Genomic DNA, 60,948 nt, shown 5'->3' with positions numbered 1-60,948 from the left:
TACACATGCAGATGCACAAGCACATCTGGATGATTCACCTAATTCCCAAGCAAACACCTCAAGTAGTTGATACCAACAGCTACTGTACAGATCAGCTTTATTTTCCAAGATGCCTAAGGCTGGGGCATGCAAATCCCAGGCGCACAGAAACCGAGGAGTTGGGTCACCCAGTGACAAAGCAAGAAAAAGAGGAATTCACAGGCGGCCGCCTCTCCACGCACCCCACTTCCCAGGAGGGACCCCGAGGAACAGCTTTGGCACAACGGCCGCTCCGCCGTGAGCAGTCACACTGACGCTAGGCTGGCATTACAGCGATTCAGTTGATAGGAGGTTAAAGTTTTCTTGGTTGCGTTCTGTAACTTGCTTTTACTGTTTAGCTGTGAGCCAGGCCTGCTCACCCTCCGCCCGGCTCCAGGCCGCGAGGGCGCGCCTCCCCTGGGAGCGGCTCGGCACTTGCACTGAAGAAACAGCCGCCACCCCCCCGCGCCCCGCCCGTCAGATTTCGGCTCTAGGACCACGCAGAGAAGAAAAAAAACCAGGCTGCCCCAGCGGCCAGGCGCGGCCCCCGCCATCCCGGGGCGCGACGGCCCGGCGGAAGGGGGAGAAGCCCCGCCCCCTCCAACGGCCCTGCGCGCGCTCCCGGCCCGCCCCCGCGCGCCGCGCATGCCCGTTTGGCGGCCGCCGGCGCCGCGCGAGAGGGCGGGGGGGCGGAGCCAGGCGCGGAGAGGAGCCGGGCGGGGGGCGGGGCGCGAGGCGGCCCCGAGGCTGAGGGGCGGGGGGAGGGGGGGCCGGCCGGTGACCCGGCGGCGCTAGGGCCCGGCGGGAGGCGGGGCCGGGCGCGGCCGGGGCGGGCGCGCGGGGTGCTGGCCGCGCGCGCGGGGTCGAGGGCAGCGAGCGTCTGCGGTGCCGGCTGTGAGCCGCGCGCCCGGCCGTCGGGGCCGTCGGGGCCGTCGGGGCCGCGGGCGCCCCGCGGCGGGCGGGGGCGGCGGGCGCTGCCCCCGTCTCCTGCCTTCCCTTCCCTTCCCCTCCCCTCCCCTCCTGCTCCCGCCCGGCCCAGCCCGGCTCCGCTCGGCTCGGCGCTGTGATTGGGCGGAAGATGGCGCTGGGCGGATGGAAATCCTAATGACAGTCTCCAAAATCGCCTCCATCTGTACCATGGTGAGCGAGGGGCCGGGGCCGGGGCCGGGCCGGGGCGGCCCTCTGCCGGCTGCCGGGCGGCGGGGCCGGGGCCCTGGGGAGGCGTGCGAGGGGCGGGCTGCGGGGGAGGCCGGGTGTGCGCGGCGCCGCGGCGGGGGGCGGCGGGGAGGCGCCCCTGGCTCGCGGCGGGGGCGCTGCCGTGGGTGGGGATCGGAAGCGGAGCGGGGTTAATCGGCTTTGGGAGGCTTTCCGCGGTGCGGGCGCGGGCGGGTTTGGTTGGGCCGGGGGCGGGGGGTCCCGGTGAGCGGGGGGGGAGCCGCGGGGTCGCTGCGGGCCGGCGGCTGGAGCGCGCTGCCGCCCGTCGGGGCCGCTCACAGCGGGCACCCTGTGCCCGGGGTCGCGTCTCGGGGAGCGCCCTCCTCCTCCCGGTGCGGTTTGTGAGTGCCCCCGGCTCTCCGAGGAGTGCACCGACGGCGGGGCCGTGGCTGTGTCGCTCGCCGGCGGCCGGGTGCTCTCCCGGTGACCCGGGGAGGTGTTTGCATCCCGCGGGATCCGCTCCGCCGGGCGCGCCACGCGCGGGCGTGCGCGTCCGACTTGTTCGCATCGATCCAGGTCCCGACGGGAGATTCCGCCAGCGATTGCTGTTCCATTACTCTGTCCCGATACGTGACAGCTATAAGTAGATGCACCGATGTGATAAAGCTCTCCCGTTTTTTTTTTAAAGCGGGGTGGGGAGCTCGGTGGGGTCACTGGTGGTGGGGGGCGGCGCGGAATTTCAGGAAGATCACCCTGGGTCAGTAGAAGTTACTACTTGTCGGGGAAGAGATGCGTCGGTGGTTCATAGCTGAAGATCTCACATCAGTGCTCTTTTCTACGTATTCCATGGCCAAATGAATACTCTGGTTCCCAAATGTATTTCCACAGGGAAAGAGAAGAGATGCTTAAGGGGGAAAATGCACCCTGTCCGTTAGTTTGTTGTTGTGCTGAATTGGGATGATACTGGCTCATAACACCAAACACTGGCAAATGCTTACATTTTATATTATTGGAAACTGATTTATCATTTTCATAAACCTTGCTGCAAAGATGCTTTAACATCTCAAACAGACATTTCGGAGGTGGCCCATGAGAATTTTGAGTGCATGTCTGTCAGCCCATGGGGTGAGATTGCTTGGGTGGTGGTTCATCAGCGGAGGGACTGGTTTTTGCCATACAGGAGATCACATCTTTTCCTTTGGACTTGGAGAGGCTGGCTTCTTGAATTCATGAGCTGTGTACCGACATCCTCATATGGCCAAGCGTTGCAGGACATATGTACTTCAGGAGCCTGCATTCTGTGAGTAGTTAGATTTTAGGTGATACTGGTGAGGAGTCGGTGTGATTGATCCTTGAGCTAGGACAATGTTGTTCTATTGCAATTCTAGCAAACATCTTGACCACTAGTCTTTGTGTCAACATAAATTCAGTGCTGGCCTCTTGATTGAGGTCCAGTATGGGACCTCACTTTTCTGTTTCTGGACAGCATAGAAGTTGCAGGTCTGGACTGTCCAAGCAGCTCGTTTAAGATTATGCTGTATGTATGTTTATTAGAAATTACTTTATGTCATTGATATTTAGGTCAATCCTGAAACATTTTTTTCAACTAAAAATCTTCTTATGATTAACTGAAGTGTCTATATCCATGAGGCTGAAATTCTAATGGCAATTAGGTATTATCTGTCCAATCATAATCATGTGCACTGAGGTGGATAAACTCCAGGGATAAGGTTTTTCCTGTGCCTTTCTGGTACATGAGCTTTAATAATGGGACAGCTAGCGTAGGATACCTGCTGTAGAAGTTTTTTCCACACTTAATATATAAGATTGTGCTTAAAAATATTTCAGTAAAGATACTGTGAAAGAAGCACTTGGTATTTACTGTGGAGTTGTTTCGGACAATGCAGTTATGGTCAGGCAGATCTTTTTAATTTTGACAAGAGTCATATACTCAACGTTTAAGCATATATTTGCAAAACCAAAAAGGAATATAATTGCTGAGTAATACTGTTTTGGTTTTTTTTTTTTCCTAGCAATTCTTCTTTGTGTCAAACCATTGCTTGATAAACTGCCAGACAACTTCCTAAAAATTCTTAAAAAGTTTTTCTTGCCTTTCCCAGTGCCTCTTACAATACCTCTTTTTGTGTGTGGTTAGTACAAAACCAGTTACGGGCAGTTTTTGTCAAGAGACAGCTTGTGCCTACACAAACCTAACATGCACATACACTTACAGTCTGTAACAGAGCGGTCTGGAACTGTGTTGAAGACGCTCGTCCATAGCAGTTGTGTGTTTCATGATTTACTTTTTTGTATCCAAATTAAAGTTTCGCTTCTACTGACTTGCATTTTATGTATTTTATCCTTGTTGTTCAAGCTCTGAATGTTAGACAGAAATACATTATGTTTTACAGTACTTGCAGGTTGTGTGGGTACATTGACGAGTGATAGCCAGTATTTTTAGTTTGTTAGCCATCATGCCTTTTGAGATGATCTTGAAAGAGCACTTTTTTTTTTTTTTTTTTTTTACAAAGGGTTGGTTCTTTTGTGTGCTTCATTAGTTCATTGATCTGTACTTCAGTGTTCATACCAGTGATGGCAGAGCTCTTCGTGTAGCATTGTCTCCTAGTATTGTACGCACTTTGAGCTTCCTTGGACTATTTTGCTCTACATCACCACTCCCATGGTTCCTTGGCCTGTAGTAACTCTTAATTATAAGGCTGGAGACTGTGGAAAAGCAGTGGCAAACATCTTTGCCTTTGAGTGGTTTAGCCACTGTTCCTGTTGCAAAGTGGATGAGATTAAAAGTGTGATTGATTTTTTTTTTTTAATGTCTTTGCAGTAAAAGTAGAACTTGGCCTTTTACCCTCATCCATGTGTTAAACTGCAGTCAGAGTCTTACCTGACTGAATTATATGGGGGTTTTACGCGTGGCTAAGCAGTGGTGAAGTAACCCATGCTAACTGCAGTGAAGATGTGCCCCAGCCTACTCACCGTACAAGAGATTGAATCTGGTACTTCTGACTTTTGCTTCTCTTGTCTAGAATTCAGCAGACACTTGCCAGCAGTTGAAAGGTGTCAAGTCTTAGAGCAGCTGAAGCAAGAAAGATAGACATTACCTTTGAAGCTTAAAAACTACAAAGATGTCGATCTCAGACATACAGAAGGAAGTCGTAATGGTAGTAGTACTTGTTTTTCAGTGTTTCTTCTAGAAACTGGTTGATTATGTTAGCACAACCTGAAAAAGTTTAATGGAATTTAAAAATTATGCTAATCTAGAAGTTGTAGCATTAGATGTGAAAAACTTTCCTTCACATTTCAGGTGTTTTGTCTACGTGTTCTGTTCTTTATCTGCCAGTTTAGAATTTTATATACAGGGTCAGTGTCACTGAATGTCTTCAGTCATCGATTCAGACCCCCCAGACTGGCACAAAAAATGGTATTTTGAGGCTAGATGTTGATTGTATGATTTAACAGTGTGTTCTGCATGAGCAGTCTTCATATCATACAATCCACATTTTTGTTTTGTTTTTGAAAGACTTGTGGAGTTACGCTGAAGGGCTGGCTGTTGTCCTTTTCCTGCCTGTCTCCTGTCTAAGGGTACCGTCACCAGTACCCTTTTGCTCATTTCAGTCACATTTGACAAGGATGAAGAAGTCTCAGGGGTACTTCAGTTCAAACAAGCACGTGGGGAAAAAAGGCAGCTTGGAGGAAACAGACCCTGGAAGTGCCCAGCGGAGGGAAGGCTGCAGCGCACCTCGCTCAGATGTCGTAGCAGAGAGGCTTTATAAAAACACTTAATTGCAAAAGGAAGATTTTGTAAAACTGTGAGCTAGGTGTAGATATATGGTCTTCATTACTGCTTAAGGAATTATTTGTTTACAACAGGGTTTTCAAACCTGATTGTGAAATCTGCCCTTTATGTAAATTGATGTTTGCCAGAGTCAGCCGACAGCCAGAAATGGCTGTGATGTACTCATGCCTGTTCCTTCTAATTGCACTGTCTCCTCTGAAGCACCAATTATAATACTTAAACACTAATTGATGATCAGGTTAACAGATTCCACAGGAAAGTGTACAGAAGACTCATGCCGGAGGAGGTGAGAATTGAGAATTACAGCAAGGAAAGAAAAGTTGTGGAAAAACATAACTTTAACATGAGGAGGTGATAGAAAGGAAGGCAGAGGAGGAGAGCACTAATGTAACGCAGAGAAAATAGCAGTGTTAGGGTATTGCTGTATCCAGCTGTCTGACGTGCTTGGGTAGCAGGGTTGGCAAGAAGGAACATGTGCTGTGTCTCAGCCATGGCATTTCACTCTGGCGTCATGACCTGAGTCCACCTTGATCAGTGGACGGGAGTGTTCAGGCACATGTTCTGTTGTGGTGATTCTGTTGCAAGCGCATTGCATTTTGGAGTATCTGTTAGACAGCTGGGGTAAGAACTTGAACCACAATACGGAGGTTCACTCATCTGTTGGAGCTCTTATCAGGAGAATGTTGGAGCTCTTATCGGGAGAATATTTCATTATAAACGTGACACTAAGATTCAAGCATGATCATGGCATTTGTCGTCATCATTTTTATAGATGTAACATGCTGCAGTAGGGTAATAAAAAGAGGAGTATGTACATTAGCTCTTTAAAATACTGGGTTTGTGACACTACTTAGTATACTAATGAATTTAGACAAATTTGTTTTAAATCAAAATATTAACATGACTTAATCTAAAACAAATCTCAAATATGAGACGCAAAGAAAAAAATTCTGAAGTTGTGTAGCTTTAAAGCAATATTTATACCAGCACAGAGAATTATTTAGTTGGAATACTGCTTAGTTGGATAAATTAAATTATATAAATGTTCCTTTTTCCTTTTACGTGTATGTATAGATATATTCACCTTGCAAGTTGTAAGCACAAAGACACCATGAAATCCAAACTTGGGCTCTAGTCTGGCTGATGAAATTTTTAGCTGTGTCAGTGAGAATAGCTTTTACTAGACAAAGCTTGAATATTTAGGTTAGTCATTTTTATAGTCTTTGTATTTACTTTTTAATCTCCTGAAGCAACTAATTTGTATTAAAACATCTACGAATGATTCTTTAAAAATGTGGTGAAAGTATGTCTGTCCATTAATTGGTATAGTCTACTTCTTTCTTTTTCAAATTTATTGAAGGAAAGAGGTGTGTAAAAGCCCTGTATAGGAGGTAACATTTGTTTTGATAGCTTAGGAAGTTTGCTAAAGTGAAATGCTTTTAGCAAATGGTCTATTTCAATAAAGTCTAGCTGATCTGGCAACTGAGGGAAAAAAAACCCCCTCTAGATCTTTTGGTAGTGTAGAACCAGAGTGGTGTATTAACATAAGTAGACCAGAACTGGAAAACATTTTAACCATTTTTCATAAACACAAACTCTTTTTATAATTCCATTAAAATGGGAAATTGTAAAAGCAGCATACTTGTTTTTATGGGACGGGAATGATGTGGGTTAAAAAAGCATATGAAACATACCACAGTGTACAGTTTATCAACAAAGCAGTTGAGCAAATGTGTTCTTCCCCCCCGCCACATTTTGGGTGATTAATGTCATACATATAATATATAATGCTTATATCTATCTGCACTTGTTAGGCAGTGAAAGATTTCTAAGGTCACCATCAGATTCTCTTTTAAATACGTCACAGACTTCCTATCTTGTCTGCTAGTGTAATTCGACCTTTAACTGAAAGTCTTTGAAGGTAATAGTTTTTATCTTTTAGGACCCCACTTAATAAATATCATTATGAGACGTGTTGCACCAACGCTATTGAAAATCCATCGGATCAGAGAAAACTAAAACAAAGGCACCTGATATCATAAACAGTATTACCCCAGGAGTTTTCTGGAATTATACAGTATAAATACAACTGATCTTATTGGCGGTATTATAGTTTTAAACAATATGATTTCATTCTGTATTAGGGGTAGTAAACAAAGTCCATTTCAAGTCTGGCAGCAATTGGGGTAGAACTGTAGAAGCATCATTACATCTTGTCATGTTTTAAAGGTCTATTCCATGAAAGAGCCAAGCCCAGAGATCTAATTCTCCAAGTCTCATCTTCATGTGTGAAAGTAATTTATCTTTTAATCCAGTATTCAAAACAGAAGGAAGTAAGACTATATTTAATTGCTGTGAAGGAAAATACGTTGTGTATGCTTCATGGGGCTCAGCAGGATGGGTTTGGTAGACATACCAAATGTGAAGAGAAGATAATTTTGTGCTATGCTATCATTTTCCTTGCCCAGGCAGAGATGGTTTTTTTTGTACTTGATAAAAATTCTTTTGTCTTAGCTCCACATGATTAGAATATACTGGACTATGTCTGAAATGAATTAATTAAGAAAATAACACTTATTTGTAAATATTTTAAAAACGTGAACTGAAACTACCCAAATATTTCATAGTTAGTGTATTACTAACGTGTGTTCTTTTGCAAATAAATGAACAGTGAGGATTACTGAATCCCACTCAGCATATTTCATTTCTGCTTCCTGGGCTAGAAACAGTATCAAAATAATTGCATTTCCATTTTGATTGCAGTTGAAACAACAGATATAAACTGATTTAATGTAGCTATTCTGTTTGTTCTTAATACAGATTCAGATAAATACACAGGAAAGTATGAATTCACATATTCTGATAAAACATAACTGAAAGAGTAACTTTATGTAATTCTTCTTTAACAGAAGATTCCATCAGTCTTTTTAGTTAATACGGTGCATTAATTAGCGTATGCTGTGAAAATCTGTATACTTTCACTAGTGACACAAACAAGAAAGAGTCTTTTAATATATGGTGCAAAAAAAAAAGCACTAGTAAATGAATGCCTCTATACTGAGATTTATTTTTTTTAATTACAATTTTACATTTCTAATATTTTATTCTTGTTTAGGAAAACATTGCTATTCCTGGTTACTGAGTTTCCCTTTTACTTGTAATGCTTTTCTGTCACTTAGGAAGAGTAAAAGTTCTGGGTTTTGGGTTGGTTTTTTTTTTGTTGTTGTTCACTTACCTATAGCTAAGGTCATTTTGAAGAAATTGGTCTTACATATACCTATGCAACAGGGTTTAGTTATGTGAGTCACCTTTTAGCTTTATTATTCCTTGCTTCTTGAGGGAGGTGGAGGGCATTGTAGGAGAGGATCTAGTATAATGTCTGTGAGAAATGGATCTTCAGAATTTTGACAACAAATGTAAGTTTTGAGATAAGAAATTTCTTTTAAAGGTGAAATTTTTGGATTTACTCAGGAAATTTACAATTCAATAAAGCTGATAAACTACTTAAAAGATGACCTGCCAAGTTATGAACTGCTATTTATTCTAGAAAGGGGTAGATCAACCCCGCTGTCCCACCCCAGTAAAGCACCAGTGTAATCTTCAGAGCACGTTAGGCTGGTTATGAATCAAGTCTTTGCAAAAGAAATGCTGCCTCCTAGGCTGAATAATAGCCAGGTAGGACACTTAAACTGCAATTGTTTGCCTGCTTGCTGCCTTGTTTTTAGACAGTATTTTTAATACAGGGGGGGGCTTTTTTTTGCCCTTTAGACAAGTGCTGGGTGCATTTTCTTTAGTGTTTTAGGCAACGTAAGGTGTGTGGAATTCTGAAGTTCTGCCAGGAATTCCAGTTTACCATCCTTTGGTTTGCATCTTGGGATGGTCTTAGAGTGCACAAATTAGATTCCTTTTGGAGGAAACTAAATCAAACAACGTGGTCCAGCTGCAGCTGGGTGTTCAGTCGCAGAGACAGCCTAGAGCTAATCTGGCAAAAACCGTCTGAAACCCAACGTGTGTGTGCCAGAACATAAGCACCAAGTATGCTTTACAGATTGGCTTTAGTTAGCTTATCCATATGTTAGCTGTTGGTGTGTCTCAGGAGTACTAGTTCAACGTGTAGCACCACGATAGTGTGACCTCTAAGGCAGTGAGAAAAGGCAATAATAGAAGTGGAAATGACATTTAACAATATTATTGCTTTAGCAAGTGAAAAACTAAACAAACAAATGTCTGCACTTTATGTTGGTGGGGTTTTTTACCTTTTCTATTGAAATGTACAGTATCAGGGTTTTTTTAGTTTATTTTAGAACTTTGGGAGAGTATATTTGTAAAACTTAAATCAAGAAAATTCAACTGCACTTAATTAAAAGATACTACACTTCCCTGCTGTGTTTTCTGGGCTTTGATTCCATAAACTGAAATAACACTCATTTTGTTAAGGTTAAATGTGTTAATTTATAGAAACCTCAAGCTCTTTTGAAAATTAAAATTGAGAAATTTAATTAAGGGCCTTCCATGGTAAACACAGATCCTTATCCCTTCATTAAGAAATTAGCATCTAAGGGGATTTTTATAAATCCATAGTATAGCCTTTAACTTGGTGGGAGAGATAAGCAGTAAATGTTGCACTGATTTGAACATGGTTAAACTAAGTTTACTCATGATTTCTCTCCTATCAGTTTGAAGTTAAACACAGGGTGAAGTGTACAGTAGTTCAGCTTTACACCAAACTTCCACTGTGTGTGAGAACACTCTTTGTAAGTTGATACTTTAACATTGTTTCCAGGATCAATTTCTATAACAAATAAAAGCTAGGCAAATCTTGTTTTCACGTTGTGTTCCTGTATATACACCTTAGTTGCAGACTTTCCCACTTTGTATAACTATGACAAATACGTGTTCTGTATACCTGTGTAAGTACTCTGTGCTGGAAGGAGGATAATGTAAGGCAGTGTTTGGGGATGTAGAGGTTTTATACTAATATGATGCAACAACTGGTAAATGCTGGTACTGTTGCAATATTGGCTTTTTTGGACTTCTGTTGTGTCTCTGTTCCTTCCCACTTCTGGGTAATGACCTTGCGTGCTTCCAGTCAGAAGGGTAGTGGGTGTACTAACTGAAGCTGACAGTGTTCCTTTCCCCTGCACAATGTCAAAACCGAGTTGCTGCGTGGGGGCTGAGCACCTATTGTATGGGTTGTGCAGTGAGCCCCCCCAAAGAGGGGTTCATCTGGGGGTCTTCCCGCATCCCAGTTAAGTGGCAGAGGAAGTAATTCTATATCTGCAGTGTGCATCACAGGCTGAAATCTCCCAAGTCCATCTTGGCTGATGGAAAAGAGGTGGACTCCACTTCTGCCTTGAACCTCTGCTGTCCTCCTGTCCAAAAGCTGATATGATACCGTACTAGTTGGTGGTGCCACAGTGTTCCCATCTGCATCTGTATTTGTATAATGAAGGAGTCAGCTGGGACTGATAATGTGTACTGTCATAACAAATGGAAATGTTTTGCAGTGAGGGTTAGTTAGGTTTTGAAATAGCTTTTATGAGTCAGATGTGAACTTGCATTTTAGGGTACTCTTTCGTGCCCCTGCTGCGTACTGTGTTTTCCCTCTGCAACCAACTCGCTGTGCACAATATAAATGTTTACTTTGTGGGGAGGAATAACATCCTGTATGAGAGACAAAAAAGATTGCTGCAGAGGGAAGTCTAAGTAGCTTGAAGGTTTTTATATTGGTGTAAAACATCCTTGCTGTTTTAAAACATCCATAAACAATTGCATTCAAACATAGGTAATGCTGTGCTCTGAAACCATGTGGAAGTCTAAACCTTGAATGAAACAGCCTTGAATAATCAGAAAACAATAACAATACTGGAATATCCGTAGCATGTCTGTCTTATTGCCAAGTCAGGATCTTTGTTGTGCTAGAAAACAAAATACAGTGTTCACATCCATACAAAACAGAAACATCAAAGTTCATACCGTAATACTCTTCCTTCCAAAGACAGGACACTGAGCAGCTACTCAACCCTAGCGTTAAAAAGAGAAAAGAATTTCCTAGAAGCCTGCTCTTGAATTTATTTTTAAAGAAGTAGAGATTTTAATAACAGGATAAAAATGCCTCCACAGTTCTGTTGGGTTTTTTTTTCCTAGGGTTTTTTTTTTGTAAGTATCCACCTTTCCAGAGCTGGTGGACATATTTCAGTAAGGCTGCTAAACTAAATATTCAGAAGTTGTGGAGTGCTTGAATCTTAAACGAGGTTTTATACCTTTTTTCCTTACCACCAACATCACTATTTGAGAACAGCTTCTAAAGTAGTAAGCCCTGCAGCCAAGTCCCCAGTAAAGGAGAGGCCTTATACTGGATAGTTGCAGGGGATATGACTGATGAAAAAGCAGCTGGGCTGTGTTGTGAGTGGAACAGAGCTGTACTGTCTCAAGTGTAGTTACGGTATCTTTTGCTCTATTCGAGTTAAAGTTGTCACCTCCTCATGGGCCTTTGACCGTGTGTTTCCAGTTTCAGAACTACTAAGCTAGATTGTGTAACCACTCAAGTTCTCACTAACTCAAGTTTTGCAGTACCACAATCACGTCATGTCAGATACCACATAATAGAGTTCCATTTTAATTTTATACATTTTGATACAGTCCTAATTTTAAATTGGTACCCCCTCCCCCATCTGTAATTAATCTGTGAAATCCTGCATGCTGTTTTTAATGCAGGTAGTGATTTTGAATTAATTTTATTGTTATAATATCCAGGGCTATTTGCTACATCTTTAGTGTAAAGAACTAACTTGTTGGGAAGGAGTTGCATCTGTTTTTAAGATTCTTTGCTGTATACTATATACAATTTTAGCTTCACTTTGACCTGACTTTAGACTGGAATATTCATGCTCATGTATTAGTTTGATAGAGGATATATAAATATCAGTGATGTTGTATGCAACAAAAGGAATTTAGAGTTGGATACATTTGCTTTTCTCTAAAAGCAGTGTAAGAACTCATTAGAAAGTGGGTTTTATTTGTTCTCTCAGTTTTCCAAAGTAGAGTTTTTTCTGTCTCTAAATAAAAAAATCCATGTTTCATTTGAAAGCCAGTGCTTATTGCACCAGTTCAGTCAACAGCCACTGGTTGGAACCACAGTAAACAAAGTTTCCTTCTCTGACTTGCTTTTTGAGGATCAGACTCAACAGATACTGCTGGGCAAAGGCTGCAGCATTTGTAATGCACAACAAAACTGACTGTTCTATGTTGTCTTTAAATTTTACAAAGTTCAAGGTATTTAGCAAAGTACTCTGAACATTTTACATTTTCATTGTATGCAGAACAGACCAGTCTTTTTGCTTCCTGTGAGCAATCTGCATTTCTTAACTTTTTCTGGAATGTACTCTACAGTATGAAAATTACACTTCTTAAGAGGAGCTCTCCATTTGGCCTTGTATCACTTGCTTTGCAATACTATATTGTCATAGAATCATAGAATGGTTTGGGTTGGCAGGGCTCTTAAAGATCATCTAGTTCCAACCCCCCTGCCATGGGCAATTTAATGCATTTATTAATAATACAATTGTTATTAAAGAAGGCCCACTCTGAAAATAAGAAATACAGAACAGCAAAACAGCACAATTGCATGAAAATACATTAAAATTACCTAACTTGAAGATGTTTTTTGAACAGAACATATTTGGAAACATATCTCTAAGGGATCTTGGATTATACTGAAATCATTTTCTTGTGGTGGAAGAGTGTTAGATTCTTTATTATAGGTATGTAAGCATTAAGTTATAGCACAGAAGACTTGTTGTCTCCTTTAAGACCTGTGTGAAATGGTTTTGTGAACAGCCTAAACATCCTGAGAGTACAAATCGACAGAGAGGTCAAAGGACTGATTTTTTTTTTTTCTACACTCACACCTAATATCCTGCCAACAAGCTTCTCTTTGCTTTAAGCAACAGACTGACTAAACAAGTTTGGTTAATTTGCTATGTATGATTGTTGAGCTGCGTCACAAACTCCACTTTCTATACCACCACCCCAGGGTACACACAGGAAGGTGTTTTATCTGTTTTCAGTATTTAGTCAATAACTGTTTAGTTATTTTTGTTTTCATCTCTTGTGACTGAGAGAGCTTCAGTGTAAGTAAGTTTAGGAAACCAGAAGTTTTGTGGTTTGAGATCTGATGATGCTGGTTTGGTGTTAGCAAGGTATATAGTTGTGACCAGTTTTTCTGGGTTGGTTTTTTTTTTTTGGTAGGTTGGTTGGTTTTTGGTCGTTTATCTTTGGCAAAATACTTCACCTTTTTTTTTTTTTTCCCTCAACTAGTTAAATTCACTCTGTACATAGTTGCAATGCTAATATTTTTTTTACTGCTTTTGATTTTTCTAGGGCGCCAATGCCTCAGCTTTGGAGAAAGAGATTGGTCCGGAACAATTTCCAGTCAATGAGCACTATTTTGGTTTGGTTAATGTAAGTTTCAGTCCCTAACTTCATTACTTTGAAATGCCACAAGTGGATTTGTTAAATTACAGAACAATGACTGAGTGAATAATTAGAACACGGAAAGATATAGTCATCAAATATACACAGTTATTGAAATGTGTTTCAATATTCAGTGTATTTGTTGAAATATACTACTGAAATAACTGTTAAATTGGACTCTGTACTTACTACTTTATTTCATTTTCTAATTGTAGGGTATTTTTAAAATTACACTCTTGCTATTAAAATGTATGTCTTAAAAAAACCTGTTTAAAATATACAGCTTGTAGTTCATAATATGCCAATCTAAGTGAGTAAATACAGTAAAAGGAAAAAATCTGAGAGAGGCTGTTGATGACATGAAGTGTTCACATCTGCTGTTTGTATTAAGATTTAAAAAAAATACTGAACCCAAAGGGGAAAGCAGTGGTGGAAAAAACATACTGAATTGTTTGATTCAATCATTAGTTTTAAGGAATAATTTAAATTTATATTTCTGGCATTACCAGTGAAAAGTATGTCTTGTTAGAAATTGAATTAATCTGAAATGAAATACTAAACTGGGGCTTCAGAATGTATGTGTTTAAACTAAATTGATTTAACAAGGGCTATCATCTCGCTTTTCTTAATGAAAATGAGTTCTAATGCTGTCCTGCTATGATAACATAGGTCTCTACCTCTAGGGTCTTAGCACTGGGACATGGTGTGAGAGTCTGCAATCCAAGTACACACTGCAGTCAGTGAACACTCTTACTGATAAGCTGATTTACTTGCATCTCAAATGCCATGACTTAAATTGGTGATTTTTTTCCTTTCTCATGAAAATTGAAATACCTTCAAAATGAGGTGTTGTTTCTCTGAAAAGAGGAAATACACTAGTTTAACTGTTAATCCTTGTTAGTTTGGTAGCAGAGCTTAAGCTTTCCATCAATGCTAGTCTTGTCTTTTCTAAAATCTGTTATTCTATTGATAGATAATCTGGCTTCCTAATGTCTTGTCCAAGTCCAGATAGGATTTAAGACTTAACAGTAAAGTTGTATTATATGCCTCATCTTGAAATTTTACATATTTTGTACACTTGAGGAAAGGTTCAGTAAAGGGCAATCTTCCTAATATGTAATGAATTATCAAGAAATTCTGTTTCTGTAGTCCAGAGGGAGTAGGAAATTTCAGGGGAGATCTTTCTTTAAGTCATTGCCCTCAACCATACACATAAGAGGCGGGCAGCTAAGATACCTCAGAGTGCTCTTAACTTTCTGTGCAATATAGGAATGTTGCATATTTTAGCTTTAAACAATGAAAGTTTTATGTGTAACAAATAGTAATGGGTTTCCATTACATCTATGGCACGCTGGTGCTGCGTTTTTCAGGTACAGTGGTTGGTTAAGGAAATTCAGCCACATTGTTGCTTGGACTGCTTTCACACCTGTTCTACAGATGGTGTTTACTAACACAGTATATATGCCATGAATGTGTATTATTACAGAATTTAAATTATCAGGAAGAGGAAAGGTTGCTTCATTAACAAATTATGGCCAGTGGTCATTCAGAAAGAATGGCAGCTACTGATAATTAAAAGAAACGTTAGATAATTAGATAATAAATTGAGTACTATTAGATTGAGAAGTGATAGAATTCACAATTTTTGCCTTCATTGATTTCTCAGATTGTTTTATAGCAATCACAAGAAATGAATTTCTTAGAGGTTCATTCACATTTACTGCTAAACTTTTCTAATTTGTTTATAGATTTTGTTTGTCCTAACTTTGTCAAGAGTAAATGGAAAAAATGGAGATAATGTGGAAATCAATAGCTCTCTTCTAACTGTGTGATAGCTAGCCATTTGAGATGTCTGGAATGCAGGACAGGATTTTAAAGATGACAGTTCTGATACAGAGATGTTTGTGGTAAATGTAGTGTAAAAGAAGAGAAGGTAGAAGCACAGTCTTACCTCCGTTCCAGCTTTGTGGAAAGATCTAGGTTTTATTCAGAGGATGTGCTGAAAGAACAATTTGAGAGGTAAAAGGAGAAGTAAGAAAGGGCAATTATGGGACACACGTGGGAGACCAGATGTTTGATGGGATGTTTGAATCTGTCAGTGAAAGCTTTAAATGCAGAATTCAGCTTAGGCATTGAAAGGACAATGCCATTCACTAAATCACAGAATCAGGAAATGCTTGGGACACATGATAGGGTGGAAATGTTAATAGTATGTTGTCTCATGCTCATGGACAGTCGGGAACATCAAGTCTGTCTGTCATTATTCATTCTTTCCCTCTACAGTGCAGTAATGTGAACTATTCAAATGCATGTGCTTTGCAAGTTAAATCAATGATTTTATCCAGTGAGTATGAAGTAGTGAATGTTTGTCGTCTCGTAAGAGCTACTCTGGTAGCTCTTCAGCAGTTTCCTAGACTTCTAGAGAAGAAATTCTGGTTATTCAGTCTCTTGCAATGGATATGCGTGTTTGGAGAAATCCTGTTTACTGGTATGGCCCACTGCAACAAATAAAAAGTTGTCAGTGCTGCCAGTGCGTCAGAGTTGGGAGGAACCCTAGAGCTGCACAAAGACAGTGTTCCAAGTAGATCCAAGTTCTTGTAGATCTCTTGTTTGTGTTTGTAGATCTGTGGGGTTCAACAGCCAAGTTTCTTTCCAGTTGTATGTTGCATCAGAAGAGTAAACTATAAGGCTCTAAGCCTTAGTGAGTATGTGGTGGTTTTGTTGCAACTTTCCTGATTGTGTCTCTTTTTTTTTTTGTAATTTTCACACTGGTTTGGGTGTTGTAACTTTGACTTAGGAATTAAAAAATAGAAAGGGGTGTGTGTGGGAAACAAAGTGTGCAGTATTTTTGTGAAAGGAAATAATCTGATTTCTCAGAATTTAGAAAAGAACAGTATGTACTGAAAAAAAAGAGAAAATGCGGTCTTTTACTTTTCTTAGATACATGCATCTTAAGATGGTCCTCACAGAAATAAGGAGGCAAGCAAGAAACCAGTTGAGAACGTGGGTTAAAATAGCTCTGCTGTATATAACCTCTATTACCTTCCCCTGAATGAGACAGAGGAGTTTCGGTAACCCATACAGGCTGGCAGTTTAAGATACAAATTTACCGTGATGGTCTTTCTTAACAGTTCTCTACCATTGTCCTGAGGCGGACTTCCCAAGCGCTGCGTTACGCTGTGCAGAGCTGGCGCACCGTACGGGTGCTGTGCTGAGGCAGTGCCACCCGCGCGGGAGGAGGCAGGCGCCTAGGGCTGAGCATCCAAGGAGCGGGAGTAGAAAGAAGTATAGGTGTTCAGTACCTGGTGGGAGGGTGGGGGGACTGGAGCAAGGTCTTTGGTGTTTTCTAAATGAAGGGTGTGCTTTTGCATTGGAGTCAAAGATGGGAAGTACAGTAGTGGTGGTGGTAAGGCCAGCATTTATTTCTGTAACAAATTCCCTATTTCTCAGTCTAGAAACCTCCCTCCCTTCTCCCCTTGTTCAGTACAGGTAGGATTATAATTTTTTAAAGATTAGAAGCTTTTATTTTAAAACTATTTAAAATTTTGAAGGGATGAAGACTGATGTTTTAGACATAAAACAAATGTGAACTGAATTTTCTTCAGGAGTTTGTATTCAGTCTTCTGTTGCCTACTGTCTTTCTGAATTTGGGTGAAGAAGACCTTTTATGAACTTAAGTCTGCTTGCTTTTATTTCTTGCCCACTGGCGTATAGGTTAACAAACATGCATATTAAATTAATCTGAATTTTATGCAGCTTTCTGAATTCCCTATTGCTTCATATTTTGGTCATCTCTCACTGATGTTTACCATTCTAATTAATTTATCATCAGACTGTTCCTTTTTAAAACTGGAATGTTGCAAAACTTCTAACTTGCTGCCTTTTCATCTTCTGACATTTGCTGTAGAAATTTTAGCACTTTTCCCACTTGATTTAATTTTAAGAACTTTCTTAACATTTTAATGTACTTCTCTTTTCATGGCTAGTTCTAATTATCAACTCATAAATAGTTAGCTTACAGTATTAAATGTTTTGACATAAACTTCTGTGTGATTTCATCTTCTTCCTTTAAGGAAAAAAGCCCTGGTTTTCCTCTTAAGTTCATTGACCTACTTGAGTGCAGATTTGGACCACAAAGAAGCTAATATAAGCATTTTCCCTAGCTTAAATAAATAAAAGTAATGGGTGTTAATTTCCTCACTTTTTATTATGGAGATCTTAAGACTTCTTAATATCTTTTTTTTTAAATAGACTTCTTACTCATTTTTTGAGTGGCAGGTATTTAGAAAGTAGTTCTTCATATTTCATTAATTTAAAACAAAGGAAAACAACTTATTTTTCAGTTTAGTGATTTAATTGCATGGTGCTCTTGTTTGTCATTGTCTCAATTGGGAGAGAGCAAAGAACAGTTACTTCCCTTTTATTCCCAAGAAGTAAAAGCTTTTAGTTCTTTTTTTCTGTTGAAAGAACCTGCTCTTAAAATATCTCCAAATATTGCTATGTAACAGTCTCCCCATCACAATATGCTTAGGATTTGCTACCCATATGTACTATCATCTTTAAATATAATGTAAATATGAACATTATTTTCACATTTTACACAACGCGTGTGGTAGGTATTTGCTTGAATCCACAGGCTGAGTGACTGCAGCTGAAAGGGTGGATTGCTTGCCGAGTGCCTTGTAAAGATTTTTCTCACCCTTTCAATGTTAGATAATAGATTTCACTGGAGGAGGGCAGCATAAAGTGAGAGTGGCTCTATCCACCAACAGCTCATGGTACCTTCACACTGGTGATAGGGAGGTTTGAGGTGTTGGGGTGAGCTGGAGACAGTGTCAGTGATCACAGGACTCAAGTGCCTAAGAACTGGAAACGAGTCTGGGGAAGAGGGACACCTGGAGTATCCTGGTATGAGGGGAGTTGTGGATGCTTTTCTTGCTGACTCTGCTTGCCCCCTTTCCATTGAGTGGCTTGCCTCCTTCAAAACGCCCATGTCCAAATTGTGCGTTCTTTTCCTTTCAGTCTTGATTTGAAGCTACCAACTGTGCTGTAGCTTTGCATCCTAGACAAGCCATGTTGCATTGTTTTAAGAAAAATCCGGCATGCCAATCCTCCTTCAGAATCCCCATGTCCAAACTGGGCATTCTTTTCCTTTCAGCCTTGATTTGAAACTACCAACTGTTGCTGTAGGTTTGAATTCTAAACAAGCCATGTTGCGGTGTTCTAAGAAAACTCTTGCATGCCAATCCTGTCACCCTAAAATGAGAACTGAGAACGTAGTAACAGGTTAAAGCAGCTATTTCTGACTTTGATCACACAACTAGTAAGATTTGCAGAATCCAATTTCTGAAGTGTCTGAGAAGCTCTGAATTTACAGCTGAATTTCTTTACAGTACAAGGTCATGCTGTGCCTGTTCTTCACTGCTGTGGCTCACTTGTGGTAGATGGGTATTTTAACCTGGGCATATTTTGGGAGCTGTGAAATTGGTAGTATTTGTTGAACATTTTGAGGTAAGTAAATGCAAAATATGGCTAATAAATGAAATTTACAAGTGAGACGATTATATAGTGTTGTTCAAATTTACCTGGGTTTTTCTTGCATTTATGTAGAGTGTACTTGTTAATCCTTTGTGAAACAGAAATATGCTTTACTATCACCTTAAAGTCAAGAAAAAATGACTTGCAGAAAATGTGCCCCTGCTTATGCATTCTCTTATACTTTGGATTTAATTTTACCCCTCTAAAGTAATAAAATGCAATCTAATAGACCTCTCTCTTATTTTATAGTTTGGGAATACATGCTACTGCAATTCAGTTCTTCAGGCACTTTATTTTTGTCGACCGTTTCGAGACAAAGTCTTAGCATACAAGAGTCAACCAAGAAAAAAAGAGAATCTCCTTACATGCTTAGCTGATCTCTTCCACAGTATAGCCACCCAGAAGAAAAAAGTTGGAGTAATACCTCCCAAGAAATTTATAACAAGATTACGAAAAGAAAACGGTAATTTTTTTTCTTTTGTTATGTAATAATGATAGCAATTATGATTTATTTTTGAAGTTGACATAATGGAATACCTACATATTTGTTACGCATGGGAAAGTGTCCTTGGTGCTGCAGTATAAAGAAGAGGTGACCCTAGAATAAGGGTAACCCTGGATCCGTTTTGAGAGAGAATCTTTGTCTCTCTCTTCCTGTAGAACTCGAGAGTATTGTCAGTGGCTGCTTATAAAATTGCTGGCTCATATTGCCTCTCTATGAATTGTATTTTTATAATCAAAAGTCACTGTAAGACTTTCGTTCTGTGTTTAAAAAAGCATTACTTTTCGAATGCAGAATCAGTCTCCCAAACTGAGTATGTGGAAAGGATGTTAAGACTTCCCTGCAAGAATCTAGCTTAAAACCTCACAAATTTTTAAATTAATCTAGAATTTATGCAATACTTAGCTTGACTTACTTTTTAAAGGATTAATGATGAATTTTAAAACAGTAAGTAGTGTTTTGGCTGGTTTTTTGTTTGTTTCTTTAGTGTAATTGATATCCTAAATATCAGAAGCTTTCCAGACATTTTTAACGTTTTGTGTTTCTTACCTGCAGGGCTAGTTGGTCAAACTATTTTAGAAAATAATTCAATGTTAAAATATAAATGAAAACTTGCAGTCTTCTACTCAATTTGGATACACTATTATTAAAAAAAAAATACATTTTTTCTAAAAATAACCACTAGATTTAAACAAACAGTATGAGATAGCATTTTTAACAGTGCTGCAAGACATGTTCATACTGTTGTAATCTCTCCAAGACTATATATGCAGACTAAAAAAAAGTGCTTAAATGTTGTGATGACCATCTCTGTAGTAAAAACAAGAAATAAGATTTCATAATGACATTCCTAATTTGAAGTGACCCCTCCAGCAAATGCACACCGTGAGTTGTAATATTGTTGTTAAAAAAAGCTTTCAGGTAATGTACAGTCTCTTACCTATGCAGAATAGAAGGCTGTCATTCAATTCTTTACGTATACTTGAGTAAGTATGCTTGTATGTTTGATGCATTTACAGAAATAGTTCATTATGCCAAGAATGTTGACTAGCTATGAAAAATGTGGAGAATGGCTTAAATGGAAAGCAGAAAGTAAACCACAGGCGCCATAAAGTTCTTTCTAGAAAGTGTTCTTTTTAATCTTTAAATATGTCATGACTCTAACATTCTAAGTGGGAGAAGGCAATTGAAAAATCTTCATTAGAGAAATCAGGTGTGAAAGTTCAGCTCTTCTTGGCCCTTTGGGTCTCTCTTAATGGTGATACATACCTTTTCTGCAAATAAATGGCCAAATTGTCAGGCAGTGATTACATGGACATAATATATGCTATTAAGCGCTTACTGTAAAGGTGTATAATTTTGAACTTTAACAAAGAGTTAGTTAAAGAATCAGGTAGGTATGCAACACTGATCTAGATTCTGTTCCAGTCACTATCCAGCTATATCACGGTGATGACTGAGAACATAATCTTAATGTATTCCAGGCTGCAGTGCTGCTATTCCATCTTTATTTTCAGTGTCTTAATATAACATATATGTATTAATGAACTTAAAGCATAGATGGCTGGGAAGCAGCTGCTGGCTTGAAATCAGCCGAAGGGATACCATTATGTTTGCTTAAATCGTAATCATAAAATGAACAATGTGTAGCTTTCATTCTGTTGTACTTAACGCTAATTTACTGACTGGGCACATAGCCCTGGGAGGGCTGTGATGCAGTGCTGTGAAGAACCTCTGAAGTGTTTTATCTCATGAGACTTGTAGCCCTTGTTCTGCCTTGATTTACCTGATTAAATAAAGACATTACAGTTGGCTAGGTTCAGAGCTGAACTTACTCTTCTCAAAACTAGCGTGTAGTTCATGATATTTGGTTCATACCCTTGGCTGACCTATTGAACTACTTAACCTCTCCCAGTGATCTAAATGAGCATAAATTTTTCTCTACTTTGCTCTTAACTCAGGAATGGATTTTTTTTTTCTATTTGAAGTTTAGTCTTGGATGCCATCAAGTGAATAATAGTAAAGCTTCCATTTAGTCTCTGTATGCACTTCAAAACTTAAACTTCACTCAGTATCTTTTTCATTCATCTTTTCAGTCCTGGGAGCTATCCCTCCACTGAAGGCCAGTCTTGTAGTATATTCTTGAACTGCAAGCAAATTGCAGGTTATAATCAATTGAAGTAATTGCACACTAGAAGACTTGTATAATGTTAGCCAGTGATACAGGATGGTTTGGAAATTGGCGGGTAAATATCCTTGTAACAATTCCTGGTCATATAAACATAAAAAAACATAAAAAAGAGTAACTTGTAAGAAAGAGTTCAACTTCGTGATTTAATTTGTATCATTGCTATACAATGCAAGTATGTGCCAGTGAAACTTACTCCCCTTCCACTGAATTAATCCTAAAATTATCATGCTTAGAAATGTTGACAAACTGAGAACATGAAGCAGAAAGGATAGTGAATCCATTACTGTCTAGCCAACAAGTCCACCAGTTGTAAAGGTGCCACATATACCAATCTCCAGAAACAATATTTCAGCTCTTGAAAGACAAAGGGGCCTTAAAGATCACCTAGTCCCACCCCCCTGTCATGGGCAGGGACACCTCCCACCAGACCAGGCTGCTCACAGCCCCATCCAGCCTGGCCTTGAGCACTGCCAGGGATGGGGCAGCCACAGCTGCTCTGGGCAACCTGTGCCAGGGCCTCACCGCCCTCACAGGGAAGAATTTCTTCCTAATGTCTAACCTAAATCTGCCCTCTTTCAGTTTAAAGCCAGTCCCCCTTGTCCTGTCACTACATGCCCTTGCAAAAAGTCCCTCTCCAGCTTTCCTGTAGGCTCCTTTAGGTGCTGGAAGGCTGCTCTAAGGTGTCCCTGGAGCCTTCTCTTCTCCAGGCTGAACCACCCCAACTCTCTCAGCCTGTCTTCACAGGAGAGGTGCTCCAGCCCTCTGAGCATCTTCATGGTCCTGCTCTGGAGCCACTCCAACAGGTCCATGTCTGTCTTCTGTTGGGGGCCCCAGAGCTGAACACAGCGCTCCAGCTGGGTCTCATGAGAGCGGAGCAGTGGGGGAGAATCCCCTCGCTCGACCTGCTGGCCATGCTGCTTTTGATGCAGCCCAGGGTGAGGTTGGCTTTCTGGGCTGTGAGTGCACATTGATGGCTCATGTTGACCTTCTTGTCCACCAACACTCCCAAGCCTTTCTCCTCAGGGCTGCCGTCAGTCCATTCCCCACTCAGCCTGTACTGGTGATTGGGATCGCCCTGACCCATGTGCAGGACCTCACACCTGGCCTTGTTGAACTTCATGAGGTTCACACTGGCCCACCCCTCAGGCCTGTCAAGGTCGCTCTGGATGGCATCCCTTCCTTCCAGCGTGTTGGCTGCACCACACAGCTCGGTGTCGCCGGCAAAGTTGCTGAGGGTGTGCTCAGTCGCACTGTCCGTGTTGCCAGCAAAGATGTTAAACAGCGCGGGTCCCAATGCCGACCCCTGAGGAGCGCCACTCATCATCAATGGTCTCCACTCGGACATCGAGCTGTCAGCTGCAACTCTTTGAGCACAACCATCCAGCCAATTCCTTATCCATGGGGTGGTCCATCCATAAAATCCACATCTCTTCAATTTAGAGAGAAGGATGTCAGGCAAGACACTGTCAGATGCTTTGCACAAGTCTGAGTAGATGATGTCACTTGCTCTTCCCTTACCCACCAATGCTGTACATCTGTCTTAAAAAGCCACCAGATTTGTCAGGCATTGTAGAGGACTGAAGGCAGTGGGTTGATTAGCATTGATAATACGCAGCTGTGGCCTTGCAGCAGAGGCAGTGGGTTGATTGACATGGATGATGTGCACCTGTAGCTTGTTCTGCTAAGTGGTTAAATAGCACTGAGGGGAGGGGAGAAGCAGTGTGGTCTGACCTCTGAAGGAGATACAGCAGGGACAGTAGAATCTGACCAATGGTAAAGCCTTCTTACAGCCTACTAGTTTGATTGTGCTGCAACATTTGGTGCCCCGTGTGAGGCTGACTGAGTTGGACTCCGGCTAGAACAAGGCATGATTTGTCCTTGGTGAAGCTGTGATGGCTGTCACCAATCACCTCCTTATTTTCCATGTACCTTAGCACAGTTTCCAGGAGGACCTGCTCCATAATTTTGCTGGGCACCAAGGTGGGACTGACTGGTTTGTAGTTCCCTGGGTCGTCTTTTTTCCCCTTTTTAAAATTGAGGGTTATATTTCCCCTTTTCTAGTCCATGGGAACTTCAGCGGACTGTCACAACTTCTCAGATGTGAGGGATAGTGTTTTAGCTACTTCATCTGCCACTTCTTTTGGGACCTGTGGATACATCTCATCATTTCCCATGGAGTTGTGTGCCTTCAGGTTCCTTAGATGATCTCAGACCTGATCTTCTCCTGTGATTCTGATCAGCTGAGAGCTTTTCGTAAGCTGATGCCCTCCTGTCCTTCCCCCCCTATGTTTTTGGCTTAGTTTATAAAGTACACATTTTGAGTTGATGTTGTCAGGAATGATTCAGGATGTGAAATAAAGACTGGTTTTGAAATTTGACTTCTTTTAAAAACATTTTTGTAGTATAGCACTAACCAATTAATTGAAATTCTGTTGTTTTATCTTGTAGAGCTTTTTGATAATTACATGCAACAGGATGCACATGAGTTCTTAAACTATCTTTTAAATACAATTGCGGATATCTTGCAAGAGGAAAGAAAACAAGAGAAACAAAATGGTCGCTTACCTAATGGCAACATCGACAATGAAAATAACAGCCCACCAGACCCAACCTGGGTTCATGAAATCTTTCAGGGAACATTAACTAATGAAACCAGATGTCTTACATGTGAAACTGTAAGTCTGTATATACTTCATAAAACTAATTCTTCCACGTTTCAGAACCTCTGTTTCATGATTAATTTCTTTCAACAAACTAACATGCTAGATCAGTTTTTCTTTAGAAATTTTAATGTTCTTATGAACATTTGCTTTTTTTGGTGGTGGTTGTTAGTTAGAAAATTTCAGCAGCTGATGCATGAAATGTAGGGAAAGGCTTTTGGTCAATATTAGAAAAACGCCCAACTGAATTTTTGTCAGTGTGATCATAATCAACTTCATAATTTGGGTTGGAAAATTCTAAATTTATGTATTCCTAAGAGCAATGAAGCCTGCTACTTTGGGATGTTGACTTCTCAAATTTAATGTCTTGATAACTTAATGTCATGCTTAGTGATATGTTCCTTGAATAAGTATTCTGAATCAGTTACCACCAATTTCTAGTTTGTAAATTTAAAGCCACTGAAATCAAGGTACTGTGGTTGGCTCTTGGCATCGAGACGTAGACTGGGGTTCTCAAAGAACATCTTAGTGTGCAGAAAAAGTAATCCTTTCCTAAAAGTCTGTCCACCGGAATTCTTCTAATACTAGACCCTAAGAAATAAACTCCTTCTTTGAGTAAATGATACTAAAATTTTCTTTGAGAATAGCTCTACAATAAGAGAAAGCATATATTTCAGAAAAAGCTTACAGCCGGATTTTACCAGCTTGAGAAAGAGAAAAAGCAGCACAATTTGAAAATTACAGTAATTCTGTCATGGTCTATGCCTTAGATATTGTAAAAAGCTAAATGACTGGGTTTTGTTCAACTCTTCATACCTATTTTCCTTAATTAGGTAACGCACATATTTCAGCATGGCATTGGAAAGGAGGAATTAATCAGATTAAATCTATGTAATTCACATGTAATTTTCTCCATTTTCTAGAAATACTCCGTCTTTTATTTTAAAGAAAATAGCTTCCTAATGTTGTATGTAAACTGCAGGCATCAGTAGATCATGGAATTTTGAGTAATCTAGGTGCTGATGTCTAGCTATGGTATGTTCTTTCCTGGTAGATTTCCCCTCCCTAATAAGTATTTTGTGGAAACTGTCAATTGCTTCTCTTTTAGTTCTTGAAGTGATATTTTTTTCTTCTCGAAAATGAGTTTAGCTTAGTTTCTTAACATGACAGACATCATTATCTTTCCTCACTATGGCTTAGTGAATTACTGCTGTCAGGATTTTGATCTAGGTACAGTCCTTAATACAATTTTAAAATGCTGACATGCTCTTTACAGCGTATTTTATTAGTTATCAGGCCTATCACAATTCTTGAGAGTTCCACTAATATTGCTCAGTTCTGTTTTTCTTTTAGCCATTGCTGAACAAGGTACACCATGTCTGTTTGCCCCTATGCCTCCTTGGAGAGTTGAATTTTATATTCAGTCTTCTAATACACGTTGATTTTAGTATATTAGGGCCTTTGTTTTCCAGGTCCTAATAATCTGCAAACTATTTTATCAGCTTCTGTCTATCCGATATATCAGCTTGTGTCTAATTAAAACACAGTGTTCTGAAAATAAGCACTTAGAAACACATTTAGGCACATTAAATAAGTAATATTACTGTGAATAATGCCTTGCTTTCAAATGCAGTCAGCATATATGATTGTTTTAATGTTTATTGCAAGCTGTTGGCATTTGGAGTCTTTCTGTGTTTAAAGATATAACTTGAAATGTCAGGAGTACTTTGATATAACTCATGTAGAAGACGACAGCAATAGTGGATGGATTTGTGCTTCTTAATGATAAGACAATAACCTTAGTATATTTTTAATTAAAATTTGGAATTTAATACATACTTAAATGTAAAGCATAATATATCTTTGGTCTCAGTGAGAATGATTATCTTCTAACTGGCCAAACCTACTCAATGTTCCTAAAATCAGCATGGCAAGATTTTATTCTAGTTTCATTTGTCCTTATAGAGAAGAGCTTCTTTCCAGGACACATGTCACATTAGCCATGTATTTAAGATAAAAGATTAACTGACTAAAATTTTATGCTCAGTTTAAGTATGGGCATATATGGGATATAAGGAACATAGATATTAATTCTTTAACAAAGATTTGTGTCATGGATCAAACCACACTATAAACCAAATAAGTATCAAAACAGATTATAAGTTGTCTTTACATGCTTTTAATGTGATTTATTGTTGTGATGCTTTCCCCCATCCTTGATAGAGGCAGTAGTTTTGTGGCTAATTGATAACAATTATCTAGAAGTTCATTGGTTGTACAGGTTTCTCTCACAATTTAAGGAAAGAGTAACAGTAAACCAGAAAATAATGTAATTGACTTCATTAAGATTAAATTTGAAACAGCTAAATGTGGGCAGTACTTCTACAGAGAAAAATAGGAAATTGTAATGTTTTTCTCCAGCTGGTGGTCTTGCTCTTGTGTTCAAATGCCTCTACTAGACATAAAATGCTTTGGGTCAATTCTACTGTGGACTGGAGAAGGCAATAAGGAAAATCTCAGTGGTCTTTTTTACAGGACTATTATAGAAGCATTAAATATACCCTACTGTTGTTTGGTTGGGTTTTTCTCTCTCTCTTTTTTTTTTTTTTTTGTTTGTTTTTGGAAACCAAGATAAATTATGCCCTCTGTTTCAGCTTCATTTAAAATTAGGTTCTGTCTTAGCACGCATGGGAGCCTACAGCTGCAAAAGCTCTTTTGTCAGTGAGCTGGTTCACATTGCTAGTGAAATTCCAAACTGAAGAAGAAATACAGATTCCATGAGTGTTAGCCTTCTGAGTTTTCTGTCCTGCATGGCATTGCTCATCAGAGCACAGCTGAGCTGTTTTGAGTGCAGACTACGTCCTTGATGTGAGAACAACATACTATCCCCTTTAGCCAGAGTACTGAAACACCCAAATTCTTCACTATTATTCAGATGCTCCTGTTAGGAGCACTCAGGTGGCTTTTTGAATGCAACAGGGCTTGATTCTGCAAGTGATGAGGTTTTCTGACTGTGTCCACCTTCTTTTCAGTTTATAGATGGTTGAAATATATAGCTTTGTTGACTTTAGTCTAATGAACTTAGTGATGTTTATTTGAAATGGAACCTCTACAGAAGGGCAGGGTCAGGCTGGTTAGCGTGGAGGCTGGCATTTTTATTGTTTTTTGTTTTTTTTTTTTTAATTAAAACTGCGTGAGTTTGTTGGGGGAAAAAAGTACTGCTCAAATATTGATGTTCAAACCAATCTTAAAAATGAAGAACAGCAATTTCTAAATAATCAACATGGATGGAAAAAAACCACTTGGCTATTATTTCAGTACAGCCTTTAGTGGTTCCTGATGATCCTAAGTACACAGTGGACTGGCTAACCTGAGGGGGGTTCTTTAGGGCAGTATTATCAGTTTTATCACTAAGAATGGAAGAATTCCTTTTGTGAACTTTTGGGTTCAGTACCAATGTCTTTTGAACCAAGCACAACATAATCCTTTCCTTTTCTTCATCTCCTCCCCACCTTTGGAGCTTTCGCGTGGGATAAAGCTGCCTGTGAAATCTTTATTGTTTCATGGAATTTTCTTTGATTAGACCAAGAAAGGAAAAATTATCTAATTGCATGTCTGAGTAACACTGATCACATGACCCCTTAATTCCAGCTGTCCTAGCTGAAGACAGCAGCAGAGTATTTTCCAGAATTGATTTTTTTTTTTTCCTGAGCCATTCTTAATCCCTAGGGTGAGATGATTTCCACCAGCGTTCTTAGTGTTATGAACTCAAGTTTGGTAATTCCAAAAGTGGTTTGCAGTGGGATATTTTGAAGAATAGTCCACACAACTAAACCATAGTGCATCCCTGAAGACAGGAAACGTGCAGCCCACTGAAGATGCAGGTGGCTTTTATTTTCCCACCCTAAAAATATATTGGAAGTTTTCCATGTATGTTCTGTGATCTCTTTAAAAGTATAAATGTTATGCTTCAGTATCTAAATAATATAGGAGATGTGATGTATACTGGCATAGCTGACTTTTTTGTATATTACACTTATTCTTGGAAAGATTTAGGTACAGAAGGGTGGGAGGAATCCTTGCCTAGTCCTCTCACAGGTATTAACAGAAGCTTTTAAGTTAATTTCATTAGTTTTGGGGTTTGCCCTATGGTATTAATTCTCAAAAATAGTTGTCTTGACCACCTATGTTTTTCTTTTTATTCTCCATTTATGCTGCCTTTAGGAGCTGTGTGTTTCTCATCTCTTGATAATCAGAGAACAACTTTCTAAATTTATTTTTATTCTGAATTGAAAAGGGAACATAAATCTCATGTTTTGAAGGTCAACTTTTATCAGTTGTCCTGTAGCTGCCTGCTTTCAATCAAGAAACTGCAACCAGGCATCTTTTCTAAAAGCATTTACTTTTGTACCTAGGAGTCATAAAAGGCAGAGGACATCCTCATGAGTGGCATTGAGTATCTTTAGATACAGAGAAGAAACACTAGCAGACAAAAGTTAAAGTTGCAGATTGCTGTTTCCTAAACCTTTTAATAATGTAGTTGATTTTCAGGGCAGCTGTGGATTTTGTCCATCACCATTTTTCAGGATTTGTGGTGGAATGTATTCTCTGCTTCTTGGAATTTCTTCTTTACTTTGTAAGGAATGGCTGTGCACTGTTCTGCCTCTATCAAAAGAAGTTGCAAGCTGTCATTTACCAGCAGATTTGCTATCTGCTGCTCATTGAAAGTATGAATCTAGCCAGGAAGAGGCTTCAAAATATTTGTGCTGTTTTGTTAGGGACACTATGATATGCAAATACATAGCTTTCCATTGGAAGGAATCATAGGGGAAGAACAGAGGTGAGAGCACTAAAAAGAAGAATCCCAGTGATTGTATTCTTCTGAAAAGAGTGAGGTGCAGAAGGAACTTGGTATTAATATTGTTGAGCTGAAATGACAGCATAATGACAGCTGGCGTTATATACCCTCACAGACACATACATACTTCCCTCTTCCTGAACAAAATCAGAAACAGAGATCTAGCAAATCTCTGAAACAGAAAGGCCACTTATAACAATTTTAAACAGCTGTTATAAGGTACAAGATGCATTCTGTCAGTAGGAAAATGGTACTGAAGAACAGAGTTAAGTTAGTATAACTTCTTTTAACTATAACCTATTGTGTTTTTTTCATGCAGATAAGCAGCAAAGATGAAGACTTCTTAGACCTTTCAGTTGATGTGGAGCAGAATACTTCAATTACTCATTGTTTAAGGTGGACACAAAAATCTGAATTTTCATGATTTGTCTTTTGTCTTTTACCTAGAAAGCAGGAAGCAAAACTAAAAGCTCACGGGCTTAGCAAATTCTAGCTTATGTAGACCTAAGAGTATAAAATTATGTTTATATTGTACCTGTTTATATTTCAGACAAGAAACTAGTATCTATAGCTTTTTTTTTTTTTTATTCAGGGGTTTCAGCAATACAGAAACTCTGTGCAGTGAATACAAATATTACTGTGAAGAATGTCGCAGTAAGCAGGAAGCACATAAAAGGTATATCAGACTTGGGGGAAAAAAATAACCCATGTATTTAATGAAATTACTGTTGTATTTCCTTGTACGTGCGTGTATGAGGCAGGAGGAGAATGTTCTTTTTCCCTTAAGTTTTTTCACTCTTCGTCCACTTGAGAGTAACTTGGTGGCATTCCTCTAGCTTGAATTCAATGAGCCTAATTCCATGAGTAATGAGAATCCATATAAAGCATTTTGGGACTCCTTTGATCATTATTTGTTTCACGAATGAGAAAAAGAATTGTCTTAAGACCAAAACTAAGTTAAAAAGACAAGTTAAACCAAACTTCCAGTGACTAACCAAAGATTATGGGCAATGTTGAAAAGTCACTGATTTCATGTGACTCTTTAAACTTTGTTGTGACTTGGTAATATATCAGTTTGATTGCACTTTTTTCCTGATTCAGTCAGACTGAGGCCTGTAACTTTTTTGTTAACTGAGTTTCTGGTTTATTTTTTTATTTAAAATTTTATAATTTTTATTTAAATTTATTTAAATCTAAATTAAAAAATAGATCTATTAAAAAATGTACACTTAGTTGTGCTAAACTTCTGCTTGACAGTGCTCCTGAAAAGCATCAGAAGCTCTGTGCAATCCTGAAATTCTTTTTGTTTAAAAACAATTCTTGTCTGCCTAATAAGTCTTGTAGTCTTCTTTGAAAAACCTCTGATTTTTGTGTACTGTGTGTTATTTATGATCCGAGAAAGTATTTGGTTGAAGGGATGGGAACGCTCACATGCTCTACTGGTTATACCACTGATTTGGTTTACCATAGGTTCAGCGCATGGCTTTTGGCATATCTCATCTGCAAAATTTGCCTTCACGCGTTGCCTAAGCCTACTAATCAGTGTGTATTAGAGGGTGGTGAAGCCAGGTCTGTCCTGTTGTTCTCTGTTGCCTTAGCTCTTTTTCTGTGTGGGAGGTAATTGATCCCTGACCAATATAAGCTGTGTTGACATAAACCTGTGCTGTAGGCACTGCCATACTGGCAAAACACGGCTTTTATTGTTTCTGTTTTGCTTTTCATGTGGGGCTTAAGTTCAGTTTCACTAGTCATAATTTTCTTCCATCTCTACAACGTGGAGCTTATCTGCCGTAGTGTCTACTCAACTAGCAAAGGTGGGGTACTGTTCATCACCAATGAAAGAGCTCCTATTATCAAACACAGTTGCATTATAAGAAAAGGACTTCATTTTGAAAAAAGAAAGAGCAGAAATTGTATCCGTATCTCAGAAATATAATAAAAATGTAACTCTCACTAAAAATAGTTGCTTCTGTCATCTTTCTGCCCTTCTGCTTTTTTCATTTCCTAGCTCCCTTGCAGGCCACGGAAAAAATTTGAGTCTAGCTGGGTTTCCTACAGGTTACCATCAAAGTTTAATGAGAAAAAGGGAAGGAAGATGAGTATTTTCAAGGATTTTATCCCCAGCCCCCAATCTTTTGAAAAAGGATTGTCTTGCACAAACATGTCCTGACCTTCCAAAGATGTGGTGGTTGGTAGATCATGTCTGAAACCTGGGCTGTATGGTTGAAACTTTTGAGATATCTTTCAGGGCTGAAGGCAGTTTGAAAAATTCAGCAGAGTGCTGATCTGACGCAATTAGCTGTGCCAAGAAGCAGAGTGCTCTGGCTTGGTTGCTCTGTTCATATGGGCAAATTTATTACCTGGAGAGTGGAAGTCTCCCTGCTGCCAGACCAGCGGTGGGTGGCTGGGAGAGGATTTGTAGGTGCTGATGTGAGGTCTCAGTACCTGAAACCAGGGAAAGGTGCCAGCGAGCGCTTAGTAAAACTAGATTGTAACTTTCTGGCTTTGACTGCCATAAAATAACACTGGCAACATTTGTATAAAGTCACTGTGCTAGGGCACAGTATTATCTTGTTTTGATAGGATGAGGTAAGGTGGGCTATTTGTATCCCTTGGTAATGTTAACGGAATGGCTTGATACCAAAACTTGGAGTAACACATATGTAACAAAGTGGTGTAACAGCTTATTTTAAAAAGCTTGTTTGGCTTGGCTGGTTTTACTGAGAAATTCAGCTGAAACAGGATCCCTGGAACAACTTTGTTGCAATATGTCCACTGTACACCAAGTGGGATCTAGATTTTGCTTTTGGGACCTCAGGAAAGCTTATGGGTAGGTATGTTTAAAAATTGAATTCTGTGCTATGCAGTCATTATGTCTAAACTATTATGTGGGTTCATAATGGCTGTTCATATTATGTATTATAGCTTTCTATTTTAAATACATTCACAGTTCTCTCAATTGTTAAAACCCACTTTTAGTTTAGCTATGCAGGATATATTTTTTAAACAGCTGACTGTCGGATCTTTTAATGCTTGCAAAAAATTTTAAAGACTTCAATAAGACAGGTTTCCCATCTGTTGGTATCAACTGAATGTTTTGGATGGATGTTGGAAATACTGTTGGGTTTGTGGTTTGTTTTCTTTTCCCCCCCCAGGATGAAAGTAAAAAAGCTGCCAATGATTCTAGCTCTCCATTTGAAGAGATTTAAATACATGGATCAGCTGCATCGATACACAAAACTCTCTTATAGAGTAGTTTTTCCTTTAGAGCTTCGTTTATTTAACACCTCAGGAGATGCCACCAATCCTGACAGAATGTATGACCTTGTTGCTGTGGTAGTTCATTGTGGAAGGTAATAACTCTTATTTTACACAACAGATTTTTTTGTGTAACTATGTTTAAAAAACAAAGCAATGCACTCAGTATCACATTACTCTAATAGCATGAAAGACCTCTTAAAAGTTTCTTAGGAAAGAATGCGTTGTGGGGAGATGCTACCAATCCTGACAGACCACAAGGCTTTGTTGCTGTGACAGTTCATTGTGAAGAGCGATTACAGTATATTTCACATCACAGATCTTTGTATGAACTATATTTTAAAAAAATGACAGAACACGCAATATCATACAATTCTAATAAGATTTAATGAGTATTTTTAAACAAACTTTAAAAAAAGTTCCTTAGGAATGAAAGCATTATAGAACAGATTCCTCTATAAAGAATTTCCTTTAAGGTGTTTCTTTTTATGGCTTGAGCAACGTTTTCTGAAATATATACATATATTATGAGTTTTGTTGATTACTTCATTTCCTTGTTTTCAAAACATGACTGTTAGATTTGTTTGATTTTGCTGTATTCAGCAAGTGTTTTTGTGGCTTCAGGTCTTAAAATCAGGGCTGCTCCTCAAACTGCTTATTGAGTAGATAGAAGTTGAAAACGGTGATTTAATACCTGGAATCACAGAATAATTTTCCTTGTGAGGTCAGCTACTTGAAGTTCAAGGCAGGGCTAACTTGGACATTAGATTAGGTTGTACTAGGCTCGGTTTCATGGCTAGGAATGCTGATTTCACTGCCTCTTTGGGCAATTTGTTCCAGTCCATCAGCATTCTCACATTGATATTTTTTTTTTCCTATATCCAGTTAGAATTTCGTGACCACTGCCTCTTGTCCTTTCACTGTGCGTTTCTGAGAATAGCATGGCTTTGATTTCTTTATAACTCTTCTTTTTGGGTAGTGGAAGACAGCAGTGGGATTCCTTGTTCAGTCTTCTCCAGGCTGAATAAAGCCAGCTCCCTCAGCCTCTCTTCGTCCATCTGGTGCTGTAGCCCTCTGACAAATGTAGTGACCTGCCACTGGGCTTCCTCCAGTTTATCAGTCTCTCCCTTAAGCTGGCAAGGTCATGTCTGGAATCCCGTGTCCAGTTATGGATCCCAGAACGCACAGTGGCAGGGATTATCACTTTACTGCTGGCTTTCCTCTTACAGTCCGGTCCAGCATGCTCCCAGCCCTGTCACCAAAATGATGCTCTGCTAGCTGACAGCTGATCTGGTGGACCTGCTGGGGCCACCCAGCCAGCTGGTTTGCAGCTGGTGCAGTTGGGTGGAGTTAGTCTGGCACAAGACTTTGCCTTTGTACTCAAACTTCATGAGGTTCTTATCAGCCTTTTCTTCCAGCTTTCTGATGTCCCTCCAAATGGCAGACCTGCCCTGTAGTTGGCCATTTACTTGCCTTTTGTCCCACCCACGCACCCGTTCTTCCCCAGATAGACCTAGGATTGCATTAGAGTTGATGACTAGATCTCAAGTTGGGCAGGTTGGAAAATAAGCCTCACTCAAGCTGTAGCCTTGGGAACTTACCACTCTGAGAGCCACGGCAGGAGAGGAACCCTGCTTTCATTGAGTTATGTGGGTGGTACACAGATCTGTCCCTTGCAGGTGGCAACCTTCCTTCCCTGGTCTAGACAGAAAGATTGTACTAGTGCTGTTAGCTGGTTAAGGCACCTCCAGAACTGCTTTAACTAGTTGTCTGCTTTTGGTTTTAAGGTTCAGCTATTTCAGAAAGTGTGTTATTTCCTTACTTGAAATCTGTTGAGAAATACAACGTTTTTAAAGTTGGGGGGTTTTTTTTGTGCTGTCATTGTGGAGAAATTTCTCATCTGCCATAAACTGAAGATCTGTGCATTATAACAGGTTTAGTTTAATTGGGAGCCCTTCTCATTGCTGTGAGGATTCTTGAGACTTCTAAATTGTCAATTTAATTCCATTTTTATTTACAGTGGACCAAATAGATTCCTGATTGAGACTGTATAGATGAACAGCAGTTCTACAGCTTTTCCTTGCTGAAGATCAGAAATAGTTTGGGATCTGTTTTGTCCCTATGAAACACCAGAATGTTTTCTTGACTTCACTTCTCTGTCTCTCTCTTTTAAAAATTTCATTTATATTTTCAGTGCCTGTGCTGCTTGTTCCTCATTGGAAATTATAATCCTTTTTTTAGCACAATATTAAATGTAGAGATAAGTAAGACGCTATTATGAAACTGATATAAGTGGAGGGGGAAAAAAGAAAAACATTCAAACAAAAATTGTAGTAGTAGCCATTTTAATTACTGTTAAGTATTGCTTTTCTACAAGAAAAAAAAATTAATGGCATAGATTTCCATATATGTGTGTACTATCTCTGTTCTTTTCTGATTTTATTTTACAGTGGCCCTAACAGAGGACATTATATTGCAATAGTGAAGAGTCATGATTTTTGGTTGCTTTTTGATGATGATATTGTTGAGGTAAGCCTTATGTAACCCTGGACTTTTTTTTTCATATTGACCACAGTGCATGGACCCCCTTTGTATATATAAATACTTAAAAGTAAAAGGACTGGTATGCTAATGAAAAGAGGGCTCAACTCCAGTCTAAATAAGCAGTAACTGTGAGTGCAGAGCTGTGTCATACAATTTGACTGTACAATACTTTGAATTGCATTTTGGTTTTATACTTCTGGAAAGAATCTTCTCTGTTTATGGCCACTGTCTTTCACCTTTGTTAAATTAGCCATTCCTGCGGCCAGAAGACATGGCAAATAAAGATACAGATAAATTGATTTTACTGCAGTTCTTTTCTGAGGGCAATTTGTTCCTATTTTCTAGGAGCTTATGATTTAATGGAGTGGGTCAGTCTAGTAGTCTGTTTTATTAAGTATTCAGAATTGTTTCAGATTAAGGTATAACATATCAAAACAGACAAACTTCAGATTTTTGAGATTTCACCCTAAAATTTAAAAGTTAATCCCTGAAACAGGAGCCATTTGCTTCTGGTCGTGTTCTTGCTAATATTAGCCTTACTTCCAGAAATTATTCTTACTGAAAAATGAAAATGTTTCTAACTAATTTCTTGGAACAGCAGAATTCCCTTTACCAGTTTTGACTTGGTCATCTTTCTGTTTCATCAGTTATCTTTTGTTGCTTATTGAAAGATCAGAAACTGCTGGTGTCCCTGTAGTAAATCATCTCGCATTTTTTGCTTGTTCTGTCATCTCCTTTCTTTTTCCCCTTGTCTATGCTTACGTGTGAACAGAAGTATGATTGTTCTGTTGAAGTCCTTTCCTTGACTTTCTTTGAATTAATTGAATTTATAAAATAAATAGTTTACATGTTCCTTACAATATACAAGAACTGCTTAACTGAAAAGAAGAAAAATGAGTGAGACAAGTATTGGACTTACATTGTTAATTGGCAGGATGAGTCAAGGGCATTGAAGGGTTCTTCTCTGCAAGCCACATTATGGATGTTTTTTCACACAGGAAATTACAAACATGGAAATATATGGAGCTGTTGGGAAAGTAAAGGATTGCCTCAATCAAGATACACAGTAAATTGAAATGTCTTGATAGGGTCAAAAGTTTACTTTCCTCCAAGGAAAAGAGAGCAAGCTGTAGTAGATTTCACATAATTTCACAAACATCAGGTACAATCTTTCCAGTTTCAAAGCAGTAATACCTGGCAGTAATGTGTTGTGTGTATCGGGTTTTTTTAACACTTCTAAAGAGGAAGGAAAGAATCCTTTTATTCCTAAATCTAAACCATCTCGTTAACGTGTAGGCCTATGGATCTTCAATTTGGAATGGCTGGCTCCTTCCTGAGAGAGGTTTCATTCCAAATAATGGGACTGAGATTAAATAAAATCTGCCTAAGTAAAGGAAAAATTATCTTTCCACCTTTTTGTTGTTTGTAGCTTAATTGCCTTTGATTTAAAATGTGGCAAAAGAGCTTGCTTTCAGTTTCTTTTGTAGCCAAAAATAACAATGAAAATTAGACAATACTCTTTTCACCTTCTCAACAGAGTTTTTGTTTCTTTCCCCTGAAATCTTGGTTATAGGAGGCTTTCTAAGCTGAGAGGATCACAAGCAAATGTGTGACAAACACAGAAAAAGTTAGCCTTCATTCTCTTTCTTTTTCTTCTCTGGATGTGGTCAGCTTATGCAACTTAGAGTTAGAAACGATAGTTTGAAGTTACATTGTTCGTACTGATATAAAGTCTCCGTGGGTTATTGTTGTCTTTAAAACTTCTCTGTGTGAAATTTGCACAAGCAGGGCACATAAGTTCACACTCGCAGTAGGTTCACTTAATACCTAAAAAATTATATAAAAAATATATAGAGCTACTACTCTCTGTGTGGGTGATGGCAGAGGAGAAACCAAAACATAGTAAATTGAAGAATTATTTGGATTTTTTTGCTTTATGTAATATGTGAAAGTTACTTTTGTTTGAGGGTAGTTTTTAGAGTGGAATTTAATTGTCATGTATATGTTACACAAGATATTCTTACTTTAGATTTTTGGGTTTTTTACATACAGAAAATTGATGCACAAGCTATTGAAGAATTCTACGGGTTGACATCAGATATCTCAAAGAACTCTGAGTCTGGTTACATCCTCTTCTATCAGTCTCGGGATTGAGGCGGAACTGTAGTGAAGAGAGATTTTTACGTCTCGCATCTTCTCTATCTTGGAGTGGAGCAAGCACTGAAAAAAAGGAAAGCAGGGAGCTCCAGGGGCAGTAGCACAGTTTGCACACGACTAAGCGAAGAGTTTGGGATTCTTAAAACCTTTGTATCATTTTCATTTTATTTGCTCAGGTATCATGCTGACTACACATCTCCACTGCATCCCATAAGCAAAAAGAGATACCAGCCACTCTTGCAGGAGCTTTCCATTAGGTAATACTATCTGTGATCCTAATTCAAAGCCCATTAAGGTCACTGGAGAACCTTTCATGGACTTCAGTGGAATTTGAATCAGGTTCTAACTGCACTGCCAGATTGGTGCAATAAGAGCATTAGAAATCTGTATGTTATACAGACATTGTGTATAAAAGGTAAAGGACTGTTTGTGATCTTAGTTTCCTGTGCTGAAGTTTGAAAGAATGAGGTTAGGAGGGTTAACATGGAAGGAAGATCTATCTGGGCCCAACACAATTGCCTTCTTGATGGTAATAGTTAACTGAAGATATAACTGATGTCAGGGAGGCAAGTATGTTTTGCTTCTCTGAGGAAGCTTACGTTATTTATAATGTATGATCGGGAACAATCAGTCAAGATTATGGCTTTTAATCTCCGTATGGGGAAAGATTTGGTTTGTAATAGTTTTATTTTTATTTATAAATTATTGTAACTTAGGATCTTGTGTATTGTCCTTTATTCTAACAAGTATTGGAAATTTTATATACTAGTTTGAATTAAAACTAATTATGTTTAAATGTTAAAGAAGAACCAATATAAATTCTAAAAACAAAGCCTACAATATCTGTAAAAAATTAATAACACAGAAGAGAGATTTCCTTCTTGAGGAACTGGTATCTAAGTGAGGTACTTAATTAAATTAGAATATCCTTTTTCCATTCATGGGTGAAAAAAGTGATCAAACTATTACATAGAAGACTTTAAGAATGCATATCATAAGAAAATGATGGTGCAGTGGTGGTATACTGGGTTTTAGAGTTCTTTAAGTTGTTAATGGTTCATACACTACGGAAATTAGAACAATTTGAATCAAAGTAAACCGTTTGCTGAATATTATTCCCTCTCCTAAAAATGGATTCATTCCTGTTCCCAGTGGCGTGGGTGACCATCTCAAAAACCACTCCAGGTCTGAAGTATAAATGAAGTCTGAGTACTAAGAAGAAATAGGTTTGGAATTTCATGAAACTGAAGATACCATATTCCTTTAAAAGTAATAGTACTGAAGTCTTGTAGAGTGAAAATTTCTGAAACTAGGCAGTTTACCTTGCTTTAGGTTTATGAAATAGCATTAAGAATTAAATCTTGACAAAACACCTGATGTGTAAGAAATGTGAACTATTGTGATTTGACATTCTTCCACTTATCAGTACGTTGTCTGACAGTAGCTGAATGTAAGTTCTGGAAGGTCATGGGATGTGCATTCCAGATTATGGCAATGAGGTCTTGGATGTCCTTGTCACTCCCTCTTCAGCTAGTGATTTTTCCATTACTGTTAAAACTTTTAAAAAGAATGTCTCCTGTCTGCTGCTACAACTGACTATTTACTTACCTGTATCTTTTAGCTCAGGAAATGACTTCACCTATTCACTCAGTTAAACAGATCTTTAACAGGGTCACTAAATAAATTGGGCTATTTAGCAACTGTCATGCTGTAACAAATTGCTTTTGTAAAATGCAAAGTTTCTAACACCTTGGTTTGGCTAGAATTCTTTTATAGAAAATATGTATAATGATTAAACTACCAGCATTGTAAAGTAAAGCTTAAATAATGTGGGAGGTGCCGAAAATATGATTGGATTTTTCTTAAAGGATTCAAATAATTTTAAAACCTTTTATCAGCTTTCAGTGGGAAAAGGGTTAAGGGGCTAATCAGGTGGATGATGGTGCATTTTTGAAGGATGAAGTCCTTTGCATACTAAAGGTACAGTATTGTAAAAGAACTGTCACAGTACTCTTTTTGCTAATTGAAAATTTTGGAATTTTTTTGGGGGGCATACTTAAAAGCTGTGGCTAATTGCTAAGTATTTTATACCCTAACAAAATCTAAAACATTTTTGTTGTTTCACTGGTTTAACTCCTGCTATGTATTTTTATAAGATACTGACTTTTATTTTGTATAGGGTTTTTGAGATGGTATTCCTAATTATATATTTCATTTCTCTTTTAGTGCAGCTGAAATAATTGTAGTTCTTAATTAAACTGATATCAGAAACTGCAACTTAAAAAATAAAAAGAGGCAGGGAAGTACAAAATATAACTGATTGGTATGTAAAACATTATGGGGTCTTTTCTTGGCTGTAATACAGTGGGGATTGTGGGAAAGTTGTCAGTTGTAAATGGTGGAAATTATTTGCTGTGTAACTATGTAAATGTTAATTGGGACTACAGTCCCTTATTTTGTATATTGGAGCAAAAGACTTCTATTAAATAAAGTATGTTCTCTAAAGGTAAGTACTGTATCCTTTGTGGAGCCCAAATGGCCAGTGAGTTGCCTTTGTGCTTTTCCGTGTTTAGTGATACCTAAAAAGTATCTTGAATTTTCTGTGTTAACTGCCCTGAACCCTGGAGGGAGAAGAGTGTTTTAACTACACTGCATTATATATCTTACTAGATGCGTTGTAGTTTGGTGGCAGCCATGGTTTTGGTCATGTACTTCTCTAGAATTAGTTTTTAAGTTGTTGGTTTCTGAGGTAGAGAAGGGAGTGTTTTGAAATACTGTTCTTTCTTGACTTCCTTTTCCTCAAAAAAAATATGTACCTTGCTATAAAATACGCATCTGAGTTACCTCAGGGATTTCTGGGATTGCTACCTTATGGGAGGGAGAATGGAAGGAAAGAAAAATAAAGAAAAATAGGACTACAGCTCTAACATATGAGAGAGACTGACCAAAGAATGAGAGTCCAGCATCAAAAGAAAAAGATGCAGCTGGTTACAATATCCATGTATGATTTGGCATCAAGTCCTTCTTCACTTGCAGTATATGCTACCGTTTGTAATGAATGAATATAGGGACTTAACAGTTTTACAAACAGGCCATACCCTGCCATATTTGTAGTTGTGACAATCACATCCTTAGCCTTTCATTGCGTGGAGATAGTGATTTTTAGGTGTTCAGGTATTTGTGTGAATGGTTAAATCAAATTGTGTTTTCAGAAGGTAGTCATCAATCAGATTGCACCTCACTGGGTGATGTTCAGATGTTAGCATGTAGGGATTTGATGCCACTTCAGATCTTCTGCCATACCCTTCAACATGGGTATAACACGAGATCCACAGAAGATCTGCATCCTTCTGGAGCGGCAGCTTGAAGCCAGACAGGACATCCTGGCTTGTTCCCTGTGTCTCTGTCTTGGTCTTTCTACAAGCACTATTGCATATGCACTATTTCGATCATATACGGACAAAAGTCTGTATTGCTTGGTTGCTTTTTTGTGGTGATGTTTGTGAAGTTTAAAACCTGAAGTATCAGGCCTCTAGTTACTTTCATAATTCCCTTATTAAAATCAAAGGAACTTAACCTTGTGCTATTTGGTCTCGTCTCTCAGCTGTAGGTTTGAGATGATTGTATACAGTCTTATTATTGAGCTCATGCTTGTAACTAAAAGAAATTTTGAAATGTGAAGTCTTCAGTCTTCAATTACCAGAATTTACTTAGCTTTGTTTCTTCTTTCCTTTTTCTCCAGAAATCTCCAGTTGCCCTTGCCAGAAAGACCTTAACTGTGTACAGTTAATACCATAAACAGATCCTCATAACTTTCTTCATAACTGTTCATTTCAAAATTAGTATTTACCCCTTAGCACACTGTGCCTCCACAATATGGGTTATAAAAGAACGGGGATGTATTCTCTCACAAAACTTTGTCTGTTTATCACATGAAGAGGAGGCATCTTTTTTTCTGTTTACTGCTGACTTTGTTCAATAACAGAATTCAGCTTGGGCTGAAAGACTGAGAGTGGGGACTTCCTAAAAGTGTTGGAAATGCATCAACAACTGAAGATGCCAAGAAGGGTTGGGTGGTGGTTGATTGGTTTGTTTTCATTTTGAGGTTTGTTTGGGGGGTTTTGTGATTTGGGGTAGGGGTGGGGTGGTGGTGGTTTTGTTTTAAGTTGCCTGAAGGCACTTATTTGAAACAGTGTTCATAGATTAAACCAGTAGTACATGTATCTCTACGGTTACCTTTATCTGTAAGAGGAGAAAATTTCATTTCAGTACATGTTAATAATCTGTGGGCTGCAGTGTTACATTGCAGATACTTTTGTGACTTTTTTTCTAGAAGTTTAAATAATCCAGATACGGTTTGTTTGCTTTCAGACGGTGGCTTTACAGTGTAAGCTGTCCACTTTTCCCCCCACATTTGTCTGGGTTGATCTTAAGTTTGTGTCTTTAGAAATTGAGTCATCGTGTTCCCTCTTGATAATGCAGTATGCACATTTTATGGTTTCTGTCTTGTGAGGCTTCAGAGTCCTCTAACCTCTCACAGTGCAACGTGGGATGTATAATGCATTAGTCTCTTTACATGCGAGCCTGCAAGTACACAATTGTTACTGAAATTAATATTCTACATAATCTGTATTCAGCAGCTTTCCTAGCGATTGTTATAAATGAACTATGCAAGTCTACTACCATGCAAACAAACACCAGCTTCGTCTTTGAAATACAGAGATCTCAGAAATCTGTTGTTTCCAGTTTTATTGGTAAGAGTGTGGTGAGGCAGAAATAAACTTTCTTTGGTCTGTATTCAAACATGTCTGCAAAATTGTCTGCCTCTTGCTATATATATATATATGAGTTAATTTTTAGGCTAACCTAAAAATCTGCTGTTATGGTTGATGAATCCTTTTGGGGGACCTTGTGTAAGAATGCGTTGGATATATAAGGAGGATTGTTTGCAGACATCAGCAGTTTCAAAGTGTACTGAGTAATATCTTCCAGTTTCTTCCCCAAAGTAGAAATAAATTCTGTTCTTTCTTTCTCTCTAATGGCTTGTGATTGCTGCCTGTGTAAGAGTAAGGGCTCAGAAAAGAGCAAGGTACTTTCTACCTAGCTCTTTGTATAGAACTCATGTTGGCAGCATTAGGGAGCTTTAATTACAGAAGGATCATCAGTCGTGTCCTTGATCTGCATAGGTTATGTAATTCAGGAGAGAAAACACAGCAGGATCTGTCAGAGAATAGGGAGAAGTTGCTTTACAATCATTTACTAACACACTAGATACAAAAGCAGCATTTCCCAAGAAGATAAAATAATACATTTAATGCAGATTGCTGGTGTTTGGAGAATTTAGGGAGTGCTGAAACCATCCTGCTCTTCCAGGCTTTTGTTGCTTATTAAAGAGTCATGCCTTTGTGTGTGTATTTAATTAAGCTTATATTTGAAATTTCCATCTGCACACAGATTTGTTAGGTTGATATGATTGTACCAATGACTGCTGCTTCAGAAACAATTTATGCATATATGGGAATCAAATGGAATATAATCTTTTTATAGTCTGATCTTCAAAGCATTTTCAGCTATTCACTAGGATTAATTCTTGTATTTTCTGTTACTGATCTTAGAAAAAAAAAGTATCCCTAAATATTTTATTAGCATGCCATATTATTAAGTGATTCAATATCCTTGGATGCTTAAAAGTCTCGCTACTGTCAAGTATGGACTGTTCAGAATTTGAATGTCATCACATTGTAACGCAAGTTCATCTACATCAATTGCTTTGAGCTGTGATCATTGTGTTATTTCAACTCTGTTTCACTAAATGTTGCCTTACTGTAACGGCTGCTTTAATCAGCTCTCATGAGATGTGCTAACGACATTCAGCCAGTCACATACTTTCATGCGTGCACATTTATTTGTGTTTCTAGAAGCTGATTATCCTAATGTTATGTCACGTCAGTCGTCTTTCTGCATCTTTCATGTCAAGGAAGACTGCTGATACGCAGCTACAGGCAATCTTTGCTAAATTACTGAGTTGTATTTCAAAGATGGGATCAATGTTAAAGATTTTTGCACTGAAAATATCTGGAGCTCATTGTCTTCTGATCCTCATGCCTCTCTGGTGACAGTACTCTTCAGTATCAAAAATATGTTTTTGGAGTCATGGGATTGAACAAATACAAGCTTATTGTACCCCTTTCTTCCTGTTTTAAGGAGACCCTGAAGGGCAATTCAGTGTTTCTCCCTAGCATTGTTGCAGAACCAGAAACGTATTTGAAAGAGTAAGCATCTGGTTCTTTAGAAGATAACCCTTCAGATTATTTTTGAGTTGGCTTGAGTTCAGTGTGGAGCCATGGCGATACTACACACAGATCTATTGGAGTGAGCAGCAGGTGATGTTAAGACCTGCTGGCAGCTAGATTTCAAGGAGTTATTGCTGTGTTTGCTAATCCTAATGTATTCTAGCAGGTACCAGATTTTGCAGAGCAGCCACCAGCAACCTTCAGTAAATATCGAGAAAAACTGCATTCAGCAGGGCTGTACTTGCTGTGTATGTGCAAGGCTGCAAGATTGGCCCCTGCACCTTTTCATTCCCTTTTTTTGATGAAATGGAGACCATTCTGATGATAGAATTTTGATATATATATATATAGGCTATGTATTCACTCACTCTTTTTTAAATAAAATTCTAGTAAGTTTTTCTTAATTGCAGAATATTAGGGGGAGGAACTACAGGTTGAGATCAAGAAGTATGTTCCACACATATATTGCAATACCGGTTAGCCTCTCTTTTTCTATATAGTGTATAGAAAAATTCATAATTCACCAGAGGAGAAATGAGACAAAAGTGACTTTGTTCCTAAGCTGTCTTTTGTCTGTCTTCATTATGGAATTGTGTGCAAGATAATAGATGTTTTGGGGGAAAAAATGTTTTTAAAGTAACATGGGCATTTAAAAAAATAGATCATAATTTTGTGCTTCAGTGAGTAATAGTAATTGTTACAAGAACATAAAACAGTGAAACACTGCTTTTGGCCAAATTTGGAAACTTTTTAAAATAATAGCATACTGCAAGTTTATCCATAAGGATTAGTGCGAGATGAAAAATAGCCCCAGAGCCTTGAAATCTTTGGCCATCTTACCAGGCTGGAGGAACAAAAGGAAAAAAAAACAACCCAAGCTATTTGTGCAGGCTGATGGGGCAGTCTGTGTTATACAGATACCAGCTTGCACTATGAGCCTGCATGCCCAAAAAGTGGCATCTCCTGGTGTTTATGTTGTATGTCAGGTGCATCTGCATACATCAGAAGACACAGCTGTTCATTCAGTGGAAGACTTCCATAGAGAATGTACCCCTGGTAACAGTTACAGCACATGGATATTTGTCTTTAAGTGCACAAATAATACCAACTTCAGTTTTGGCAATAGAGAAGGAGTAATGTGAAAACACAGCTGACGTGTTGCAGAAAAAGAGAAATCTTTGCTTTATGGGGATTCTGAATGCCCTTCTCCAGAATCCTTAATAATCCAGTCCTGCTTCAGTGTGTCCCTTCAAAAAAATCTGTGTGTTTCAAAGAGCTGCCACGAATCTTCGCCGGAGGCCTCTGGCCTGCCTGCCACTTACTCCGCTGTAGTCTGGCGTTGCAGCCACCTACATGAAGTGCACATAAATATCCTTTCTTACAAAACATTCCTTGCAAAATTAGAGGTTAAGACTGGGTAGAAGGCTACACAGGCTAGTTGCCTGCTCTTCCACTTGTGTGCAATAGGTAGGTACAGTAGCTTATAGGACTTAATGTGTATCCTTGGTGGTTTTTATATTAAGTCATCCTTGTTCTAACTTGCTTTGTTTCGTGATTTCTAACTGAGGGGCATTTAGCATCTGTTCATGAAGATTATCTTATTAAACCACGGTCTGACTCCAATTTCCATTGCTGGCAGGGCATGGATAGAAAGAATTTCCTGATGTTTTGTGGCTATTTACCCAAGTATGAAGAGCAGCACTGCCTTTTCTGTTTAGTTTGCTCAAGGGCTGGGTAAGGTTGTAGGTGCCAGCATGCAGGAAGATTACAAAATTCCAATTAATCATTAAATTTAATAGGATTTATGTATTTTAAATACCTTTGTTCATAAGGATCACGGATAGTGTAGTGCAAAAGCCATAGTAATTCCTACAGAAGGAAGGAGGGCTGAAAGTTTGTTGTCTTGAGTATCTGAGAGAACAAACCTTTCAAGTGTTTCGTCAGAGCATATGGACCCTCAAAAAGCAACATCTGTCCTCGAGCATTGTCTTAGAGATGCTGATTCATTGCAGCTGACTTACCTTTTCTGGTGAAATGAAAAGTAATGAAGCATTTTTCCCATTCTGTAAGCAAGGTCTACATGAATTTTGAGACTGTATTGAATTGAAAATTAGTTTGATGCTTTGTGATTAATAATTTACTGGAATACTTTTTATAGATTCTTAAGTTGGGTGAATTAAAATTCTAAGTCTCCTTGTATCAATGCTGGTTTCCCATTGTTGCTGTTATTTTTTTAATTATAGTAAGGAAGATGTGGAGATTAGAAGTCAGCTGTCACATTAGCATTCCATTTATTTGGCAGATTGCTCTGCTGTGGATGTCTAGAGAATTATATGTAAATCACTGACTCTTGCTAATGGCCAACTTGAGGGTTTTTTCCACAAATCTGTCAGTTCTTGAATGTTTCTCCTAAAGCATGAGAAGGAATTAAAAAACATTTTGACATATTCGTGCAAATGTAAGCTGAGTGTAGACATGCAAATGCTTAAACTGCAGTATCTAAATATGGATGTTTTCAAACTGCTACTTATACTGGAAAACAGGCTATGAATTTAAAAACAAAAACTTTTGAAATGCCAGTGCTTGAAGCCAATAATCTCAACGTGATTTAAAATTCTGCTTGTCTTCTGAATATTTTTTTCAGTGTTAACAGTAGAAGTCCCCTGAAATAAAAAGGAGCTACATAATCTCAGTATCTTTGTAAAGGTCGTTATAATGTAGATTATAATACAGAGTTGGAAGCCTAACTTTTTACACAGGCTTGACAGTTTTGGCCTGACATGAATACAAGTTTTCAGTAGCTTCACATAAGGCAAAGAACTCATCTCATGGATGGTGATGAAGATCTACAGTTCCATATAATTGAAAAGAATTTTTTGCATTATTAAATGCTAATTTTCTTCAAATCACTGGAGCTAGTAATAGAAATGGTCAAAGCATTAGGAATGTTCTTAAGTTTGGCATAGCAGCATAGCATATTCAGACCTGTGTGAGCACAGATTTATGTTTATGGATGATTAATGCTATTCCTACAAAAATACTAACATCGACAGCAAGAGCTTTTCACATACTGGGTGTGAGAGAGAAGTTCTGTCGTCTTTAAATAGTCTTTTGAAAGCAGTCTTTGCTCATAACTTTATTATACTCGGTTAATTGTACAAATCTTTCACCAGACTTTAATCTAGTCTCCTTCAGATGCTGTTTGGGGCTGCAGAAAACATTCACAATAAATTTGGATGCTTTTATAAATTCTAATGAATGAGTTTCAAACTAAAACTGAGTTGAAGAATGCAGCCAGACAAAATTATGATTAGTTCATTCACAGTTCACTAATAGCTCTCTTATTACATATAGAATTTTAAATCTTCAAAACTGAATTAATAATACTTCTAGAAATGTGCTTATTCTGTTTTCTTATAGTTGACCTTAGGTTTTTTGGTTTTGATAAGCATACATGCTATTTGAGAAGAAAAGCCCCCTTCTATGACATGTAATAAACTAAATTACGAAGTTATATAAATATATACATGTAATTCTGTGAAACTGTGTGTGTCTTTCATAAAATACTGAAATAAACATTGACGATGATGTTGATGAATGGAAGTGCAATTCTGAGCTGCGGAACAGCCAGCTGACTGAAGGGTTTGGTTTTGGGGGTTTGTAAATCATGCTTTGGTTGCCAGGTGTAAATATTGGCCTTTCCCTAATGCCTCTCTTGTGCTTTTTTCAAAGAGCCCTGAGAATAAAACCTAAATCTGCTGTTCTCGTTGCTGGATGAGAACTGGCATGCAAAGAAGAATAGCGCCACCGTACATAAGGCACGTACTCCGTGTCATACAAACTGGATTATCTGAAGAACAAGGCAAACTGAAACCCTATGGCTGTGGAACAGATTTATCCAAAATCATGATTTCGTGAAAAGGCAATTGAAGGTTCACCCTAGGATTAACCTTCAGCGGTTCCCAAGTGATGCCGACTGAAGCGAGCGAGTATTCCGACTGGGATGCCCTCTTACCTGGGCTTCAGGCACAGCTCTGGCTGCCTTGGGGAGGGGGAACGTTACATTCTGCCACAGAAGTCAAACACTCGTTAAACCAGTCCTCCCAAGGCAAGGCCACATACAGTATGTGCTAATTACTTGATTGTCATCGGGAATTTCACTGATGAGTAATGGTGTATTAGGGATTTTTCGTTGTAGAGTGCCGTTGTGAGGAAATGTAATTGCATTTGTGTTGGTGACACACACTTTTAAAAGCAGGGCTGCAAGGGCAGCTTTGTGAGAAAAGGGAAACTAGTTCTGTTGAAACATGTTTTTCTTCACATGTCAAAAATGAAATCCAGCAATTTGCTTGGGCAAACAATGGGATTGCAGGAGGGAGCTTTGAAGGAGTTCCAGCTTGAGCATGCAGTGGGCCACCTACCAAGCAGCACTTGTCACAGTAAACATAACAAACACCCTGGTGCTCGGAGCCCTGTGCTCAGTGAGGTGCTGCCTCAGTAATATCCAGTAAGATGCTGGCTCGGATCCATTGCGCTGCTCCTGGTCTTCAGAGTGCCAACGGAATGCGCCTTGACTTTCTCAAATCTCATCCTTCTCTTGCTGATTAGGGTTGACAGAACAATCACCAAACCATCAAGGGTCAGGGTAAAATCCACTAATGGGGTACGGCACTTTCTGAAGAGGGTCAGCCCCTATTGTATTTGTGCAATTGTGTCTTCAAAACTACAACCAGGTGGGAATTTTGCAGCAAAGATGATTTTGTTAGAAATAAATGATTTGTGAAAACTGAAACATTTTGTGGGAATGTAATTCACCAGTTTGTGGTGAAACAGCTGCTGAGCGAAGAGAACAATCCAGTTGCTTGCCTGCCAGCTCATCAGACAGGTTTATGGGGAGCCCAGTTTTTAGGACCCAAGTGTAACTTTGCTATGTGAACCTTCAGTGGCAGGAGACCGCATCTGGTGGAGCCTTTAGCCCACTGAGATATGGAGTAGTCATCAGGGCTGAAGACAACATAAATATCTCGAGGCTGCTGTGATTGTTGAAGTTCCCTACAAGCTACAGTGGCTTCAGCCTAAGGATTTGGGTGTTGCTGCGTATGCACTAGGAGGCTGGGTTAAGGTTGTCTTCCTCCCATTTCTGCCCTTTGCATGCTTGTCTTCGCAAACCTGATAATACTCTCTAGGGTTGGTTTGTAGCTTTCTGGATTTTAATGAAAGGCAACAGGAAGAAGCAGAGGTGTATTTTTGTGCTGATAATTTATCAGTATCTAGAAGGACTGGAAACTTTGGGTTTTGGCATTTGAGCTCAGAGAGCAAGAGATAGGGTGGTTGTCTTCTGAACAGTTTGGTATGAAAGGAAATGAGTCATATGAGATAGCAAGTAGGCTTCTCAGAGAATTTTTGAAGAAAACAGGTGATCTTGGAGTGAGCTTCTGGCTCCCCAGGCTGGAGGAGATTGTTACCCATTTAACCCTCTGTTGTCTCGTGTCTGCCCATGGCAAGTTTTTTTAATTACTTTCCCATGCTATCCTCTTGTTTGCTTTTGACTCTGGAGAATTAAACAGTGCGTTAGTGAAAGAGCAGGAACTATTCCCTTCCAAAAGCTGTGTTCAGACATTGCCTGTGGTCAAACCAGGTTGCTGAGGGCTTTCTCCACCTGGGTCTTGAAAATGCCCAAGGCAGAGATTTTAGTCTCTCTGGGCAACCTGCGCCACTGCTTGACTGTCCTTGCTGTGGAAGTTTCTCCTTGCGAGTCTGAACTTCTCTTTCTCCAATTTATGATGATTCTCTCTCATCCTCCCACCATGTACCACAGAGAATAGCCTGGCTTCCATTTTCCATGTTTTAAAACCAAAGAACTATTATTACTTAACATGACCTTTTGTATATCACAAAGCTATAAATTTCATCCAGCTGCTCCTGTGGGACATCCCTAAGTGGCACATGACTCTTCATTTAGGGTGCCTCTTGCTGGCGTTTCTAAACTAGGCTACTTGTTGGAACTCAAGACCTTTCTCTCCTGTGGCCTTCACACTTCTCATGTGACCTCCTATATGGTCAATCTGAACCACTAGTTTCCTCCTTTCCCATCTGACTAGTCTCTCCTTCCTCTTGTTTGCCTTGACCTCGCTCTCCCTGACTCTGTCCCCAATTTCTCTATGCATGTGAGTCTCATTTTTTGTATGACCTGCTCTCCATCTCCAAAATCTTCCTGTACCTTAGGGCAGGTGTTGGCACCCACATGATTCTGCTCTCTGTTCCTCTCTCTGTCTTCCTCAGCCTCAACTCGCAGCACAACTCATCCCACCAACTCCAGTCCTGCTCTCCTTTTGCTCTCTCTCCCTCCTCCCGTGGGGTTGATCTGAGACTTGTTCCCCTTGCATTCAGGCCAGCAGTACTTGGCCTCTCTCTGCCCAGGCTCAGCAGCAGGATGTTTCTGCTGCAGATTCAAGTCTAACCCCCAACTCCAGCATTTGGCTTGTGACTCGTGAGTTCCACCTTTGACAGCTGCAGATTCACAGACGCAGGGTAGTCCATGTAACACGGGGTTACCCTTCGCCAGGGCCTGAGCAGTGCTGCCTGCCAGAGGGGACATTAGCACTTAGTCTGTTTTCAGCCTGGAAACCCTCTTCCCTGTACAGTGTTTTTGTTGTGCTATACAAAAGCTACAAGCTTTAGTTTCAATACTTCCTACCTGTCAGTGGCCTGCTCCTCATCTGTATCTATACTCTGGCTTGAACAGCTGTGTCAGCTTAGTTTTCCTGAACAAAGTCACAATACCTTTTCCTTCATCTCCATTTATGCGTAGTATGGGTGCTGTGCTTAAAATTTAGTAATTTGCAAACTGAAAGCATTGGCAAGATGACTTCACTTCATTATCTCCTTCCTAAGCAAAATTATCCTTGAAACTCACCTGTAAAATCATCTGATGTGCTATGTCTGCTTCTAATAACAGCATAATTTTTCTCATTTTCTAATTTTAAATTTGCGCTGCTCATATCCATTTATATCTCCTAGTGAGTTGCTCTATTATCCTGAAGTTGTAGGGGGGACATATACAGCATGAGTCTGTTTACAGTGGAGCTGGGGCCCTGTATGCTGTGGAAGGTCAATCATAGCAATCATTATCTATGGAGGGTATTAGACACTCAAATAGAAGGCATTAATTACTGTTGAGGTCAGGTTTATACTTGTATACCCTGTGGCTGTGATGGAAACTACATTTTTTATTTTGTGATTAAATGATTTCAGTATTATTTCCAATTCCTTTAGGGTTTTTTCCTCCTGTGGTGGTGGTGGTGATGATTTTCATCTGTCATGGGATTCCTCATTCTTGGCTCCATGTAATGCATTCCCGTTGTAATGTTCTGTCCTGCATAGTGGGCACATTGGGGTTTCCTGCTGCTGTGATTAAACCATAGCAGTGGAGGCCGGGGGCATTGGGGAGGGTCCCGGGGAGGCAGTGGTGGGACACAGCAGTCCAGCCACCCTGCTGTGTCCCCCAGTATCAGGGTAGGGTGGCTTGCCCAGACAGCATCACCTGTGAAACCCAGCAAATGCCAGGTAAGGCCAGAAGGAAAAGCTGCAATAAACCACAGTGTGTTACGACAGCTTTTCTGTATACAGCTGTCTTACCGCATCTGGGTTTAACAGCAGATCTGTCTCACCTCTGCTGCAATAACAAACGGAGCTTGCCAGAGGACTGCTTTCTGCCTACCGAGGGGAGTGCAACCAGCGCCGAGAATTTCTGTTGTTGACAAGCAATGAGCAGATACAGGATGGACCCCCGAAAAGTCATGCCTTTGTGCTTCTGATCCATCTAAACAACACTTCAGTCCAACCCACTGTTTCTCGATGAAGGGAGATGTTTTCCCAGCCGTTTGCTGAACAGAGGTTGCTCATGGGGTGCTGCTGTTCCTGCCTTAGGCAGCAGTTGCTTCTCCAGACCACTGCTACGGTGCTTCCTGGGATGGCGAACCACTGACCTGGGGGGCAGTCTCCCCAGCAGCCCCCACCTCCCTTTTCCTTGTCAAAATACCAGCTCTTTTCCCCCACCAGAGAGGTGAACAGCTTGGCAGCGACACAAAAGATCTCAGAAAGAAACTCTTGAGGAAGGGTTTTATAAACATTGCACTAATTCTTTACAAAAAGGCATGAGGCTGCAATCAGGAGTAATGAAAGGAGGTGCAGTTCCAGCATGCTGCTAATTAGGTACTAAAAGCCTGAGCACAGTCATCAGCACCTCTCCCTTCAGTGATAATTCAAAATGTGGTATTCCTCCCCTGACAAATCCCCCTTGATGAATAAATAAAGTGACATTCGGTTATAACCACCTAAAGTTATAGCAAAACCCATTCACTTTAAGCTGTCACACATCTAAGAACAGTCTCTGGCAAAGTCAAGAGGAGTCATTCCAATTACACTGAAACATGAAAATACATTGCTATTTTTTTTATAAACAGTTACTGAAAATTGCACTTATTTCCCCACAGCCGATGGCAGTAGCGCCGCTTCCTCGCTTGGCTGGGCTCCAGCCCCAGCCTGTGCTGTGTGCCTGCCATGGCTTGTTTGGGAAATCAGCTCCTGAGCTGTAATTTATCCCTCCAGCTGGTGCCTGTACAGCATTACTGTAGGGATGTGCTAATTACCTGGTATTAATTCAAGCAGGGACAAGCACATCACAGTTTCTAATTTGTAGGCAGGATGAAGATGTTAGACGTTGCTCCAACCTTTATCAGTGTTTTGGTTTGCTTTGGTTGTGCTGGTCAAAATGGATATTACCAGCTTAATTTTGATATTTGGATTTTGTTTCCTCTCTATCCCAGCTGAAAACAAATACCCAAATGATGGAATTTTCCTTCCAGTCAGAAAGCCTCCACACACCAATTTTTAATTTTAAAATTTCCTGTGAAGTGGATGTTATTTGGGGATTCACGTTTATACTTTATGGAATCATTTAAGTTGGAAAAGACCTTTAAGAGTATTGAGTCCAACCATTAACCCAGCACTGCCAAGTCACCCCCAATCCATATCCTTAAGCACCACCTCTACACGTCTTTTAAATACTTCCAGGGATGGTGCCTCAACCACCTCCCTGGGCAGCCTGTTCCAATGCTTGACAACCCTTTCCATTGAGATATTTTTCCTGATATCCGATCAAAACTGCCTGTGGCACAACTTGAGGCTGTTTCCTCTTGTCCTGTCCCTTTTTACCTGGGAGAAGAGACCGAGCCCACCTGCCTACCCCCTCCCTTCAGGCAGCTGCAGAGAGCGATAAGGTCTCCCCTCAGCCTCCTCCTCTCCAGGCTGAACACCCCCAGCTCCCTCAGCTGCTCCTCATCAGACTTGTGCCCCAGCCCCTTCCCCAGCCCCGCTGCCCTTCCCTGGACACGCTCCAGCCCCTCGACGTCCCTCCTGCAGCGAGGGGCCCGACACTGAACCCAGGGTTCGAGGTGCGGCCTCACCAGTGCCCGGTACAGGGGGCGGTCACTGCCCTGGCCCTGCTGGCCACACTGTTTCTGACACCAGCCAGGACGCTGCTGGCCCCTTGGCCACCTGGGCACACTGGGGGCTCATGCCCAGCCGGCTGTCAGCCAGCACCCCCAGGCCCTTTCCCACCGGGCAGTTCCCAGCCCCCTGCCCCAGCCTGTAGCGCTGCCTGGGGCTGGTGTGACCCACGGGCAGGGCCCGGCACTGAGCCTGGTTGAACCTCACACCACTGGCCTCGGCCCATCGGCCCAGCCTGCCCAGACCCCTCTGCAGAGCCTCCTGCCCTCCAGCAGACCAACACTCCCACCCAGCTTGGTGTCATCTGCAAACTCACTGAGGGTGCACTCAATCCCCTCGTCCAGATCAGTGATAAAGATATTAAACAGAACTGATCCCAACACCAGGTCATGGGGAATGCCACTTGTGACCGGCTGCCAACTGGATATAACTCCACCACAATGCTCTGGGCTTGGCCATCCAGACAGTTTTACCCGGTGGAGAGTACGCCCATCCAAGCCATGAGCAGCCCGTTTCTCCAGGAGAATGCTGTGGGAGATGGAGTCAAAGCCTTAGCTAAAGTCTGGGTAGACAACAGCCACAGCCTTTCCTTCATTGACTAAGTGGCTTACCTTGTCACAGAAGGAGGTAAAGTTCATCAAGCAGGACCTGCCTTTCATAAATCCATGTTGGCTGAGCCCGATCACCTGGTTGTCCATGTAATGCCACATGATGGCATTGAAGATAATCTGCTCTATAACCTTCCCCAGCACTGAGGTCAGGCTGAGAGGCCTGTAGTTCCCCGGATCCTCCTTCCTGCATTTCTTGTAAGTGGGCATCACATTTGCTAATTTCCAGTCAACTGGGACCTACCTGGTTACCTGGGGCTGCTGATTGATGATGGAGAGTGGCTCTGTGAGCACATCCACCAGCTCCCTCAGCACCCTTGGGTGGATCCTACCCAACCCCATAGACTTGTGTGTGTCTAAGTGGTCTAGCAGGACACTGACCATTTCCCCTTGGCTTGTGGGGGCTTCATTCTGCTCACCATCCCTGTCTTCCAGCTCAAGAGGAAACCTGAACGCTGTGGTTTTAACAAGCCATAATGCAAAGGGTGCAGACAGTCCATATTTATTGCTGAGACCTTGAAGGAAGGGAAAGCAGCTGCTTCTGTTTAGCATTTCCTTTTTTCTAGATCACACTCATCTTCTGTGTTTCCAAAGGGAAAGTACACACACCAAATACCAGGCTGTGCAGGGATGAATACTGAAGCCATCCAGCACATGAGGTCTGTCTCTGAGGCACCAGGGATGCTCAGGAGGCTTCTCGTCCTCTGACCCTTCCTGCCAGCCAGCAGCTCCCCAGGGGCCTGGAGTGACAGCCTGCCCAGCTAGTTGAGTGTCCCAGCCTGGGGGAGACCTAACCATGAACAATAGGGACAGGATTCATCCTTGATCCCCAATGGATCAAGAATCTCTAAATGATGGAAACTCTGATGGTTGGCATTGTTGTTCTTGGTAACAGGTTGGATTAACTGGGAGGTCTAAGGGGGCTGTGGCTGTTCAGCATCCTGGTGTGTGGCTCCCTGGTGTGCTACTGGGAGCTCAGGACCCCCCTTCTCTCTTCCCTGCTGCTGCCAGCCATGTCCTGGGGGAGAAGTACATTTCTCAAAGCTTTGAAGGCTGGGAAACCAGACATAAAGGTGTTTATCTCTTCCTCTGACATTTACAATGGAAGCAAGAACAAAATCCACATGAGCAATGTCAGAGAGGTTGGCAGGAGGTGCTGGACCTGAGAGTTTGGCAAGCCAAGCACTTGGGCTACTTTTGCTTCTGAGAGGCCCAGGGTTTGGGGTCTCAGCCCCTGGTGACATGTTGGGGTGCCAGCTGCTGCTACATGGGTTCCTCTCCTCCCCCTCTGTGCCCAGCAATGACTCCTCTCTGCGGGGTGGCTTTCCTCACTTGAGAGACTGTCCAGTGGAAAAGCTTTCCCTGATTTTTTTGCCTCACCCGCGGTCTTCCCTCCATGCTGTTTCTCCAGCAACTTTTGAACCAAACCTGGGCAAGGCACAGGAGTCTCAAAGGTTATCAAGTTTCTCCATGCTTCGTGTTTGCTGGTGAACAGGTAAAGGAGAAGACCCAAAATACTTTTGCCACTATCTGTTTATTTTAAAGTTTTCATAATTTTCATTTTTCTTGAGGTGTTGAGGAGTGAAAACCACCTCTGAGAGCTGAAGATGGAAAAACCAGCTCCCTGCCAAGTGTCAGTGACTTTGCCCCAAACCTCAGGGATGTCTGCTTAACATCACCCCCTTCCCAAGCTCTTCAAACAGTTCAGGTTTTTATTACAGCACTTCCTCTGTACAGAGGGGACTATGCATTTTTTTAGGCTGAATCTCATTTTATTTCCATCACAGTTTTTATTTTTCATTAAAAAAAGTTCTTCCTCCAAAGTTCTATCAAAAATCAGTGCTCATTTTTGCTGATTATTTATAGTCCTTCACTGCATTTATGCCGTGTCTTTTCTGAGAAACTTCCATCAGGGAGCCTCAAACCTCTGCACAGGGGGGGCTGGTCAGAGGTGGGGCAGGGTTAAATAATGGCAGGATGTTTTGATTCCAGGTATGATATGAAAATATTAACCCTGATACCAGTGCTAGGGCCTTAGTTCTGGTCAATCTGCCTTGCAATGCTTGGCTGGGTGTAGCTGTCTTAGGAACATCCTAAACTAGGGCATACCCTTGGTATAAGCAAATACTCCAGGAGTTTGCAGTTGACTTGACCCCTGAGCCTTCTGTGTGGATGTTGTTGGAATTAAGGCCAGCACTCACAGGCAAGTGCGGTACCTTGGCTGGGACCAGCCCACCTGCCTTGTGCTGTGACTCTGCACAAAGCCCAGAGCCGGCTCCACTTCCCACCCGGCTGTGCTGAGCAGCCATCTGAACCTGCCGACTGTTTGCATTTCTTTAGGTGCTCCCCTAAACGCTTAAATTGCGCTTCCTGCTTTGAGACTAGACGTATGTATCTAAGTCCCCCAGATACTTTAGCTATCATCAAAGGCAGAAAGAACTTGAGTAGGCAGTGACTTATTTTTAGAGCTGATGATAAATCCATGGAGAGGGGTTTGTGGCTGCGCCCATGAATAGCTTTCCACTTAGTATGAATTATTCACCTACTCTGCCACAGTTTGCTTGTCTGGAGTAGGCAGTGACTTGGACTTCCAGTCATAAATCCTCACCCGCTGTGTCAGAGGTTCCAGCATGGTTTACACCGGCCAGCTTGGGGACAGGCCTGTGTCAGCCCTCAAGTATGTCTGACTAAAGGCAAGGGAAAGACAAGCGGTCTGTGGGTGCGCTGCTATCGGTGGGGAGGAGGGGGCTCGGTGCAGCAGAGGCTGGGGACCAGGGCTCTGCATCCCTCCCCAAGCAGCTGAGGATTGAGTGGTGTTGTTAGCAAAATGGACTGCCCCCACTTCTTTAACTCTGGAAAATGTAACCTGCTCTTCTGCCAAAAAATTCCAGAAAATAAATGACTGCAGGGAAGTGCCAGGGAGAGGAGGAGAAGTTCTCCAGGCAACAATATCATGGTCTCCCTAGTAGACAGGCATGCTAGCATCATGATAGCTCAGGTCCATGTGGTTAACCAGTCCCTTAGTTAATTGATTGATGTTTTAAAAATTGCTAGAATATAAAGACAGATGATTCTGTCATTCAAGGTAGAACTACTAGAAAGAAAGCAAAAAAAGGCCTCTGGGCTATGATGAGCAGTGGGTATGTGGGTATCACGGGCAGTGTGGAACACATAGCAGCTGCCAGCCATGTTTTCCTGCGGTAGTTAAGGCCTCTGTGAGAATCAGGTTGTACTGAAAATGCTAAAAGCTGCTTGCAAGCAGTTCTAACAGTGATACTGAAACTTGAGCAGAGATATGCTTGATTTGGAATGACATGACAAGTCCCTGGGGATAGGCGTGAAGAGGAACTCCACCTCAAAGTGCTCCTACCCCATGCCCCACAGCCTTGCCAGGGTTTTTTTTTGCAGGGAGCAGTATTAAAGATAACCGTTGCCTTTCTTCCAGATTTGTTTCTACCCAGATCTTTAACATATAAACTATATAAAGAGACCAGGAACAGGATCCCTGTGCCTATGGCTGAGAGGACACCACCAGCTGGGTATGATATTTCCCCTTTCTTGGTTTCCAGCTGTGAGCTGGGTTATTTGTTGCACCATGCCCCGGTTCAGCAGGAGGGGTGCTGGGGCCACATGCTCAGCTGGCCTCCCATCCCCTGGCCACGCCTCAGTGTGAGCACCAAGCCAGGCATGGCCATGGGCATCGCCTTGCAGGCTGGAGACAGGAGTCTGGAAAAGAGGTGGCAGGTTTGGGTCACTTGCTCTCTGCAGCATTTTCTGCTGGCTTGCTCGATGCATGTCCCTGCTTGGAGGGCAGGACTTTGGGTCTGAGCATCTTTTGTCTGCTCTGTCTATGCTACCGTGGATTGTATTTTGTTCCAGTGGGGAAAGAGAGATAAGGACAGATGCTGAAGGGCTGCACTGCCAGTGCCTCACTCACAAGATCTTTCTGTGAATTATTCCCACCTCGCATAAAGCGTCTTTGTTTCAAATGTATTATGTGAGAGATGTAATGAAAGAGCGCGAGGTGCCCAGACGTGGTGATGATTGCCTGCAGGGGATAGCGGAAGGTGCTGCCTGCAGCCGTGGGAGCCCTGAAGAGCTCGATGCTGGGTAGGCTGGGGCTGGCCATGGGTGGGCATCTGTTAGGCATCTCCCTACAGCTCTGCAGAGCCCCAGCTGCCCATGGCTCAGTAGCCAGGCTCTCATCTGAATGGAAGTGTTCACGTCCCCTGGCAGACAGGGCATAGGTAACATGCCCTTCCAGAGTGTCAGCCAGAATTTCCCCAAAGGCTAGGTTAGCTAAAGCAGCGCATTTATTTTAAGGCACAGACAAGTAAAAGATTCAGCAAGACCAACAGGAAGGTTTTCAAAACCTTTTTTTCAAAATCCAAATCTGTAGCAGGCAAAGTTATTACATTGCAATGCTCACATTGGGCTGTTTTGTTTAGTAGGTCAGATTGAGTACAAATGTAACTTCATTTGTCCCTCTTCTGCCTGCTGTCCTCAGATATAGGCCAACTTCCCTTTAGATACAGTCGAATGGTAAAAGATCTGATTTCCAAATCTGTACCTGTTACCTGTACCGCCTGCTGCCTTCAGCAAAGGTCAGGAGCTCCTGGTGTGCTGAAGAATCAGAGCCCCGGTACATCACACACAGCCTTTTCTCTGTAGGTCTGCAAGCCCCTGAAATCAGTTGTCATGTGAGATCCCTATGGAGCAAAGTGTTCATCTGATTCAGAGAGTGCTTCAAGGTTGTCCTCTGTTCTCTGCTCTTCTTGTTCTGACACGCTACAGCATGTGAAGGGTGAAGGAGTGCTCCTCTGTGTGTGGCTGCTTGGAAGGGGGGTGTGAAGGGAAGGAGAAGCTGGCTCTGCTGGTGTGGGTACCATGAGAGCTGATGGCTACAGGTACTTGTGGGCCTCTGTGGTTATTTTTGGTGGGGACTGCAGAATAACGTGTAGAAACAACATGTAGACACTAGGGCCTGTCAACTCAGTCCAAGCAGTCTCTGGGCGTTCCCTGAGTCACCCCGCTTGTGTCTCCTCCAAGAAAGGCTCTTGCTTTTGGGAGGCTGGAGAGGCCCTGGGAGCTCTTCTACTTGGGAAAAACAGCAATGGGAAAGAGGAGAAGCACCTTAAAGTGGGACAACAGAAGTGGAATATCCTGCTACATCTCAACCAGAGGATTGATTGCACAGCAGTGGGAGGACAATATTCACGCTAGCTCTCTGCAGCCCACCTCAGCATCCCCCACCTCTCTAGGGGGATGACTTTGGAGAGACTGTCTCAGAGAACAGGGTATTTGCTTCTTCAAAATCTGGAGGTAAGTGTGAAGGCTTTTATGAAACCCTCTGACATTACCATCTCCACGTGGGGAGTATAGGACAGCACAGCAAGAGTGGGCTGATAACTCTTGCTACAGAAATCTACTGGAGGGCCAAGGGTCAAGACCTGCAGGATGCCAGAGGGGTGGGAAAACGTTCATGCCCTGACTTTCAGAGAGGGTGGGGGCACTGGCAAGCCAGAGCTTTTGCCAGCTCCCTGTCAGCATGAAGCCTCTCGCCGTAAGGCTCTTGCTAAGAAGCAGTGCCTGCTCCACCTGAAAAGCAACGTGCTCCTGTCTGCCTCCCTTTCCTCCCATCAGCTCACATGAGATCCTGACCTGCCTGCTGGGATGGCATTAGTGCAGCTATAAATAGAGTAGCAGTATTATTTATTTCAATTAACAGTTTTCCAATTAGAATAATGAAGCCAGGAGTCACACATTTCACAGAAAGGTCCTTAAACATGTTTTTTCCATTCCTAATGCTGTTGGCTGAGTCACAGGAACCTGGGATCCAAGCACTGAAGTGCCCTGGGCTTGCTGCCTTCCCTGTCCTGTGTCTACCATGGCAGCTTTCTAGCTCCCAGCTAAGACAGTATGTCAGTGCCATCAGCACTGGAACAGCTGTGAGGAAAAGCCCTCTTCAGCAATATCAGTATTTTTTTGTGCAATCTGTAATGTTCAGGATAGCATCCACTCAGGTCCTGGGCTGAAAATGCAAGTGAAAGTTCATAGAATCATGGAATGGTTTGGATTAGAAGGGATCTTTGAAGATCACCTACTCCATGACAGGCCATGGGCAGGGACACCCCCCACCATCCAGCCTGGCCTTGAGCACTGCCAGGGATGGGGCAGCCACAGCTGCTCTGGGCAACCTGTGCCAGGGCCTCACTGCCCTCATCATATAAAATTTCTTCCTTATGTCCAGTATATACAAAAATCTCCTTCAGTTTAAAGCCATTCCCCCTTGTCCTGTCACTACAGGCCCTGGTATAAAGTTGTGTGTCCCCTCATCTTCAGCTGTATGTGGGTATCCTGTGCACACACCAAAGTCAGTCCCTGTCTGTGGTTCAGATGGGGAAGGACCAGGAGGGGGTGGCTGGGAGTTTGGCAGCTCCTACCAGCACCCCGCCATGGGCACTCATCTGAGGCTGGTCCGCAGGAAAGCTGCTGGGGTGTCAGGAATATGCCTTGTGCCTACAGGCGTGGTGAGAACCTGCATCTTATTGCTTTTCTCCTTAACAAATTGTATGTAGGTGGAACCAATTATATGTAACGTACTTCAGCTTCCTAAATGCAAAGCATAGGAGGCTAAAATGTGCCCCAGATTGACGTCAGCAGTATTTCAAACGTGTGGCTGAAGGCAGCATCCCTTTGATATCTGTCTATTAGTATTTATTTTGCTGATGTCATGGGTAGCTTTTTCTTCCACTCGTCTATTTAGAGTTTCTTTAAACTGTATTTTAAGTAATGATTTCCACCAGCAGAATGAAAAAGAATTAGCAAAGACTGGAGGAGGGGCGTGTAGCTGTTCCAAGTATATGATGCTGTAGAAAATATTCCTTTGAGCTTCCTGGGTCCAGAAATAAGCCCAGAGTCACATTTTTTGGAGGTGTGAAGTACATCACACACAAGACTTTGAACTTTGCCTGTGTCTCCTGGCTGTTGGGGATCCAGGTAACAGTTTTGTTTTCATAAGCAGATCTGTTCAAGAAGAAATGGTTTCTCAGCAGCTTCAGAAATGCCAGAGCTGGCTCAGAGATGCGCAGGCAAATCCATTTCTGTTGCGGGCAGCAGGCAGGCAGAGGGGAGGGAGGAGTGTGGGTGCGATGATGGGGATATTTGAGGGGGTTGAGGATGGGGAATAGCCTTCAGTGAGCAGTCACTGAGCTTTCCAGGGGCCCTTGATAGGGCACATCACTCTTCACCCCACACCACCTCCTCACTCACCCCCTTGGGGAAGGGAAACCCTCACATTAGGCTCTCCCAGGTCCTGGGAGCCAGAGTCACCCTTCTGCCCATGCTGCTGACTCCCATTGCCCCACCAA

The 60,948-nt window shown here is 41.0% G+C and overlaps 1 protein-coding gene across 2 annotated transcripts; it reads left to right on the top strand.

Annotated features, from left to right (window-relative positions):
* Positions 1 to 847: 847 nt before the first annotated feature.
* Positions 848 to 41,899, top strand: USP12 (ubiquitin specific peptidase 12). Of its 2 annotated transcripts, XM_037376701.1 has the most exons (9): positions 848 to 1,158; positions 13,367 to 13,447; positions 19,247 to 19,460; positions 24,139 to 24,365; positions 29,528 to 29,604; positions 29,801 to 29,884; positions 32,364 to 32,561; positions 34,917 to 34,995; positions 37,063 to 41,899. In XM_037376701.1, exons 1-9 carry the CDS (start codon positions 1,111 to 1,113, stop codon positions 37,162 to 37,164), a joined length of 1,110 nt encoding a protein of 369 aa, XP_037232598.1. In that variant the 5' UTR covers positions 848 to 1,110; the 3' UTR covers positions 37,165 to 41,899. The 2 variants fall into 2 exon arrangements, with proteins under 2 accessions (XP_037232598.1, XP_037232599.1); XM_037376702.1 differs by lacking the exon at positions 32,364 to 32,561.
* The last annotated feature ends 19,049 nt before the right edge of the window (positions 41,900 to 60,948 follow it).

This window comes from Falco rusticolus, chromosome 2, assembly GCF_015220075.1.
Source record: "Falco rusticolus isolate bFalRus1 chromosome 2, bFalRus1.pri, whole genome shotgun sequence".
Classification (NCBI taxonomy): Eukaryota; Metazoa; Chordata; class Aves; order Falconiformes; family Falconidae; genus Falco; species Falco rusticolus.
Note: the sequence above shows the minus strand (reverse complement) of the source record. Positions and strands in the feature narration are given on the sequence as shown.

What these genes read in the sequence shown, in the direction of transcription:
- USP12 (XM_037376701.1), top strand. Translation starts at nt 1,111, where the DNA reads ATGGAAATCCTAATGACAGTCTCCAAAATCGCCTCCATCTGTACCATG. An exon ending in GATGTCTTACATGTGAAACT is followed by an intron (nt 24,366 to 29,527) that starts GTAAGTCTGTAT and finishes TTTTTCATGCAG; the next exon opens with ATAAGCAGCAAAGATGAAGA. An exon ending in AAGCAGGAAGCACATAAAAG is followed by an intron (nt 29,885 to 32,363) that starts GTATATCAGACT and finishes TTCCCCCCCCAG; the next exon opens with GATGAAAGTAAAAAAGCTGC.